This window comes from Populus alba, chromosome 1 (genome assembly GCF_005239225.2).
Source record: "Populus alba chromosome 1, ASM523922v2, whole genome shotgun sequence".
In the NCBI taxonomy this organism is placed as follows: domain Eukaryota; kingdom Viridiplantae; phylum Streptophyta; class Magnoliopsida; order Malpighiales; family Salicaceae; genus Populus; species Populus alba.
In genome coordinates this window covers 38,882,504-38,953,334 of record NC_133284.1, presented here as the reverse complement: position 1 = coordinate 38,953,334, position 70,831 = coordinate 38,882,504, and the positions used below count along the sequence as shown (strand labels likewise).

Here is a 70,831-nt window from a genome sequence, read left to right as displayed (position 1 = left end):
TCAGCATTTTCTGTTGTCTTTTCAAGATCACCTAATCTGAGCTCAAATTCTATTTTAGTAGTATTTGATATGCAGTAATAATAGATGTTTTATAAAGTATTTTTAATTTTTTAAAAATTTATTTTTAAAAAACAATTAAAAAAATTAATTATTTTCAAATGTGTGGCTTAGCTAAATTTATTTACAAGTACAAATCTGCATTCCAAATTTAAATACTAAACTTTTCTAAATAACAAACTATTTAAATTATTTTAAAAATACAGTTGTAGTTGTTTTTTAAAATATTTTTTTATTTAAAAATATATTAAAATAATATATATATTTTTTTAAAAAATAATTTTTGAAATCAATACATCAAAATGATTTAAAAATATCAAAAAAAAATATTAATTTGAAATAGAAAAAAAAATTAAAAAATTTCAAAAATTTTTCAAAAGCGTTTTTGAAACACAAAAACAAATAGGGCAAAATCTTGCCATAAAAAAAAATATTAAAATATGCTTTTTAAAAGTATTTTTATTTAAAAATATATTAAAATATTTTTTTATTTTTTTTTTAACATTTATATATCAAAATCATTAAAAATCACTAAAAAATATCATCAATTTTTCCATGCAAAACATGCTTTGGAAACACACCCAAACATATGTATAAATACAATGTCAAACAACCTTTTACCCCAAATCTGAATGAATTTGATTAATTTGGTCCTACTACTTAATGGATTTTTTTTATTTATTAATTAGGACTTTACATCCAATCACATACATCAAATGTCTATGTAGTCTGACGAGTAGAAGATCCGAACAAAGAAAATCAGTTGTTGAGGGCTGACATTAAGAAACTTTCAAATGGTAAAACTATCACTTCAATTAAGTATTAGATAAATCTCTGCAAAGTAAAGAGATTAGGTCTCAAACATTTGATGAATTCAATCTGAATTGGACTTTAAATTAAGTTTGTGAACTATCATGTTGAACTAAATTGAAAGACGACTAACTGACATGAAAGGTCTTAATTTCTCGTGTTCATGTTAAGTAGTACTGATAGACTCATAGACACCAAGAGATTAAGATCACTGTTCTAGGGGCAGTACAATATGCTCATCAAGAATGAAATTATTAGCAATGCAAGCAAGCATTTGGCAGATTTGAAAGAGAGATGGACTTTTTTCCATAGAATTTTCTGACAGATGTGAAACTGAGAGAAATAAACATTTAGGACATGAATATGATCATACATGTGTGTGTGTGATCTCTACAAATGCACAATTAAGGGAAAAGAAACTCACCTCAGCGCGATGATTAAAGATACTTGGATCAAAATGCCGAGTTTGATGTTCTGTGCAAATCTTCAACTGCGTTTCTTAATTTGATTTGAAGATGAATGTTCCACCAACAACTAGAGTTTATCGGTGAATGCATGCAAGAGAGCTAGCTAGCTAGGCTCTATGAGTACTAAAAGAAGAAATAAAAACTAATTGATCTGATCTCAGATCTTTATATCATGTAGAGCTTCTGCAAAAAGGAATATATATATATATATATATATAGACGTTCTTCTTTATTGACCATCTAGCTAGTGACCGCAAATCCTAGCAAGGGAATCTCTTTACTCTGCCAAGAAAACATAAAAAAGTCTTGGCGGGACAGAGATGAAATGGGCATGCATGGTTTTTCATGATTCCCAATGACAGCGAATATAGGAAATTGTTGATGGCTGATTCACTCAGCTAGCCATTAGCATCGGCCATGCACGTGAGAGGCGGTGAACACGTGCACCCACATTTTATTAAGCAAATTGCAGTTAATTTACCAGGGACAGTGTCGCCATCGATTTCCACCACCATCTGTCAGCGCAGATGATATTGAAGATCTACGTACAAGTAGCAAATGTTTTGATCGTTTTTTACTCTGATAATTCAAAATTGATTGGTGGTGCTGTGAGTGATTTGATCCACGGATGATCTGCATGGCAAACAGGTTAAGAGGAAGAAGAAACTTGAGATGTGGTCATATATCTGTTCAAGAGTACGTGCTCTAGGTTTCCTTGTGTTCTCTGTATGGTATGCGGCAATGGAGGTTAGGGTTTTATACTCTCTTGTAAATCTTGTATATAAACTCACTAACGAGATAATGCAGAGGCAGCCAGCCAAGATTATACATACAGATTTTCATGGTATCGCTTGATATTTTCCTCAATTTCATAAATCTCCTCCTAGTTTCTTTGCAAATTCTCTTCTCTGTCGTCGTTTTCCTTCTTTTCTCTACGTTTTCTCTTCAGTGTGGCCCCCTCTTCTACAGTTGTCTCATCTCCGACCACCAACCCTTATACTGTGCACTCCTCTGAAAAATTGGATTTCAATCTTACCTGGACGTATTTATTTTACGCTGCTCTGTTTTTTTTTTGTTTTTTTATTTGAATTGCTTCATCATTACACCGTCACCGGCATCTGAAATAAGACCGTTGATAATCCTGATTTTACAAATTGGCATTCCCGGACGTCTAATTTTGAGTTGGATTAATGCTACAGTCACAGGACAAAATAATCCCCTTTTCCTTACGACACAAAAACTGCGTCTAAAACATGGAACATTCTTCGTGAACACTTTTTTTTTTGTTTTTTTTTTTATAAGTTTATTTCTAGAGAACTTGACCTAAAATTTCAGCTTCAAAATCACAAGAAAAAGAATTTGTCTACTGATGCATATTCTCATAAATTTCAACAATATATAGTCGCCCTTCTTGTTATTGACCATCTTGATCTGAACTTGAACATGTCTCCCATCCCCTTAGTTGTCTTTCCTCAACCTCTAATTCCTTAGTTATTTTTACTTACTTACATAAAAAATAAACATCCACAGTTTTGAAATTGATTGTTGAACATTCAAACAAGAAGATTAGAAATCATGATCATTTGGAAAAGCTTGGAGATATGATGGACAAGGAGAAGATAGTTAACCACATAGACATGAGTTCATGTAAGATCAAGTCCCACTATAAATAAAGGTCCGTAGCATGTTACATCGGCTGAAATTATATATTAGAAAAATATGGTGTCAGCAAGAAGACGGGCTAATATGAATACAAATTGTATTACAGTTAATATTATAAACTCTATGAATAATTTGTATAGATTTAAGCAAGGGTGATTATTTTTGATTTGATTCGGTTTTTATTAAAAAAAAAGTAATTAAACTGTTTTTTTATAAAAAAAACCAAAAACCGAATCAGTTCAAACCGACCAGTTTCGGTTCAAGTTTATTATTTTGGAACAAAAACGGTTTGGCTAGTTTTTTTTTTTTTTTTTTTTTTTTTGTTTTTTTTTGTTCCAGGCTTATAAAATCAAAACCGAACCGAAACCGGCCGTTTTTTAAAACTTCTAATTAGTTTTTTTTTTTCATGGTTCAATTTTTTCAGTTATTTTTTTTTAATTTTTCTCGGTTTAATCAGTTTTTTAATTTTTTTGCTCACCTCTATATTTAAGAATTATAGTTCACGTAGAATTTAGACTATGTAATAATATAAACATGTCGCTAGTTAGTGGAAAAATTGATAAGCCTCACATATGCAATTTCTTTCTTAATTTTATTTAATCTATTTTTTTTTTGTCCCCAACGTTGCTTTTATTTACTTTCTGTTACCAACAATTATTTTACTTTTTTACTTTATTCAGTTTCTTATTTTTTTATTTCTTCTCTTATTCTCATTTTTGTTTAGCATTAAGTGAGACATATTCACAATTCTTAAGGTTTAAAATCTTAAGATATCTATACTCAGTTTGATTTTATGCAGTTGTAATTTTCTTTTACTTGGAATTAAGTTTCTAATTGTAGTTTTTCATAGTTGGAAGGAAAAAACAAAGTACGTATAAGCATATTTGATCAAGAAATTAACAATCAGTCAACTAATTTGTTAGTGATTGATCGCATGATATATTATCTGTCAGACCAATAAATTAACATATTTAATGGGATAAGATTTAACATTTGTCTCATTAATTATCAATCATGTCACCAAAAAAAAAAAAATATATAAGTGTCGCATGGGACATTTTAATGATCTAAAAAAAATAAAGGCACGGAGATGAATGAGTCACCATATAGTTTTTAAGGTAATTAATACATCTAAAACTTGTCTGGCAGAAATTATAGATAAGAGAGTGATTATATCAAACAAAAAATAAAAAATCACCTTAAGATATCTTACTTACAGTAAGTTACTTTGGCTTTTTGTCTGAAGGATAAAATTATTGATCATGCTTCATATTATGGTTGCGTAAAAAATTTTTTATATATATATATATATATATATAAACTCATCATCAACCATCCCCCTAGAGATTTATTCATTATATATTGTTATATATGTAATTTTAGTAAAAACATTTTGAAACAATGTAGAAAAAATGGCAAGCACACGTAGATAAAATAGAAACAAGTAAAATATGACAAGCAAAGGAAAATAATGCTTGATAGAGTTTTATTTTGAAATTAAACAACATGTCACAAAATTCTATATTTATTGAATGATTTTCAAATAATAAACCATCAAATTTTAAAACGTAAAATTTTCAATAAAAATGTATTTTTTTTTAAATGACCACTAAGTTCAAAATGACAACACACTAAGCATTGATTAAATTCACACAATAACAACAAGTAAGATAATCATAACAAAATGAGCACATACAAAACAAACATCACACGGAGACCAAACTATTAAGTCTCACATAAACCATCTAATTCTCGTCCTCCCAAACATTCTCCCATGACATCATGTCCTTCAAGTGCCATGCAATTATGTGACCCAACACTTCAAATATTATAGATATATTAAAAATCATGAAAAATAAATCATAAATTACATAAAAAATATTAAAAAACCCATGGACAGCAATTGGAACTTGGTTTGAAATGTGGTTGTGGTGTTACTCATCGCCATCCAACAAGGGAGATTGGGCCTTTTAATTGGTCCGTCCTCCTCTTTTCTTGACTAAAACCACCATCATGGTTGTTATTGTTTTTGTTATTAATAATGTTGTGGTGCTATTTTTTTTTTCTTCTATTGGTGATTTGAGGTTCATCCATTCAAGTGGATGAATCATGGGTTTACACTGCGTTGGTTTGATGAGGAGGTTGGTTCAGTGTTGTGCAGCTATGAGAGCAAAGGGTTGTGGTGATGGTGAATGATGCTAGGTTGTTTGAGTTAAGAAAGGCCATGGTGTTTTAGGTTTGGTGGGGGATATAATAAGAGAATAGCAATGCTTATTAGTGGCTGGCATTGATGGTTTTTCTAGAGGGGAAAAATTGATGATAATAATGATAGAGATAGTGGAAAAAAGATTAAATAATATGATATTTTTAAAATTTTCACAACTTTTAAAAAGTATTTTCCGTTCAAATTTTTTTCCAAAAAATACTTTTTGAAAAACTAAGCTAAATTTTTCTTTGATTGGAAAATATTTTTCCGTTGACTAATTTTTTTAATGACAAACAAACACATGAAAGTTTGAAAAGTAATTTCTCGAAAACCACTTTTTAAAAAATAAATACAGCCTTAGTCATATATGATTCCTCTTTTCTTTTTTATTATTTAATTTTACATTGAAAAAAAAAAAGGGCAATGATAAGGAGTGCTTCATAAATTCGGACACCTCTTGTTTGAGAGGAGCTTTTTTAGAAGTCTTTTTTGAGCACATACAACAACTCTCTGAGCTTTTTTTTTTTTTTTTTTTTCATTTTTTTTCTCTTAATTATTATTAAACTTTTCTTTTTGAGATTTTTGACGGTTTGCATTTTTGTCTTGATAATTTATCTATAGTAACAAGAAACTACCAGGCATCTCTTCTCTCTCATTGAACCCAATTTCTTTTTCTTGAAGGAAGATTTAAATTTAAAGAGAGTAATACTTCATGTCTGATATGGTTCTCTATGAATCTTAGAATTTCCTATTGAATGATTTACACAATGACATGGGACCAATGTCTCTTGTTATTTGTTTGTTTTTTTTTTTTTTAAAAAAAAAACCTTTTTACTTAATCATTATTTGCTTGCTTATTAAAAACCCATCCATTGAAGCACCCAAAAACGCATCTATGAATATATATATTTGTCAATCTTGTTCAAAGGTCCATTTTTTTGCCACTTGGATATAAGCAAAGGCATATATATATATATATAATCGCTTGGCAATTGCAATGGGCAAACAAATTATGGAAAAAACAAGAAAAAAGCACGGAAAATTTTTGCCACTTGTTTAGCTTTGATTATAACAATTCCGGCGTGTCCTTATCGACATGAGGTTACAAAGTTTCTTATTTGAGAGTACAAACCGAGCTGGACGACAGTTAGATGCATCTTCAGATACTATCTGGTTTGCAGGGATCCCAATCTCCATAGCCAACCTCTCTGCTTCGTCTTCTACTTGAATAACTCGATCGAAGCAGACGTACCGTCCGCATGCTGTCTTGTTCATCGCTTCGAACACACACGTGTGTGCCTCTGCAAGTTTCATCACATCGACGGTTGCTAGCAAGCCATCTTTAAACATTTCTTGGCCTCCTGCATTTTTCCATCAACAAATTGCAACCTATCTGCTTTAGAAATGGGACAGGAAAGCCTAAACATGATCCTGTTGCTGCCCATTGTTAGCAAATGTATAGTTGAAGCTTACCTTTTAGATAAGCTATTGTGGCTGTAGGGTTTCTGCCAAAATATTCTGGACCTGTGATGAGACCTGGACAGATGGTGGCCAGTTTTAGCCCTCTGATCTCCTCCGCTCGTTTCCACGCCGCCTTCTCCGCCCTTAGCTTGCCCACGGCATACCAGAGCTGCATATATATTTTAATAAATTGCATCAATATCAGTCACAACAAGCAGAAACAGAACCATGTTCCGTGGCTCATCCACTCCATTTAAGGATTCTTACCGGAGTAAGTATATAGATCAGAGAACAGAAATAGAACAAACGGGTTCTGTACCTTTTTGCGGATGCATAAAGATTCATCACTCCAGGACTCATGGTTAACTACAGGAGGGAGTTCATGTGTGGTTGTATCCCGCCATAAGCAGGTCAAGAGCGATGATGTGACTACACAATTCCTCACCGAGGGTGTTCTTGAACACGCCTCCATCACATTCTCACTAGCCTTCACCTCTATTTCAGCCATGGATTTCTATCATGGATGATTCAAGTATTACAGCGTCGAAAGTTTAATTAGCATGGATATTCGTATTTTTATTCCATCACAAAACAAATAATAACATTTACGTGTTTACTCAAATAAATAAATAAAGAGAATATTCAAGCATACAAATAGAGAAATGAACACAGCCATGCATGCCCATGCCCGAAGGGGTTAAGAGATACGAGATTTCAACTCTTAAACCTAAGAATGATGAAATGGGATTTAATATACAGTTATCCCATTAAGATCCAAAACTCCCTTGAATAGTGTTTTAATATACACAACCATGTATTTTAATTCCAAATACATCAGGTAGCGTATCAAAATAACATGCTGTAAAATTCTTTCATAAACTCTCTTAAAATACATGACTTTACCAGACTAAAATACCTTTTTTTTAATTATATTAAATAATAATACACCGTTTTTTTTATATACGAAATAAAAAAGGAAAATAAGCGAAAGCTTTTTGGAAATATGCAGATAATATTTCGAGAAATTCTAGCAAACCGTGCAACAGTACCCTTCTTTCCATGGGCATTTTTTGTGGATATTTCTAGGAATACAGGGCTGGTCTTTTTTAATAAACCGACTCCCACTACCTGCTAGGCCTATCAAATGGTCACCCGTTAGAACTTAGAATAAACTATAAAGAAAAGGAAAAAGAATTGTCAACGTTGTGCTATGCATTTCAGGGAGCTGTTAGAAATGGAAGAATTTGCATCATAATATGACCAATCAGTAAAACTGAACAAAATCATTCTATAAAAAAATATGTATCCCTAAGTAAAAAATACTTTAAAAAACAATAATTATTTCATTTTCAAAATTCCTTTAAATTATTCAACCTTCTTAGAACAATATTTTCCTCTGCCGTCTAATAAATCTAATAATTAAACTCTGTTTCTATAATCAATCCGGTCCCAAGGCTTAAGAAAGGGCCGCTTGGGCAGATATGCCTGGGGTTGGTGGTGTTGACCCCAACGGTGGAGGGCCACCTGCCAAAACCGATAGGATTCCTTCCCCCTCCCCTTCCTTTTTCCAAGCGTGAAATGATGGGCATTGAATTTAACGAATTAATTTTGATTTTTTGAAAGACTTACAGTGTAACCGGAAAGACCAGCAGGATCGGTAAATGCAGAGGTGTGAAATACACCATGACAGCCTTGGAATGCCTCTACTAAGCTTTCAACTTCAGAAAGCTTCGCCATGACTGCATCGATACCATTCTTACTTGTCCTCATCTCTCCTGACGTTTCTAACTCCCTCAGTCTCTCTTTATCCTCTGCAGTCAAGGGAGTTCTTATACAAATGCTTTTCATAATTCGCAGTTAAAATGAAATCAAATTAATTTTCGAGACCGATTAATCAATCATAATTACAATAATTTATAGCGGGGTGGGGGCTTCAAACTAGTTTATCAAGACGTTCATGTGTTAATTATATCTGGTATATTTACCTTCATTATCAACGATGATTCTGACGGAGTAGCCACGAGTCAACAGGCGGTTCACGATGGCGACGCCTAAGTAGGATACTCCACTAGTGACACACACAAGCTCCTCTTCACCATTAAACTCCACTGCTTGTTTGGATGAAGCACGTCTGCCTTGTAATTCTTCATCATCTTTTCTCCTGTTGAGCTTGCCACAACCTACCAGCATGCGCTTCAATTCCTCTATCTCCGTCTTCCTCCCCTCTTCCGTCTGCACAAAACCCATTTATTTCTATCTATCCTATTTTATGCTTACTTCCATGCAACTAGCAAGGGAGATGCTTAAAAACAGTGCTTATATTGAGGGAGAGAAGGCAAAGAAGAGGGTTTGGGGTGAGTATCATGCAAAAAGCATCCGCAACATCTTTATACTTGCTAGAATAACGAAAGCTGCAGGCTCGGCTCGGCTCACGATAATTAATTCAACGGTGAGCAAAGCACTCGCATTTGACATTATCATTAGTGTGTGAATAAACTTTGACACGTTTTCGAAAGGATTAATATGAATGAACGGTGAGTAGATATTCTTTAATTCCAATATTCTCATTAGAAATCATTACAAACTTTTTTTTTTTCAACAAAAAAATTATTAAAAAAAATCAATTAAATAATTTTTTCAAGTAAAATATGTTTTAAATATGTACTTGATACGAACCTTTTAATCATGTAATCAAGCAACTCCTAACAAAATAAATAACAACATGAAAAGTTAAAAATCAGGTTTGATAAAACCTTGATCAAGAGGTAACCATGCATTTAAAAACTAAAGGTATTGAAAAAAACTTAAACCCATAGATAATCTTGTATCTAAAAACCTTAAATATATAAATGATGTCATGAAACTAGTTATTTTTTGATAAATCAATATATGATCTTTATCCTTATAAAAAAAATTGTTTAACCGCAAACAAACAGGATAAAAATTCATGTTTATTCTCAAACTTGTTACTGAAATTTGCAGCTATAAATTAAAACATAATATAATTTACTCTAAATAATTCTAATGGACACTTTTTGGGTTGCAAGCTAATGAATTTAAACTAGTAATCAACTAACATGAGTCTAATAATAAAATAAATCCCTAAATGATATCTAATGGACCATAACAAACTTAAAGTAAAAATTATTATTCAACATTAAATAATATAAGATAATAAGATAATAAAACAAAGTTTTGAAGCTAAAATTTCTCAATCTAGGCCGAACCTTCAATTTTCACATAGTTTTGGTAGATTTTCAGTCCTAACTTCAAACATGATGTTCTTTCTCTTCTGGATTAATTATTGGTCCTACTATATATGGTTTAAAAGCTTGAGATGTACGTCTAGTTTTCATGCCAACTTCAATCACATAATAATTTCACATATGGCTCCAGATATATCCAAAACAATTCACAAAGGTCTAGTCAGGTAAATTTAACAAGATTTGTCTAGTAATTTTGACCCTTTAAAATAATATTTTTTCTTATATACTAGCTTTGATACCCACGCGATGCTGCGGGTCATTTTTTTTGTATAAAAAATATTAAAAAAAAATAAAAAATTTAAAAATCTTGGGTTTTTTCTGCAAAGTTATACCCAAGAATCTTGGGTTTGGCTTGCAACGCCTGACCTAAGAGTAATATTTATAATATTAATAATAAAATTAAACTTGCATGACCCAAGTTTAAGTGAGGCTGACTATAAACACCGAACCCAAGAATATTGGATGTGGGTCCGGCTATAAGGTCGTGTCATAAAAGTGTGATAATTTAATAGATTAATTTAAAAAAAACAAAAAAAAACAGAAAGAAAAAAAACTAATGAAGAAAAGAAAAATTAATTGGGTTAACCCCTTAATTAATTGGGTTTATAACCCGTAAAACCTAGGTTTGCGATTTTGCGTCAAAGTTTGAGTTTGATAACTAAAAAAAAAAAACGGGTTACCCAGAATTAACGGGTTAACCCTTAAACCAAGTTACAAAAGCTTAGGATACATGTCATGAAAGTCTGATAATTAAATAGAAAGAAAATTAACTTTATCAAAACTAAACTAAATGAAAAAAAATAACTCATCAAATCTGAGAGGTTAACCCATCAAACCTGAGATTTATATCATGAAAAAATGATAACTAATAAAAAATAATTTAACATTAACAAAAACTAAATCAAACAAAAAGCAATTCATTAAAAAAAAATTAAAAAGAAAAAAACAGTCATATAATATAATACAAATACAATATAATAATTATAAAGAAAAAAACGTGGGGAAAGCTAAAGCTAAAGCTAAATTTTCAACTAACTCAATATTAAAAAAATAAATTTAACAAAGATAATTTAAAAAATAAACATGTGGGGGAAACACTGCAAAACAAAAATCATGTAAGGGAAACACTGTAGTAATTCATAGTATTTTTTTTTTTAAAAAAGCTACAAAGCTAAGTTCTCAACCAGCTTAATATATATATATATAAAAAATCAAGATCCGTGTAATAAAAGTATGATAACTAAATTATTTTTTTTTTCACATTAACAAACTAAATTAAAAAAAAAAAAATCATTAAAAAAAAAAAAACATAGAAAAAAAAGCAAAAAAAAAAAAAAAAATCAAGTGTTTCACTGTGTGCATAGTGATACATTATATGTAAAAAACATAAGAAACAAAAGCGAGGAAAAAAAAAAAAAACAAAGCTGCTACAAAAAAAACCCACGCGTTAAAAAAAAAAAGAAGGAAAAAACTACTAAAAAAAAAAACCAAAAACAAAAAAAATAAATTGCCACAAAAGAAAAAACAAAAAAAAAAATTGCCAAAAAAAAAAGCAAAAAAACGCGTTTTAGTAGTAATTACTTAATTATATGTAAAAAACAAAAGAAACAAAAGCGAGGAAAAAAAAAAAAAAAAACAAACCTGCTACATGAAAAACCCACGCGTTAAAAAAAACATGTAAAAAAAAAGAAAAAAAAAAAAAAGCTGAAAAAACATTAAAAAAAAAAAAAAGCAAAAGCAAAAAAATAAAAAAGAAAAAAAAAAGAAAAAACTGCCACAAAAAAAAACCAAAAACAAAAAAATGCCACAAGAAGAAAAAACTAAAAAAAAAAAACTTTAGCTACAGTAAAAAAGCTACGCGTTTTAGTATATTACTTAATTATATGTAAAAAACAAAAGAAACAAAAGCGAGGAAAAAAAAAAATAAACAAACCTGCTACAGTGAAAAACCCATGCGTTAAAAAAAACATGTAAAAAAAAAAGAAAGAAAAAAAAAGCTGAAAAAACATTAAAAAAAAAAACAAAAGCAAAAGCAAAAAGAAAAAAGAAAAAGAAAAAGAAAAAGAAAAAACTGCCACAAAAAAAAAACCAAAAACAAAAAAAAATGCCACAGAAGAAAAAACTAAAAAAAAAAAAACTTTAGCTACAGTAAAAAAAGCTACGCGTTTTAGTATATTACTTAATTATATGTAAAAAACAAAAGAAACAAAAGCGAGGAAAAAAAAAAAAAACAAACCTGCTACAGTGAAAAACCCACGCGTTAAAAAAAAACATGTAAAAAAAAAAAAAGAAAAAAAAAGCTGAAAAAAACATTAAAAAAAAAACAAAAGCAAAAAGAAAAAAAAAAAAATAAAAAGAAAAACTGCCACAAAAAAAAAACCAAAAACAAAAAAAAAAAAATGCCACAGAAGAAAAAACTGAAAAAAAAACTTTAGCTACAGTAAAAAAGCTACGCGTTTTAGTATATTACTTAATTATAATATAATAATATATAATTATAATAATTATTAGAATAATAATGTTATATATAATAATAATAATAATTATAATTAAAAGGTGTGGGGAAGCTACAGTGCCCAAAAAAAAAAAAAATTACCATGGAAGAAAAAACTATATAAAAAAAAAAAGCTTTAACTACAGTAAAAAAGCTATGCATTTTAGTATATTATTTAATTATATAATAATATAATAATATAAATTATTATATATAATAATTAATTATTATATATAAGTATAATTAAAAGGCGTGGGGAAGTTAGAGTGCTTTACCCACACCTTTTAGAGTTTTTTAATAGTTTGAGAGATGATCAATTTTACAAAAATAAATCATCAAACATTTTAAAACTAATTTTAAACATAACTTGGTTGATATTAGTACTCAGAAACAAAAATTACTAGACTCCCATACACTCACTAGATCTAAGGTTGTTTCTTCAATTTTAAGGGCGGTGATGATCACTACCTAAAAGGGAGAAGATCGAAGGCGAGAATATATAGTGGCTGTTTTTGCCATCACCATGGCTGCTATTCCTGTCGTTGTCGTTGCTTTTTATTTTATTTATTTTACTGTTTTCTTCTCCCTTTTTTCAACATAAAGCTAAGGGTAATGGCTCGGCTAGAACGAAGCACTGAGGCTGTACAGGAAAGCTGAATTTATGGGTTTGACGTTTTGAATGACCTGTAAACGCGGGGACGGCCATGACTTTACTCCACAGCTCACCACGTGGCTATCACGTCAATGACGCCAAAACTTGCCTTTGGAACATAAAATTTGACCGTGAGATACGTTGAGTTAATAATAAAAGTTTATGGATCATCACAAGTATTCACTCTTTCTTTGATTTTCTTTAATTTATGAATTGGGATTAGTTTTCACAAATATTTATTAAATTATTTTAAATATAATTAGACTAATAGAAAATGAAATATTCTTTAAAAAGAGTTTAATCTGAAATTAAAAAAAAAAAAACTGAAGTGAAAGTTGAGTTGTTGTTATAATAAATGTCCTATTTATTTTTGTATTTTAAAATTGTTTTTGAAAAGAATTATTATTTTTTTTATTTTTTTGTTTAAAATTAATATTTTTTTAATATTTTTAAATTATTTTAATGTGTTGATGTCAAAAATAATTTTTTAAAATAAAAAAAAATATATTATTTTAATATATTTTCAAATAAAATAAATTTTAAAAAATAATCAAAATCACTCTTTTAAAAAATTAAAATAAATAAAAAATGTTGCAATGCTAGTAAAACAAAGGAGGATCTGGTTACTCAGGATGTGACAAAAGAGCCACCAAATACGGGGTTTTTTTTTTTTTTGGGTTAATGACTAAAAGTGATTTCTCCTCCAAAATTCTCTTTCTTTTTTCTTGCCATCTCCCTATCACGCACGAGGTTTGCAATTTTGAATTGTCTTGATCTCTTGGCTATTCAGCCCACACATGAGTTTTATCTATTAAGTCAATGTTTAATTGTTTCTTTTATTGCATAACCTGGACCTTTAAACAATAAGTAAAGCCTTACATGCTTTATTATTCTTTAAAAAATGACAAACCTTGTCCCTTGGTTGGATGGTGCTTTCCTAGGGTGAGAGAGTTCTTTTGTTTTTTGTTTTTGTTTTTTGTATTTTTATCCTTTTGAATTGATGTGTGTTACATCAATGAATAAACATATCAAAAGTATTTGGGTTGTTTTTTTTATATTTGTAGTATTCTTTTGAAAGAATTATAATTTCAAAAATTTACTTTTTGATGTATTTAATTTTTAATGTGTTTATTTCAAAATCATTCATTTATTTTTATAATCAAGTCAATATTGATATTGTTTTTTAAAAAATAAATTAAAAAAACCAAAAATATTTGGACAAAGAAACCAAAAGTGTAAAAAACAAATAGAGACCACGCTGATTTTGGGTTGCTTGGTCACCAAGTTTGCTTAGGAATCAAGAAATTAGAAGGAAAAAAAATATTATTTTATCAATAGAAATAGTGAGGGAATCTCTCACACAAAAGAGAAAATAATTGTTGGAGAATTAACTGGAGCAAAATAAAAAACCATCTATCCCAAGAAAAAAAATAACCCCCTCCAATTCTCTCTCTCACTCACTAGCTTATACTCTCTAACACACATCCATTCAAAAAGCAAAATATAAAAGAAAAAACTCTCTCACAAACCAAATAAAAACCTAGCCTCATTTTTTTCTAAAAAAAGGCAACAAAGTCGTGTTGTCATTAACCAACTCTCCCTGGATCCTCATGACAATCCTTTTTCTCCACTATGAGCAACTTTTGACAAAACCAAGCTCAACAACCTTTCCTCCCATTGATCCTAACCATGACAACGCCTTTTCCACTGAAATGACACAACCACTATTCCCTTTCCCAATCTTCACAAATAGAACCAACCACCATGACACGACCAAAAGATTGATGTCTTATCCAAGTGCAAAAGTATCGAAGTTATAAATAACCCGGTAAGACCGAGGTCGAACCACGAGGAGGTGAACTATATAAATTACAAATAATATACATATTTAATAAAATAAAGAGTTTATGAGAATTTTATGGGATATTAATGTAAGGATTAAACAATGATAGAACAATTGTCAATGTTAGAGGATCCACTAATAGTATTAGAAATAAATATAATATAAATTCTTTTTATTAATCAACTAGAAACCACATATAAAGAAGATTCTAATTGAATGATTTATTCTTAATAGTTCATTATAAATTGTTAACATGATCATATTAATTATCTTATTTAAGTAACACCAAACTTTTAAATATACAAGAATTCATGATGCTAACTTATATTAACAACAAATCAAGTTTCTTTCATAGCATATGTGTAGGTTATACCATACAGTTAGCTATGAAAGTGCCAAGCATTTGTTGTACCAAGTGTTATACAACACAAATCTAGATTAACCATTTAACAAGCAATGTATTAAAAATTAGTAAGATAAAAAGATAAGACATGTTAATAACAAACTTTCTTGAATATAAACATTGAAGTCCATGTTGAGTTTATATTATACGTATTCTAACACCATTAGAGAAACATTTTCACCTTGACATAATAAACTTAGCTAAACATAATGAAGAAGAGAAACATAAATAAACAACATAAGAACATAAGTATAGTAAAGGAAATGAAAAGCATAAACAAGAGATTAAGGAAAATATAACATGAAATAAAACTTAAACATTACAAAAATATAAAGAAAAAAAATAAAAAGCATGATCTTGATCTGAACGACTAAGATGCCTAAATGCATGGAAAATACCACCTTTCATAGGTCAAAATTTGAAACTATTGATTTTATGACTAATTGTTGAGTGGGTGGCCACATCTTGACTTGATGACAATCCTTATCTTCTTGTCTAAATAAAACGTCATTGATAACGTCTGAATTTGAACCAATTATACCATGAAAGTTCTAGGAAATTGTATCAGCTTTCCAGGAAAAAAACATTGAGGTCATTTGGACTTCTAAAACTCAAGATATAGGCTAAAAACTGAACAATGTCTGGGCTGTATGACAGATTCAGACTTCTCTATTGTTGCTATAATTTGGACTTGAAAACGACCTTTTTAAATCTTGGACTTCACATGAAAGTTTTAGGCCTATATCTTATCTTTCCATCCATATAAAGAAGACTTAAATCCGAGATCTACAACTCCAGATATGACTCAATTACTGAATAGTGTTTCAGTTTGGACTGAACCAACATCTCTTTTTTAAGTTTGGCCCTCTCTTTGTCCTTTCAATTCCAGCACTTAAACTCATCAATCAATCCTTTCATTTACATGGTAGGCATGCATTTAAGATGAACATTTAACATAAATTAAAGGTATCTTATATTATTAGATATGTTATTATAAAATATGTTTTAGTTAAGAAGTTATTGATACTTCAAGTGAAAAATGATAATATAAAACGTTGATAAAGATACACTTTTAAGTACTAATCACACCACAAGACAACCCACAAACCTCCACAAAACAGCCTCATACAATAACATAGCCATTCCACCTCAAATCAGCTAAAAAACAGGTTCTCTATATTTCTCCATCTGACCGTCGTCAACCACCACTAAAGGTACCAACAAGAAGCCAAACAAACTGACCCATGATATATTCCACCCAACTACTCTAGTTTCACCGTGTAAAGTGTCGTAACCCATTTTTGGGTCCCCGCATAAGAAAAAGAGAAAAACAAAAATTAATTAAAAAAAAAGGTAAAAAAATATATAAATAATAAATAAATAAATAAATTGATTGAGGAGGTTCAAAGATATAAATGTCGAAATTTAACAGTATATCATTGACTAGTGAGAGCCCTATTGATTAAGGAAATTTTATTTGAGGAAGGAAAGTACAAATCAAATATTTTTAGACTCAATTAAATTTTATTGAAGGTTTAATTGAATTATTGAAGGGTTTGATTACAAGAAAATTTGATTTTTAAGTCAATTTGGGTTTTAATTGGAAGAAATTGAAGTTCTGGGGTCAAATTATATTTTTTTAAAGTTGATTGGGTCAAATCAGGGGCTTAATTGCATGCATGTTGAAGTCTGGTGGCCAATTAAGTACTTAATTGAAGAAATCCAAAACCAAGGACTACAATGAAAAAGCACGCAAATTGAAGGCTGGTCTGAAATTGATGCATTTTGGCTCCATTTCCTTTAAAATGAAATGACACGTTTTGGGCAAAATGACGTCGTTTCATGTAATGTTTTTTTTTTTAAAAAAAGCAAGCTTACAGTGCCGTTTTGAACGGCACCATAGGTTCTTCTTCTTCCCCTGCACACGCAGGGAACATGGGAAGAAGAGGTAGCTTTCCCCTGCCTTTCAGTCCTTTCCCTCTCTTCTAAAACCCGAAAAACCGGCCACGACCCATGCCTACACAGACCCTGCCACCACGCCACCATGATAGAAAAGTCAGGCGTGCCAAAAGCTGCGAGCAACTCCCCGGCTCACCTTACCCTGCACCATGGCAGGAGTAGGGTGGCCCTTCCCTCATCTGCCTATAAATAACAGAGGAGGGAGTGCCGAATGGAGAGGAAGAAAAGGGTGAGGGCTGGCAGGATTTTTGAAAGAGAAAGGAAGGGTGATCGAGAGAGAGGACTAAGTTTTTGAAGAGGGACCGGAAGATAGAGACTGAAGAGAGAAGAGAAAGCTGAGAACAACATGAGAGAGGGGTTATAGAAAAGGGGAGGGAAACAGTTGGGGACGACAGAGGAGAGAAAACTGAGACTAGAAGAGGAAGACACAAACGTTAGTGTCGCTGCGCCACAGAGGAGAAACACAGCCGCAGTCACCGGGCTTCCCGACAGCTGCCACCGCCATCCTGCCACCATCAACACTGCCACCGCCATAGTAGAACCAGAGAGGAAGAAGAGGAACAGAACGGAGAGAGGGAAAGAGAAGACAATGAAAAAACAAAGGAGGAGTTGAGGAGAGAAACAGAGGAAAGAAGGAAGGAAAACAGTCGCCGCCTACTCCACCACCTTTAGCGCCAGCATCGCCACTGCTCCAAGTAATTTTCTCCTCTCCCCTATCTGTTTTTTAGCTTCAGCTTCATTTGCATGCAGAACATTTACGTTCTGCAGCAAATGAAGATTTAATTAGCTAGTTACTGTGTCGTGCATAGTAACTAACTAATTATATTATTTGCTGGTTACTCTGCTGCGCACAGTAACCATCCTTCTTTTACTTATGGGCTGGAACATCAGCCCAACCCATGCGGCTGGGCGGAGTCCAGCCCATAGTATATGGGTCAGGTCAGGCCCAGCCCAAGATGGTTGGGCCAGATCCGGCCTAGGTTTTTTTTAAAAAAAAAAATTCAAAAATATTTGTTTGTAATTTTACAAGTTTCACATGTATTTTTATGTCATTTTGATTAATATCAAGCAGTGTTTTTATGTTGCTAAAAATACAAAAATCCGATATTAAAATTCCCGGTTTTTGTCAAAACTTCCAAAAATACAAAAAAAATAAAAAATAAAAAAAATTCTTTTTTGTGTGTGCATACAGCCAAGTATCTCCAAGTTAAAAAATCATATTGTGTTTTTTTTTTTTTTTTTTTTTATGTACACCAAAAATCAATGTTTAGCATGCATTTTGACTTTAATAACCAGTTTACTAAAGTCAAGAGAACATTGGCTAAAATTTCAAAAAGAAACAAATTTTTTTTTTGTTTATCTCTTAGTATCCAGGGCATGACATTACACGTAATTCGTATTCCGGATATTTAATTCTTTTTTCGAACAATAGAACCTGGGGTATGACATTATATGTAATGCATATTCTGAACAATAAGAAACCATAACATGACTTAGATTTTATTAGACAAAACAATGCAGCCTACCTTAGGTAGGGCATAGTTGGGGTGCTAACACCTTCCCTTTACGCAACCAGTCTCCGTACCTGATCTCTAAAGACCAGTTTGGGTTCCTAGTAACCAGAATACTAGGTGGCGACTCCCGGTCCATTTTTCACTGATTAAAGACAAAGAATTCCTTGTCTCACCATATTTTCCACAATAGATAGATACATACCTCACTTTCATGAAAGGGGGGTGGTGGGCGATCGCCGCATTATGTCGTACACGTGCGACAGAATGGCGACTCCACTGGAGACCTTGTGGACTAAGCATTATTTTGTCTGATTTTTGGTTTTGTCTGTGTTTGTCGTTAAGATGATTATTTTTATTTACACACTTTAATTTATGTACATATTTTGTTCATGTATTGTATAGATCTGTTTCATGCATCATTCTTTTTTTGAGAGTTTGTATTACAAACTTTAGGTTAAGTGGGGGACTAGCAGCTTACCTTATGACTTTTAGTCAAGGTTTAAGTTTGTGTAAACCCCATCTCTTCACTGAGTGCTTAGACTGGTAATGATTGGTACATGTGCCTTCCCATTACCTGCTGAGCCCCCATATTGCCTTTACGAGGACGATCACTGGGACAACAAAAAACCCTTTTAGAGACTGAATAGCCAACCTACCCTTGTCAAGCATAAAAGAATTAGAACCGGTCTTTAGGGTGTATGCTCCACAATACATGTTTTTGCATAATACATAAAACTAACCATAAAACATATTGGTTTTTAGGTCTTTTAAAACGATAAGATGGCCATCATTACAAAATTTACTACGGTGGAATATGGACAGATTTTTGAATTGTCACAACTATCAAATGGAGGTGTCTTTAGATGTAATGCAAGGAAGCTTCCAGTAGTCAAAGACCTGAATTGCATGATAAATGAGATGAATAGAATATTGGTTCATAGTCAGAACATTGATGAGGCAGCATTTTCCAAGAAGTATGGGCGATTGCTAGAAATTACAAAGATAGAAGTATTGAACCCAACAATCAAAGCCCTGATTAACTTTTGGGATCCTGATTACAGATGCTTTTTCTTTGGAAATGTGGATTTGTGTCCCACTGTAAAGGAGTATGGAATGTTGATGGAGTTTCCCAAACACTTGCACAGGGTTTATTTCCCTTTGAGAAATGACAAGATAATCCCTGAATTGTCAAAATTACTGAAAATTCCGTATTTGAGCAGATTTTTAGAGAAGAATGCCAGCGGTTTAAAGTGGAAATTTCTGGAGGTTGAACTAGAAAGAAAAAAATCGCAATATGGATCGATGCTCGAAAGAGATTGGTTAATCGCTCTAGGGATATATGGTCTCGTGTTATTTCCAAGCTTAACAAGAGTTATAAGTCTAGAAGCTACTGTTGCATTTGTGGAATATGAAAATACTCATGTCAACCCTATAACTGCCATATTAGTTGAGACGTTCCTGACCCTCAACCATTTCAGAAAGACTGGGAAAGGTGCAATGAGATGTTGTACTCAATTATTATACATCTGGATGGTAAGCCATATTGAAACCAAAAGGCCGATCTTTAATAATTTTTGGTGGTTTAACAAAAAACCCTTGAAGATAGTAGCAGAAGAAGAATGGGGAAGCCTGGGTGATCAAGGTTGGATGAAAAAGCTACAAGAGTTACCTAGTAGCCACTTTAGTTGGAAAGCCCCTTAGGTCAAATCGGTTGATGTCCTAGTCTGTTGTGGATAAAAATGCTAGGTACCTTTAGTTGGGATCACCGGTTATGTCAGCTATGCTTCGACCCTGGTGATAAGACAGTTAGGCGGCATACAACACATCCCAAAGACTGTGGGACTTGCTGAATTTTTCGGGTTTTTCAAGGATCAATCCGCGCTAGAAGTTCTTGAAACTATTAAACAAGATTGGAGCCACTTGACTTTAATTCAAAAGGAGTCTGAAAGGTTAAGAGATCCCTGACTGCTGCTTCTAGTATGCCATGTTCTGAAGACGGGCCTTTACGAATTATAGAAGGGTCACTGAAAAGGAAGAAGGTCAGTAATGAGGAGGACCTTAGGCAGCAATTAGAAAGGCTCCAAATAGAATTGGGAAAAAGCAAGAGAAACAAAGCAGCATTAAAAATGATGATGATGGAAGGAGACAAAAGCAGAGTATTTCTAAACGAACAGCTTGAATCTAGAGATGCGAAGATAATGATGTTGGAGTTGCAACTGAGCAAAGGAAAGGCTGTAATGGAAGAGTCTGAGAAAGAAAAAGGAGTACTGATTTTGGATTGGATGCAGAGCAGTTCTGAATTGGAAGTATTAAAGGCTGACTTCAATGACTATCAAGAGAGTGCAGAATACAATCAAGATAAATTCCTGCATGTTCAACCAGAGTTGCTGGACCGAATCGAGAAGTATGATGAGTTAAACAAGAAATATATGATGATAGAAAGTCAGCTAGCCGAATTGCAGTAATGTGAAAGAAAGGGTAAGGAAGAGGAGGTTGTTAAGACAGAGTTGGCAACTAAAAAAAATGAAATTAGGATGCTGAAAGCAAAACTTGACAAAGAGCGGGAAAAGGTAAAACAATTGACTGAAAAGTGGGAAGCTTCAGAGAAACATAAGGAACATATCGACACCAACAACAATACCCTGAATCGGAACAACATGTTGCTTATGGAGAAGATGGCCAAAGCAGATGAGCAAATGGATGAAGTTGCCATTCATGCACGGATTATTAGAACCAATGCTTGATGGGTAGGGAGGGACATCCTTCGTTATCAACAAAACTTGGCTGAGACTGATGCATTCTTAGAAAAAATTGAGAATCGAGGCCTTGCTTTCCTGCCAGTGGCTAGAAATAAGAATTAAGAGGAAGATTGATGTATTTTTCTTCTTTGCTTTTGTATTCGCTTTTCAAGAGATGTATTAACTAATATTATTAATGAAAAAGGGCTTTAACCCGTCTTTTGTAAAATATCTCTTATTAGAGTCTATCGAAGCAACAACTTAAGCAAAACTGCCCTTGATAAGGAACGTGACAAAAGGAGACCATACTTATCATGCAAGTGAAATTTTGGCCATCGATCTTTTTTGAAAAAAAAAAACATTACATATGCATTATGCATCATTCTTTATCATACATTCATTAACATATTTTTCATGCACCGCTCCAGATCGTGAAACATAGGTCCCCCATCCAAGGTCCACTACACCAGGCTGAGATCAAGAATGGAGAACGAAGAGAGGGCCACCTTAGAATCCCACTACCAAAGTGAACTGGAATCCATGAAAAATAAAGTTTCACGAATGACCAATCTGCTTGAGCAACTTCCAAGAGCCAAGAACGGGGAGGGAATGTCCACCCAAACACCGATAGGAGCATCCCCAGCTCATGTCCCTGGGGTATCTCAGAACTTGGGGGCAGATTCAGTAACGGAACAACACTTTACACCTGTCATTCTCACCCAGCCCCCTCAAGCTCACGTCACTGTAGATTTAACAGTGGATGGCCCTCCCGATAATAGGTCCACTGGTTTTATGAACGACGACAAGATATCTGCTTTGGAAGAAAGGTTAAGAGCAATTGAGGGAAATGATTGGTCCCATGCGAGCTTCCAAAGTATGCTTGGTACAAAACATCATGGTGCTAAAAGATTTTAGGATACCGAAGTTTATAAAGTACACTGGATTAGAATGCCCAAACACTCACCTTCGATCCTATTGCAACAAGATGGCTGAGGTGATCCATGATGATAAGTTGTTGATCTATTTTTTCCAAGACAATCTAGTAGGGTCTGCACTAAGCTGGTACATGAGGTTGGATAATGCCAAAATCAAGAAATGGAAGGATTTAGTGGAGGCTTTCCTTAAGCAGTACAAGTTCAACTTGGAAATTGCTCCGGACCGAACGGGCCTTATGTCAATGGAGGGATGAGGCAACACATGTGAAACCCCTATTGATAGAGACGGAGATGGTGACTTTGTTCGCTAATACCTTCAAGGCACCTTACAAGCATTTAATGGGGAGCTCATCTCAACATTTATATGATGTTGTACATGTGGCAGAAAGAATAAAGCAAGGGATTAAAGCTGGGCGCATAACGGAGCCTTTAGAGAAGAAAGGTTTTGTTGGAAGAAAAAGGGAAGGTGACGTTAACAACTTAAAAGGCGGGTACAAGGATAAAAAAGTAAATTACCAAAACCCATAAATTCTTGCCCATCAATTCGCCAACATGAACTTTGCTAAACCTTTTAACACCAATCGAGCAAATCCCCAGCCAAACAACCAAAACAATCAAAGGCCATATACAGGATACACTTCAGAGCAACTGCCTCCACTACCCATACCTTTAAAAGACTTGTACACGAAACTGTAGAGTATTGGACAAATAACTCCAGTCCTTCTACCACCAATCCAACCGCCTTTTCCTATATGGTACAAGCCTGAATTAACTTGCGAATACCACACCGGTAATCTAGGGCATGGAATCGAAACCTGCTATGCCTTTAAAAAGAGGTTGTTAAAGCTTATAAAAAAAGGGAGGGTTTCTTTCGAAGACATGCCCAGCATCAATTCAAATCCCTTGCCTAATCATGTCGTAAGTAATAATGGAGTAGGCATGATAGAAGTTGGGAATCAAAGCAAGGTGTTGAAGGTATCTATGAAGAAGTTGTATGGCATGTTGATAAAATCAGGATTTCTTGAGATAAATATTGAAGGCCAATTTGAGGGAGGTGACTATTGTGAGTTCCATGGGAGAGAGGGACATCATATTGAGGATTGCATCGAGTTTCACAAGAAGGTGGCAAAAATGATGACATTGGGAGAGTTGAGGATCGAACCCGCGGAGGGCAATCATGAGGTGAGTATGATGGAAGGTCAAGATAAGATGTCAAGAGTATGTAGGGTTCAACCAACAGCTAATGGGCCACCAAAGTTAATCTTGACTAAACCTTCCTACACCAAAAGAAATCACAATGCCATGCCTTATAATTATGGTTTTGCTCCCCACATTCAAGCTTCTCTTCCTTTGTTCCAAACTGAAATCAATGGGTTAACTCGGAGTGGCCAGTGTTTTGCTCCTGAAGAGTTGAGGAAGGCAAAAGGCAAGGAAGTGGTAGATTTTGACAAAGCAACAGAAGTTAATAAGCCAATAACTAAAGAGGAGTCGAATGAATTTTTGAAGTTGATAAAGCATAGTGAATATTGCATAGTAGATCAACTAAAAAAGACTCCAGCTAGGATCTCCCTTATGTCCTTGATACTTAGCTCTGAGCCACATCGAAACGCGTTGCAAAAGGTTTTGAATGAGGCGTACATCCCCCAAGACATTGAACAGAAAACCATGGAGCATTTGGTGGGGAGAATCCATGCAACTAATTACCTGTATTTCACCACCGATGAGCTTGATGCTAAAGGTACTGGACACAACAAGCCCTTATACATTACTGTTAGGTGCAAGGACTGCCTCATAGGAAAGGTGCTCGTCGATAATGGCTCGGCTCTTAACGTGTTGCCAAAGCATATTCTGGAAGAAATGCTAATCGATGAATCTTATATGAAACCAAGTACCATGATGGCCAGAGCATATGACGGCTCACCTAGACCAATAATAGGGACTTTAAAAGTGGAGCTATATATGGGGCCACAAATGTTTTTAGTGACATTTCAAGTTATGGATATCTACCCTTCTTATAGTATGTTGTTAGGAAGACCGTGGATCCATGCGGCCGGGGTGGTAACTTCATCATTACACCAGTGCCTGAAGTATATCATGAACGGGATGTTGGTGACTGTCAAAGCTGAGGAGACAATATCCATGATAAAGAATGTGGTCATACCTTTCATTGAGGCGGAGGATTGTAAGGCTAACAATATCCATGCTTTTGAGATTGTAAACACTGACTTGGTGCCTAAAAACACAATACTAAGAAGGCCAAAGATCTCAGAAGCAGCAAGGATAGTGGCTCAATGCTTCTTGGAATGGGGGATCCCCTTTCAGTATAATCCTATCACTGAGGTACCAAAAAGGGCTAACCCGATAAAGATGAAAGGTGCCGATCAAAGATTTAGGTTGGGGTATAAACCTAAAAAAAAGGATCATCGATGGGCTGCCAATTGGAGAAGGGAAAGAAGAATGGCCAGGATTGAAGGAAGAGAGTCTGAAGAAGAAAAACTGGAAATCCCTCCCCTTAGAGTGACATTCCCGAAGGTTGCATATGTAATGCAACCTAATAAAGGAGCAGAAAGCCTTGGTCAAGAACTGTTAAATATAAGCATAAATACCTTGGAGGAGGATAACATGGAAGGAGGTGACATGAAGACGGTAACGGGAGGGGAAGATGAAGCCCTGCCACAATTGACTATCCACACCATGGAAGAAGTCTCAGTTAAGAACTTCATGCGAAAGCTGGCCGAGGGCCAGAAGTTCCAAAATTGGGTGACTCAAGAAGCTCCAATAGTGTTTAAAATGTAAACCAACTTTGTTTGCTTTAGCATGCTTTCGTCATTGCTTTTGTTTGCTTTATTATCCTTAATTGACAGTCAAGGCTCAGGCTTTCAATTAGATTTTGTTGTTGTCATTGGGCCCACCTTTTGTTAATGAGATCATGCGTTTTCCAAATTTGTCTCTCTATTTGTACATTTATACCAAACACTTTCCGCTTTCAGGAACCCTGAAAGCGGACCTTCCATAACATCACATACACTTAGCATCGAGAATGAATGGCCAAAATTTAACGAACATGTTATCACCATGGAAGAAGAAGAATGGGATGAAAGCAATGTTAAGGAATTTACGAAGTTAGTAGAGCAACATGAACAAACCTGGGAACCAGCTACAGAAGAACTAGAAACCACAAATGTGGGTAATGATCAGATTAAAAAAGAGTTGAAAATAGGGACCTTAATCACTCCCGAGGAAAGAGTAAAGATAATAGCCCTATTACAAGAATATACAGATGTTTTTGCTTGGTCTTACGAGGATATGCCTGGTTTGAATAGAAATATCGTCGTGCATAAGATATCACTTGAGGAAGGTTGTAAGCCAGTCAAGCAGAAGTGGAATGCAGGCTTTCTAGAAGTAGTCAAATATCCATAATGGATATCCAACATTGTTGCCGTACCAAAGAAAGAAGGAAAGATTATAGTTTGTGTGGACTTCCAAAATTTGAACAAAGCTAGCCCCAAGGATGATTTTCCACTGCCACATATAGATGTTTTAGTAGACAATGCTGCTTGTAGTTCCACGTATTCCTTTATGGATGGTTTCTCATGATACAACCAGATAAAGATGGCTCTGAAAGATAAGGCAAAAACAACTTTTATTACACCATGGGGAACCTATTGCTACAAGGTTATGCCATTTGGTCTGAAGAATGCAGGAGCCACCTATCAGAGAGCCATGGTGACTCTGTTCCATGATATGATGCACAAGGAAATTAAGGTGTATGTAGATGACATGATTGCCAAGTCCAAGAAGGGAGAAGATCATGTAAAAGTTCTAAGGAATTTATTTGAGCGTTTGAGGAAGTACGAACTAAAGCTCAACCCTGCAAAATGTTCATTTGGAGTTAAATCTGGAAAGCTGCTGGGATTTATGGCAAGCAACAAAGGTATAGAGGTGGATCCTGATAAAGTGAAGGTCATCCAATCCATGCCATCCCCAAAGACGGAGAAGGAGGTGAGGGGATTATTGGGAAGATTGAACTATAGTGCCAGATTCATAGCTCAACTAACCATAACATGTGAACTTCTTTTCCGGCTACTAAGAAAAAAGAATCCTGGGATTTGGAATGAGGAGTGTAAGGAGGCATTCAATAAAATCAAGCAATACTTACAAAGTCCACCTTTGCTTGTTCCTCCTGTATCAGGAAGGCCTTTAATACTATATCTAACGGTAATTGAAACAGCTATGGGATGTGTATTGGGTCAGCATGATGAAACTGGCAGGAAAGAAAGGGCTATTTATTACCTGAGTAAGAAGTTCACTGAATGTGAGTCCAAATACACTGTGATAGAAAAACTATGTTGTGCATTGGTTTGGGCGACAAAAAGATTACGACATTACATGTTGTATCACACCACTTTGTTAATTTCAAAAGTGGATCCACTAAGGTACATATGTGACAAGCCCTATCTCTCAAGCCGAATTGCAAGGTGGCAGGTTTTGTTGTTAGAATATGACATAGTATATATGACAAGGAAAGCTGTGAAGGGGAGTGCGATTGCCAACCACCTAGTTGATAATGCTGTCGAAGATTATGAGCCATTGGATTTTGATTTCCCAGATGAAAATGTATTGTCAATAGCGGGAGAAGAAGAAAAGACGAATTGGTGGACCATGTTTTTTGACAGAGCAGTGAATGTTTATGGCAATGGGGTCGGCGCAGTGATCATCTCTCCTGACTAGAAACAATATCCGGTTTCAGTTAAATTGTATTTTGAATGCACCAACAATACGGCTGAATATGAGGCTTGTATCTTGGGTTTAGAAGTCGCGCTAGAGTTGAAGGTCTGAAAGATAGATGTATATGGTGATTCAATGTTAATTATTTGTCAGGTGAAAGGAGAATAGGAAACAAAGGAGGAAAAATTGAGGTCGTACCAGGAATATTTAGCTACATTGTCAGAAGAATTCGAAGAGATAAGATTCACCCATCTAAGAAGAGAAGGGAACCATTTTGCGGATGCTTTGGCCACGTTAGCTGCTATGGCTACGATTGATCTCGGGTATAAGGTACATCCTGTACACATAGACATCAGAAATAACCCAGCTCACTGTTGCTCAGTTGAAGGGGAGGTAGATGGAAAGCCTTAGTACTACGATATCAAGAATTTTGTGTAAAATCAAGAATATCCAGTGGGAGCTTCGAAGATGGATAAGAAAACCCTAAGAAGGCTGGCCATGGATTTCTACCTAGACGTAGAGATTATGTATAAAAGATCATTTAACAGAACCTTGCTAAGGTGTTTGAATGAGACAGATGCTAAAAATGCTTTACGGGAGGTACATGAAGGGATTTACTCAACTCATGCTAACGAGCATATGATAGCAAGAAAGATACAAAGGGCTGGTTATTTCTGGATGACATTAGAAAAAGACTACATCGACTATGTCAGGAAATGTCACAAGTGTCAAGTCCATAGCGATAAGGCCGATGCCCCTCCAACTCCTCTGATTAATTTAGCATCGCTCTAGCCGTTTGCGATGTGGGGAATTAATGTGATGGACCGGTTAACCCAAAAGCTAGCAATGGGCATAGATTCATCCTCGTATTAACTACTTCACAAAATGGGTAGAAACCAGTTCATACACCCATGTAACACAGAAAGTGGTGAAGAGGTTTATAGAAAAAGACTTGATTTGTCGCTATGGTCCGCCAGAAAAGATAGTGACCGATAATGCACAGAATTTCAACAGCAAAATGATCGTGGAGCTTTGTACAAAATGGAAAATCAAGCATTCAAATTCCTCACCATATAGGCCCAAGATGAATGGTGCCGTGGAAGCAGCCAACAAGAACATCAAGAAAATTATGCAGAAAATGGTAGTCACTTACAAGGATTGGCATGAGATGTTGCCGTTTGCTCTCTATGCATATCGCACTGTAGTAAGGACCTCGACAGGGACTGCTCCGTATGCTCTGGTATATGGAATGGAGGCGGTGATGCTTTTGGAAGTAGAAATACCTTCGTTGAGGGTGTTGATGGATTCAGGATTAGAAGAGGCTGAATGGGCCAAAGTAAGATATGAATAGTTAAACCTGATCAGTGAAAAGAGGTTGGCTGCAATCTGTCATCATCAACTCTACCAGAAGAGAATGGCTAAGGCATATGACAAGAAGGTTAGACCTCGCATGTTCCAAGAAGGAGATCTAGTGCTGAAGAAATTATTGTCTTTACCAGGAGAAGATCAAAGCAAATGGGCCTCAAATTATGAAGGTCCTTATGTAGTGAAGAAGGCTTTCTCAGGAGGAGCTTTGAAGTTGTCTAGAATGGATGGAGAAGATCTAGCCAGACCCGTGAATTCTGATATTGTAAAGAGATATTATGTCTAATGTGTTCAGCTTTCTCGTAAAATCAATAAAGCAAAGTTTGGCCATGATTTCTTGGTGTAAAGAACCCCTTTTTCATTGCATGGATCTCACAGCACTTAATTTGTTTATTTTCAAAAAAAGAAAAATATTGAAAGAATTGGTTTTGTGCATGACTAAAAGGAACATATCATAAAATTATCAAAGATGAAATTTAAGCTCTTCCCAGTAAAGAGGTGACCGAACCAAACAAACCCTAAAACTAACCCTATGATAAAACCTCGTCCCTGATAGCATTTTGAATTGTATGGCTAAATGGTTAGGTAATCATATTTGTAATCACTCGCATGTTTTTTTCTTTTGAGATAAGAACAAGGTTTATCAACCTTAACAATGTGCGTCTTGAAATGAGGAAATGTCATCTTTGTCATCCCCTCACTTTCTAAAGATTTTATCCTTTGAAGTCCCTATTTGATCCAAATTGAGTTTCTTCTTTATGAAAACCCCACTAAGACCACACCCCGCATTGGGGGCAATGAGAGATCTTTTGTTAGAAAGGATGAAGACAATGGTACAAAAAGAAAGGGGTAAGGAATGGAAGCCCCAACAATTGAGAAGAGGATAAGAAAAAAAGGGAGAAGGAATTAGAGCAAATTATGAAAAAAATATACAACAACAGAAAACAAAAAAAAAAGGAAAAGAGAAAGAGAAGAGGACTTGGATCTTTGAAAGTCAGAACCCCATAATTGGGGGCATTCCAAAAAAAAAAAGGGAATAAATGAAGAAATGATGGTTCGATAATGCTTGAAGACTAAGATGAGGATCCTTAAGCAAGCTTCTCCAAATGCAACCTACGAGGCAGTTTCAAAAAAAAAAAGAAAAAAAAAGAAAAAGAAAAAAGAAGAAGAGGAAGATAGAACAAGAGTGGTCTTAAGTCTTTAAACCCTCAAACACTGTTGAGCTTTAAAACATCCTTTTCTTTCATAGCTCATAGACGTAGCCTAGATTACAAGCCTTCAGAAGTCCTTTCTAATCAAGCGCACGTAACTTGGGTTAATAAACGGTGGTCTTATAACTCACAGGATTTAACACATGAGTGATAATCCGCTTTTGGCTAATATGAGACATTTCCTTTTTACACAGCCTTTTCACATTAGACACAGTCTTTTCGCATTAGATGCAGATACTTAAAGGTTAAAAAAAAGGTCACCTTGGATAAAAGCCCTGGCTTAAAGACAAATAGCGTACCAGAAACCGATCCTTGGCTTAAAGACAACCCACATACCGGAAACCGATAAAAACATCAATGGGAATTGCTTAAAAGGGTTTTTGACGCGTATATAGAAAGTTCTAGTTGTCATGAACAAATTCAAGTCTTGTTAAAGATTATTTTTTTATTTGGAAAAGATTTCATTACGTGCTGGAACGAAAACAAACAAAAAAGAAAAAAAAAACCCTTAATTTGAAAAGGCCAAATTAAAGCACTGATAAGAGCATGATAAGAAGCAATCAAATCATACATTTTTGCAAAAGGATCACTTAATGAAAAGGTTGGGGATCTTCTTCCCCGAGATGTGATGGATAAAAAAGACACGATGGGAAATGGATCCAACATGCCATTTCAAGCAAGTGAACAAGATCGTATCAAGAGAGAGTTTCAGAAATTAAAGGAAGTGATGGGACCTATGTTTCCAAAAAAAGTAGGAAGGCATGCATGTCATCTAACGTCGAATCATTACATATATATTTTTTCTGATTCATTGTAGAAAAAAAAAAATCCTCAATGAAGTCCAGCAAAATTAGGGACAAATAAAGAATTGTTGATTTGAAGAACAACAAAGAATCAAGGTTTTGACCCTGAAACGAGAAGAAGATGAGATGAATCCTAACATTAGGGAAATCTCAAAGAAATAGGAAGATCAATGAAGAAGAGTTTTCAATTCAAACCCTATCATCTTGAAGGAGGACCATATTTTTTTGTTAAGGAAGATTGCCAGAAGGAATCTCAGGTTAACCACAACATGAAGATGTTAGCTTTGGTTGAAGGGAGTCGCTAGATGGGATTCCAGGATGACCGAGCTACACAAAGATTTTGGCTCTAGTTAAAGGGGATCGGTGAAGGGATCTCGGTTTAGCCTAGCCATGAAGAGACTTTGGTTGTGGTTAAAGGGGATCGGCGAAGGGATCTCAGTTTAGCCTAACTGCAAAGGATTTTGGTTCTGGTTAAAGGGAATCAGCGAAGAGATCTCAGTTCAGCTTAACCACACAGATTTTGGTTCTAGTTAAAGGGGATCGACGATAGGATCTCAGTTTAGCTTAACCACACCTAGACTTTGATTCTGGTTAAAAGAGATTGGCAAAGGGATCTCAGTTTAGCCTAAGAGACTTTGGTTATTGTTGAAGGGGATCAACGAAGGGATCTCAGTTCAGCTTAACCACACAAGATTTTGGTTCTCATTGAAGGGGATCGGCGAAGGGATCTCAGTTCAGATTTTAGTTCTGATTGAAAGGGATCGGCGAAGAGATCTCAATTCAGCTTAACCACACAGATTTTGGTTATAGTTAAAGGGGATCGGCGAAGGGATCTCAGTTTAGCTTAACCACACCCAGACTTTGATTCTAGTTAAAGAAGATTGGCGAAGGGATCTCAGTTTAGCCTAAGAGATTTTGGTTATTGTTGAAAGGGATTAGTGAAGGGATCTCAGTTCAGCTTAACCACACAAATTTTGGTTCTGATTGAAGGAGATCGGCGAAGGGATCTCAATTCAGTTTAACCACGCAGATTTTGGTTCTGATTGAAGGGGATCGGCGAAGGGATCTCAGTTCAGCTTAACCACGCAGATTTTGGTTCTAGTTAAAAGAGGATCGGTGAAGGGATCTCAGTTCACCTTAACCACACAGATTTTAGTTCTAGTTAAAAGGGGATCGGCGAAGGGATTTCAGTTTAGCTTAACCACACCCAGATTTTGATTCTGGTTAAAGGGGATCGGCGAAGGGATTTCAGTTTAACCTAACTAAAAAGGAGTTTGGTTCTGGTTAAAGGAGATTAGCGAAGGGATCTCACTTTAGCCTAGCCGCAAAGGATTTTGGTTCTAGTTAAAGGGGATCGGCGAATGGATCTCAGTTTAGCCTAGCCACGCAAAGTTTTTTGTTCTGGTTGAAGAGAATTGTTGTAAAAGCAGAGTTTTAGATCAACCAAGTTGTGAGAAGATCAGTTTCAGAAGTTCACTTTTGTTTATCTTTACAAAACTTACTTTGCAAAGTCTTTGCTCCGTAAGCATTGTAAAAGGGGAGCATCTGTCGTAACCCATTTTTGGGTCCCCACATAAGAACAGAGAAAAAAAAATTATTAAAAGAATAAGGTAAAAAAATATATATAAATAATAAATAAATTGATTGAGGAGGTTCAAAGATATAAATGTCAAAATTTGACAGTATATCATTGACTAGTGAGAGCCCTGTTGATTAAGGAAATTTTATTTGAGGAAGGAAAGTACAAATCAGATGTTTTTGGACTCAATTAAATTTTATTGAAGGTTTAATTGAATTATTGGAGGGTTTGATTGCAAGAAAATTTGATTTTTAAGTCAATTTGGGTTTTAATTGGAAGAAATTGAAGTTCTGGAGTCAAATTATATTTTTTAAAAGTTGATTAGGTCAAATCAGGGGTTTAATTGCATGCATGTTGAAGTCTGGTGGCCAATTAAGGACTTAATTGAAGAAATCCAAAACCAAGGACTACAATGAAAAAGCGCACAAATTGAAGGGCTGATCTGAAATTGATGCATTTTGGCTCCATTTCCTTTTAAATGAAACGGCGCGTTTTGGGCAAAACAGCATTGTTTCATGTAGTGTTAAAAAAAAAAAACAAGAAGCTTACGGTGCCGTTTTGAACGGCACCATAAGTTCTTCTTCTTCCCCTGCACACGCAGGGAACAGGGGAAGAAGAGGCAGATTTCCCTTGCCTTTCAGTCCTTTCCCTCTTTCCTAAAACCTGAAAAACCGGCCACGACCCATGCCTACACAGACCCTTCCACCACGCCACCATGATGGAAAAGTCAAGCGCGCCGAAAGCTGCAAGCAACTCCCAGGCTCACCTTACCATGCACCATGGCAGGGGTAAGGTGGCCCTTCCCTCCTCTGCCTATAAATAACAGAGGAGGGAGTGCCGAATGGAGAGGAAGAAAAGGGTAAGGGCTGACAGGATTTTTGAAAGAGAAAGGAAGGGTGACCGAGAGAGAGGACCAAGTTTTTGAAGAGGGACCGCAAGATAGAGACTGAAGAGAGAAGAGAAAGTTGAGAACAAAGTGAGAGAAGGGTTATAGAAAAGGGGAGGGAAACAGTTGGGGATGACAGAGGAGAGAAAACTGAGACTAGAAGAGGAAGACACAGACGTTAGTGTCGCTACGCCACGGAGGAGAAGCACAGCCGCAGTCACCAGGCTTCCCAGCAGCTGCCACCGCCATCCTGCCACCATCAACACTGCCACCGCCACAACAAAACCAGAGAGGAAGAAGAGAAACAAAAAGGAGAGAGGGAAAGAGAAGACAACGAAAAAACAGAGGAGGAGTTGAGGAGAGAAACAGAGGAGAGAAGGAAGGAAAACAGTTGTCGCCTACTCCACCACCTCTGCCGCCTCCGCTGCCGCAAGCGTCACCACCACTCCAGGTAATTTTCTCCTCTCCCCTGTCTGTTTTTTAGCTTCAGCTTCATTTGCATGCAGAACATTTACGTTCTACAGCAAATAAAGATTTAATTAGCTAGTTATTGTGCTGCGCACAGTAACGAGCTAATTATATTATTTGCTGGTTACTGTGCTGCGCACAGTAACCAGCCCTCTTTTACTTATGGGCTGGAACATCAACCTAGCCCACAATATGTGGGCCAGGTCAAGCCCAGCCCAGGATGGTTAGGCCAAATCCGACCTAGTTTTTTTGTTTTTTTTTTAAATAAAAAATATTTGTTTGTAATTTTACAAGTTTCCCATGTATTTTTTATGTCATTTTGATTAATATCAAGCAGTGTTTTTATGTTGCTAAAAATAAAAAAATCCGATATTAAAATACCCGGTTTTTGTCAAAACTTCCAAAAATACAAAAAAAATGTTTTTTTTGTACATACAGCCAAGTGTCTCCAAGCTAAAAAATCATATTGTGTTTTTTTTTATATATATATATATATATATACACCAAAAATCAATGTTTAGCATGCATTTTGACTTTAATAACCAGTTTATTAAAGTCAAGAGAACATTGGCCAAAATTTCAAAAACAAACAAATTTTTTTTTTGTTTATCTCTTAGTATTCGGGGCATGACATTACACGTAATGCGTATTCCGGATATTTAATTCTTTTTTCAGACAATAGAACCCAAGGTATGACATTATACGTAATGCATATTCTGAACAATAAGAAACCACAACATGACTTAGATTTTATTAGACAGAACAATGCAGTCTATCTTAGGTAGGGCGTAGTTAGGGCGCTAACACCTTTCCTTTACGCAACCAGTCTCCGTACCTGATCTCTAAAGACCAGTTAGGGTTCCTAGTAACCAGAATACTAGGTGGCAACTCCCGGTCCATTTTTCACTGATTAGAGATAAAGAATTCCTTGTCTCACCATATTTTCCACAATAGATAAATACATACCTCACCTTCATGAAAGGGGGGTGGTGGGCGATCGCCGCATTACGCCGCACACGTGCGACATAAAGCTTCAACAATCATCTTCCTCACTTCACTGCGAGCTTTCAACAGACTAACCAAGGTTGTTCTCTTCCATCCATGGTAGCAATAAGAATTGATGTCTGAATCACCATGTTCTCTTTCTCCGCCTTCCATGGCATTAATAATAATAATAATAATAATAATAAAAAAAAAACAATTGAGAGAGGAAGAAATGACCAGATTTTCTCGTGCTTGTTTTTCCCTTTTCAAGTTGTTGTTGGCGCCACCACCAGTATACGAGCAAAGAAGAGACCAAGGCGTTTTAGATCCAACACCTCATGTTACTCTAGCAGTAGTGGCGCGTGAATTCTCGCGTCGCCACTATTCCAACGATCCTCTAGCTTGTTTATAATAACTCTTGAACACACTAAACACCTTGAAAGGTCAATTCATAACTTCAAATCATTTTTTGAACAAATTGATTAAATGTTGTGAATTTTGGGACAAAATCTCATTATTGTGTATAATTTTTGGACTGTTTGGACATTATTTGATTTGAATTTATTTGTGTTTTTTATTTGATAATTTGTGTTGAATTGCAAGTTTTTTTAGGTTATGATTGCATTTTGAACATTAAATATTGGTGCATGAGTTATGTTTAGGTTTGTGTTGATTTATTAGAATTAGCATGAAATTTGAACGAAGGTCATGAAATTAATAAGATTTGTGTGGATTTTTGGTATTGCTCAGTTTTGAGTTAATGAATGATAATTCATCTTGAATTGATATCATGTTTATAATAGCTTGATAAAAACATTTTATTTATGTCTTGCCAAACATAGTCTTAATCCAGTTTTTAATAAATTTTTAATTTTTGAAAGATCATTTTGCAATTAATTTTGAATTCCCCACCTTTTCTTACCCTTTCATATTTAATATTTGAAATTATGATCTACACGTGAGATTCCCTTCCACAAAAACAACAAAAATATTTCTTTAAAAACAAATACACAACTTTATTTTAAATTGCATATGGTCAAGTCTCTCAAAAATAGAAAAATCATATTTGCATAAATAATAATAAAAAAATAAGTGACATGATTTAGCATATTTAAATACCAAAATTCAAGAAAAATGGTTTTGTTAATATCTTTACATGTATTTTTGCATTTAATAACTAGTTTATTAAAGCCATGAGAACTTAGTTTACATTTCAAAAACATCAAAAAAAATTATTTTGTTTCTTTTAATATACAAGATTATGAATTTATACGTAAAGCGTTTTCTTGATATTGAATAAAAAGATAGTTTCTTTTTATTTTTATGTTTTGACCCTAGAATGATAAAGCTTGATCCCTAAAGCTACGGTCCACTCTACTGGAGTGAACCGACTTTAACTATTAGAGAGACCAACGATTAGAAAACACAACAATACCTTAATTTGTATCGGACAAATGAACAATGAAGCTTATTTTAGGTAAGATATACTAGGGGTGATATATCATTCCTATACATAACTAGTTTTTTTTATCCAGATTCTGAGACCAATTAGGGTTTTTATTGACTAAATTATTAGGTGTCAATTCTATCTCTTTTTTTATTGACAAGAAACAATAATGCATTACTCTATCCATCCATGGTCACAGAGATCTCAATTTAGAAAGACATTCTTTATGATGCTGCACACGTGTAACATAGTAAAACAACACATTCATTCATGGAGCATTTTATTTGCAACCCTGGACTCTTTTTCAAGACATGATATTTACTTAGGAATTCAATACAAAACTATCATTCTACAACTCTATATATCACTCTATAATCAAAGTAGTTGCAGTTCATAAAGTTGAATGTTGTTGAGTTAATTGTTGGTTGCTTTGTGTTGTTATAGCTTGTATTTATAGTCTTTTGGTCCATTAACAATATCCCTTGTAACGCTCCACGGTCCTTTTCAATTGCCAATGTGATCTTGTAATGCTCTATGTTGTCAACTCCTACTATTCACGTTTCATCAGTGCCATTCTCTTACTGGTTGTTTGGAAAATCAATTCACATGCTTATCTTTGTTACAAGAATTCTCGATCGACAGGCCTACTGTACATGTAAATTTGTTGGGCCTGTGGGCATAACCAAGATATGGGGATAACAGATGTAAGAGATTTCTCCATTTCTCCAATTTGAGACAGTCTTGTAATTCTCTTTCATACTTTTGTTCTTGATAGCTAAACGGGTGCGTAAGAAAAAGGTGATCCGTGTGATTTGATGATTTGTGGGATTTGGTTTCATCGACTTCATAATTTTGTTTGCTGGGAATTCACAAGTTGCGGGTTTTAACCGCTGACCAGGCTCTGTGGGAGGTTGACTGTCGATTTCAGTTCTGATAACATTGGTCTTAAGGCCTCGTGATAGTCTTGGCATGGGCTTCTAAGTTGGATCTGTACCGGTGTTATTAATGCTGGGCTGGAAAATCACCGTCCCTGTCAGACTTGCGCAGAAGGAAGGCAGCGCGTCCTAGTTCACATTACAGAAGAAACAAAAACCTCGTCCCTCTTTAACAAGCTAGCAAATAGCAATGGAGAGTTCGGTTCAACATTTCCCTGTCACCCATAAGGAGTGTTCTGTAGTTATCAAGGTATGATCAGCCACCTGATTGTTTTTTTTTTTCCTTCTAGGTTGTGTGAGTTTTATTCTGATTGATTTATTGTGTAAAAGGAAGGAATGGCCCATTAATGATCGAGTTTTCTTCACTTGTTTTTGTTTGTCTTTCTCTGCTTGACAGGGAAACAAAACAGATATGGTAATTTCCGGTTATGATGACCATTTTCTGGTGAGTTTGAGAATACCATATATTTGGTGGGCTTGTGTCTGTGTGTGGACAAAATTGTGATGTTTGACAAAATGCTTAACAGGTGATTGCTACCCAAATAGGAAGCATGGGTACAATACTGCATGCCAGGTATGAAGAATCCACGATGTTACTGGTTTTAAAAATTGTCAGCTAAAACATATTATTATGGCTATCCACTGCAAGGCCACAAGATTCTGTTTCATATCAGTACCGCAAGGCCAATTGTTTTTCTTTTATCTTATTCCTGCTTGTTTGTGGAACAAAGTAACAACCTCTTTCAAATTTATTGAATTAAATGCTCATTTTCTTTGATGTAACTAATATCACAATAAACACAACACTTTCAAGTAGTTGCTTGCTTGTTTGTATATCTTTTCATAGTCCAGAGGGATTGATATTTGGATGGGATATGGTTATGATGGGGGGGGACTCCTTCTAACCTCCATATTTGTCGAGGGTAGTTTCCAATCCTCGATACCTGCCTTCATTGGATGCAGACCTCCAATGGAGGTCCACATATTTCTTTTCATGACTCATTTTCATTAAATAAAGAGCTCAACTCATTAAAAAAGAAATTTACAAGTATCAAACAAAGCTAAATATTAGGGGGGGAAATACAGAAATTATTTTAGATATATATTGGCAAAATTATAATATAAAAAATTTATATATAGATTTGGGTTTGGAGGTCTATCAAATCTAAGGATGCCTTAGCTGCCTCCTTAACCGAATCAATCAGTTATTTTATCCACCTCCACTTCCATGGGGATAAAAGGGATGGTTTTTGAAGAATTCTGAAGGTAGATAGATGTATAAGCTTTGACTGAAGTGACCAAGCATTGTTTACAAGTGTGGTGGAAAATCTTTATCAAAAGGGTGAGAAAAAAGGGTAAAGATTTCCGAAGACATAATGATATATCTCAAAAGAGAAGATGATAAACCGTTGCTTGTCAGCATTTTTCAGGGAAAATCAGTCGCAAGAATCCAAGAATGATTAATCATTATATTTAGCTGAAACATATTTCACAACCATGCTTATCAAGATCATATTAGAGTATTAGGCTTGAATGGTAGTTTTTAGCAGATTTTCTATGATGTACTCTGCATTTGTTGCTAGGAAGGACGAGAGTCTGTCAATCCATCCAACCTTCAACGTGTCTGTAATCTTTGGAAAACGTGATGAGGTAAGCTAGCTAGCCAGCCTCAATAGTTCCTAGTTTGATTATAACTTGTAATTGATTTTGGTTGATTTCAAAATGTGCAGCCAATGCTTGTCGCTTGTGCTAGACAACTAATTGAACATATAAGGTATGCCTCTATTTGGCATAAATTATTTAAACAGGTCAACTATCATGTTATCACTGCTTTGTCTCTGCTTAAGAAACCTCTGAAATGTGATGTGTGTGTGTGATTATAACATCTCTTTTTGTATTGGTTCTAAATACCCTGTTAGCTAACATCTAACATCTCCTTTTGTGTTGGCAGTACATCAGGCTCGTCCAAGCCATTGGTGCTGTCTCTCGGTCTTCAAGACCATTCTTCGGTAATATCCTTAGAAATCATCTTCCAGAGAATGAATATGGAAGTATAACGACTAAACTCTTGTCATGCAGGAAACATTGAGAGGAGTTGTCTCTGCCGTAACTGCAAATCGTGTATGGTGACAAGCAAATTACCATGTGACCTCTGATTTTGCCAGTGAACTCCCAGGTTTTCTGAATACAACAAGGTGGCATTTATTTAGGGCTGTCAGATTCTAAAAAATGAAACAGCTTCAGGATTCAAATTCACTTTTTTTCTTAATATCCTCATGGGACATTGTCGTAATGGAATAGGGGTGACTATATGAACTTCTCATCGGTGCCCTTGATCAATATTTACCATTTACTAGAGTCAAATTGTTGTGGAAGTGATTGTTGATCTACAAGTTGTGGGTGCAAATCATGGCTGTGATGAATAAGGGTTTCAAATCATATAATCAATTACTAATGTTGCAATCTATTTTTCTAGGAACCTTATCATTATATTATATTATATTATATTTGGAGGACCTTGAAAAGAAAACACAATCATTTAGGTTATGAATCGCTGGACAGGAGATAAATACAAAATGAACAAAAAAAACATGTTTGTTGGAGGGACAGGAGACGGATAGAAAAGAAATCCGTCTCTGATACAGGTTTTGCGCTTGCATTCCTTTTTAAAATAGGAAAGAGAGGAAGATATGCCTCTTATGTTCTCACTGTGTCCTATTCTACCATGGGTCTTGGATTACGTTGAAAGCTTGAGAGCTTTGAGGGTGGCCATCTTGAATTTACACTTTGATTTGTCTTCCTATGTGACCTTTTTATAACGGTGAAGAAGTTTGAGTGGAGGTCCAAGCTAATGAAATAGATTTTGGAAAAACGTCCCTGGCTTACATTTGAAAATTGGATAAATTTGTTTTGAATATAGGAACTGAAGTTTGTTTTTCAAATCGAGTAGAAAATTAGGGAAAGTGAAGAACGAGAAAACAACGCTCTCCACTTCTTAGACTTCAAAGTACTCCTCCCTCTCCTCTCAATCAACAATGCCAGGAACCCAAATTTAATTATTGGATGTTAGGGTTTTTATGAAGCATCGTGGCTCACGAGATACGAACATATCAATCATTTTTTACCAGACACTTGATTTGAGATGACTGTCATTATTTATCTTTTCATGGGATTTTCTTGACGAGAGGAATCATCGGGGGCGGGCCTATGCTCTCCACTTCTGCTGGATTTGAAGGCTTGCAGCGTTTAATATTGAATAAAAGAAATGCTGCCCCTAGCACACGACAGCAAGAACTTCAAAACGTCCAATAAAATCAAAATTGGACCAGCAAACAATCCAACGTTTAGTTGTCTACACAGCATTACAGATGAAATTTGATCCCTCGTCCATGGTAGGAATGAATGCATCAAGTTTTACGAGAATTATCAACAATCGCTGTGAACACATGTTGAGAAGATATAGAGTTGTTGGTTAAAATGACAAGTTCCTGCGCAACATGATGGCTATACAATTGCTGAAAATAACCAAATTCAAGCAGGCACTAACGCTGGAAATTGACCTCCTTTGTTCTAATCAATGATGCGTGTTTACATTTCAAAATAGAACACTGGTTGTTAATGTTGAGGCAGACCCGGTCTCTTTTCCACCATCTCATAATGGAGAACGAAATTTTCCTGCATCAACATCGATTTTACCAATGGGGATCAGAAATCAATCAAGCCTGCATTCGTAGAGCAAGAAAATATTTGCAAACATATGAACTAATTACAAACAAGTCGAGACCTTGAGCGTTATCTCAAATGTGTTTGGTTCAAAACAATGGTAAGACCCTCTCTCATATGCGCTCGTTTTAACAAGTGGCTCTGTGTTGGGGACTCTTTTTAACCATCGCCGCTGCTCCTTGTGGTATAACCAGCCTCTTTCATAACTGCCAACAGAGAATATCCCACCATTAGTCATATTTTTTAATTAGCAAAATTGCAGGTATTCAAAATCCTGAATGGTCTTTTTCCCCGAGCATCAGCATAAGATGGACTCAAAAAGGTGGGAAAGGTAAGGAAATGCACAGGCAGTGGAGGTTACATGGATACAATACTACAACATTCAATTCATCAGTATCAGAGCTTACAGTATGTTTGCGGCATGTAATTGAGCTTCATCTTTTGGCATGCTGAAAAGCAACAGGATAAAGAAAGGCATTAGTGAAAACTTGAAACATAAGGAAAGAAAACAGCAAAAATCCACTAAACAACTGCACCTGTAAAATGCATAGAGCAACGTTTCTGTCCAGAGCTTTGAAAAGTAATTATGCTGCAACCAAGACCCAAAAGAAAAGTCAATTATGGAAATAAGAGGTTAGGATTAAATAACAAAATTATATATAAAGGACAACAGCAAACTCACATCCAGTGGAGGTGGTGGCTTAGCATAATAACACTTTGGAACATTGAACTCTGGATCACCCTTTGCTGGCTCGTCAGACCATGGGGAGCCAAAAGTCTTGTGAAGACTCTCAGCTGAATTCAAATTCAATCCAAGAGTTGTTAAATCAATTCCAAGTGCTAGGGAGGTCAGATCAGGATCACTCATCCTTATAACACTTAACAAGCCAAGTAACCCAAATGGATCAGGTGCAGATTGTGCTGTCTGCATGGACTTTATGCCCTGATCTCTAAATGGTTGATTGACAGTCGACATTTGTTGTAGCCGAAACTGGGGCTGGTTCTGGTGTTGATACTGCTGGATGAGCTGGTCGTATGATCCAACACCAGATACCGTATTCGGAGAATTTAAAGGTCTCAGCCCAATTCCTGGTGGTCCACTGGTCTAAACCACAAATGAAAGGATAGTTTAACAGATTTCTTAAGAGGAAAAATGAATAACTATAGATAAGTAAAATAAAAATGATAGCTATTGTACCACCCCAACATGATGTTATGAAACCAGTTGGTGTGGTAACCATCAGTAGCAAATTATTGAATCCAAGAAAATTTTCTTCTGGGTTAATGTTGTCAGTGTTGCCCTTCACCAATGATATCTATCAATTTAATCCTTAACATTACCAGTTGTATTCAATTATACCCATCAGTCCATTCTCCATCCCAATCTGTTAAGAGGATACGTTGAGTATCCACATGGCAACTCCATAATTTAAAGATCAATCATAGTTATTGTTTAAAAATAACATAAAACTAATGACAAAATGAAATTTCAATCTAAACTAAAAAATTTGGAAAAATCAATGCCATTTAAACTCAAATGTCAACAAATTCAATTTCATGGGTTTCAAATTATTTCAATGCTTTTACTATTAGTTTTGTTTATTTCACTCATAATAAATTCTAAAGTAAATAAATCTTAATATTCTGGAGTTGCCGCATGGTATTTAATGGATTCTATTAACTGATTTGGATGAAGATTGGACAGAAGGGTTGAATTGGAAATTCAAGGTAACAATAAGGGTAAACTTGACAGATCCAATAGGTACAAGGAAAAATTAATAACGAACTTATTTGTGAGGGGCTATTTTTTGTAGTTACCCTTTTTTTAATATACTGTAACCACACAAGGACTTGAAATTGACCACTTTCATGAGATATTAAAACCACATTCACTTGACGCAATGGAGACCCTCTAAATGGCATTGCAAAAAACTATTAACAGGACTAAGCTTCCACACCTGTGGGTGATAGATTGAATGTGAAGAAGGAAATAGTTCTGAACCATGAAGATCTTGATTGTTTACAGATGCAAAAGAGACGCCACTGCTGACAGCTGGGGCATGTTGCTGTTGTTGCTGAGGACGATAGGATGAATAAGCCTCTCCTAAGTTGAACCCAGCGGATCTCCCTATCTGCAGAGTGCAGAAATGAGGCGTCAGAAAGTACAAACAGATAAGATTTGCTGTTGCTAAATTTCCATTTCACATAGAGGCTCACAGAGAAGTGCTGAGATTGCATCATTGACAAGGTATTGTCATGCAGTTGTTCTTTCTGATGCAAATCCATAGTGTAATCAGCATTACCACCTGAATCAAATCCAATATCATAGTCAACGGGTATGAAAAATGCATTACTGATTGGAGAAAAATTAGGATAATGACTATGCAGATGTAGGTTTTTGTTCTGGCAAGGGGCAAAATCACAAACACAGCTATACAGCCAAGTCCAGAAGACACGACATTAAAAATGTTATAGATCCAATCACAAAATATTGCTTAAGCATGCATTAGGAAAATCTTAATTGTAACTTATACAGGGACATCATCTACTGATTAAAAGGCAGCCTCACATCAATGAGCAAACACGTGAAGATGGGAAATTCCCCACCAACCAGGAGGCAGTGTGTTAGCATTATACAGAAAGTAGGGAGTTTGCAAGAATGAGTTTGGAACCTTTAAATCCTGGTAAAGCTGGAAAATCTTCATTCTGAATGCTGAACTCTTGGCTTTGTTGAACAATGGGACTAACTCCAAGACCAGGTTTTCGTAGTGAACCTGCAAGTAGTTTCATTGTATTTTATCACCAAATACAGGTGAAAGCAGAGACAGAAACAACCATAAACAAATAGCAAAAGCATATTTTAATTACCCATTTGACCTTGAGGCCCTCCAGCAGAACTAGGACGACTTGTCAACTGAGGGAAATCATTGTTAATGTCAAAAGGGGAACTGTCATTGGAGATCACATCATTCAACATTCCCATAGAGCTGAGATTGTTCACACCTTGAACGTGGCTCTGGGAAAGAGGACCAATGGCAGTGGGGTAGGAGTTTCCTAACATAGGAATTGCCTGTGGATTTCCTGAATCCACAAAATGTCATTTACACAAGCATATATAGCTAAACTTGGAAATTAACATTTGAAAATCTAAACAATCTGTGAACATAAGAACTAATAGGGCAGCAAACAGTCAAATTAATTGTTCAGGATATCAGACCAAGTGGTTGAATCATATAAAACTAAGCATCCACCTGATTCAGCATTGTTTTTCAACACCCAGAAGGACTCACAAGCTTGAATCTTCCATAAAATCTAAAAGATAATGACATTCTTTTCAAGTGAAAACAACAGTGCACTTTAAAAGGCCTTGATCCCAGACTAGTAGTGGTCAGCTATAAGGATCCTTTTGTGCCATCCAGGCAATCATAAACAAAGAAAGAGAGGGCTGCAATGCCGAGGACATTTGACTCAGGATTTCTGATGGTGCTTGTAAGAAATTACAGAAAAGACCAATACAAGAAACTCTAGCAAGCTTTCAATATGCAAACAAAATAAAATTCAAAACGAGCATCAACACAATTTCCAAGCTAGCAAAGCCAGTGGCAAAGATATTTTATCACATTCAAACCAAGGCACCAGTAAATTGTATGGTCAAGAAAATAAAGCATTGATTAGTTTCTTCCTTGCACACAAACCTTGTGGAAGCACACCAGTCATTAATCTATTTTGTCCTTGCATGCCTAAGCTGCCAGATCCGCTATTTGCAGTTAAATTCAAACGAGAAGCAAGACCAGGGACAGATAGTCCTCCACCCGAGCTTAAGCTTCTCCCAATGTTCCCACCACCAACCATGTTTCCTCCAGAACTCGTAATCCTAGGACCTGTATTGCCCAAAATTTGGGAAACCCCCAATCCAGGAACAGCATTCCGGTTACCTATTCCAGCAGATGTTGGGAGAATACCAGGTATAGAACCACCAATTCCATTGGTGTTGCTACCATATCCTGGATTTCCTACAACACTTAAAGCTCCTCTATTTGAAACCCCAGAATGTCCATGGGAACTGCCATGAGACAGCTGTACAGGGAAAACATTCAAGAAGTTTACTACTGTAAAAAAAAAAAAAAACAGGATACAGTTACTAGATTAAAAGCAAATTACAGACCTGAGAGAGACCAACTGGAAGATTATTGGACGCAAACCGTCCACTGGAGAGGCTTCCAGTAGGTTGTTGAACCCCACCTGAAGGAATGTTATTGATTGTAGAATTTCTTGAAGCAAAAGTTCCAGGCATGTTGGGTACATTAAAGCTCCCATGAATATTATGCAGCCCTTGAATAGTTCCTGCGCGCAATAAGATAACCTTATTTAGAATCACAAGGAAAACTGATATGAGAAGCAGGAAAAGACGAGGACACGAGCGAATCTCAGGCAAAATCTAACCACCACTGTGATGAAAAACAGGAGAGGCTGCCGCACCGGACTGGCCAGAGAAGGATGTACCAAAAGATCGCGCCGTGGTGTCCGGAAGATTTGAAGCTGATCCATTTAGACCAGACTGCAATCCAGTGAGTATTAAGACTTTTTGCACAAAAGAACAATTGAAGCATATAATATTTATCTTTCAAGAATTGAGAAACCAGTAACTATTCTTCAGATTAATAATTAAAAAAAAAAAAGAGAGAGAGAGCAAAGAATACATTAAGTAACGCCGACATTTCATAAATGGTCAAAGATCATGCGAGAAGTCCTTTCAGAGATGATTTTTGCTCTTAAAACCTGAATAAAAAAAATCCCAAATTAATTTTATTTATATAAAAAAAAAAAAAAAAATGAAACCCTAGGTTTAACACGGAATTACCTATAGCAATCGATTTGAGAGCTTTCTTTTGTCAATATAATATGATCTTAGCAACGTCAAGATGGAGAAAAATAGATCGAACGAAATTCGATGATAGCTGAGAAGAGTTGCAATCAGCGGATACAATTATCGATATATATAGAGATAGATCTATTGTTCGATATCGAACAATCGTGGACGAATAAATAAAAGGAAGCTTCTTTTTTTTTTTTTTTGTTATCTTCCAAATGAACGGTCCGCACAAAATACCTAAAAGATGGACGGCACTGATTCTTTCTTTCACTATCAATGTAAAATAGAAGGTAACATGATTGAAGTTAAATTTTTCTTATAAAAAAATATTTAAACGTTGAATAATTGTTGTTTATTTAATATAATTTAGTTGTTTTATGATCTAAAAACAAAATTGTGTGAGGGTTTATTTAATATAATTTGGTTGATTTTATTGATCTAAAAACAACTTATATAACATGTGAAAATAAATTTTGACTAAATAAAATTTTAAGATGATATTTTTTTTAATATTAAAATAACAACATATTGAATTGATCTTGTATAATCAAGGTTAACGTGATAAATTTATGACATGAGCTATAACAACTATATATAAAGTAAATCAAAATAAATTATTAAGTCTACTTCTCAATCAACCTAATATAGAAGGATAAAATTAAAAACAATCCATTTAAAAATCATCTAAAAAAAAAACTCAGTTAACATGTCAAACTTGCAACCCGAATCATAAGACTGAGATAATCTCATGGAAAAAAAAATGAAACAAATTATAAATTTTAATCCCTAATTAACCAAATATTGAAGGATAAGATTAAAAAAAAATAAACCAATTTAAAAAAATAACATAAAAACAACCTAAGTCAATCCATCAAACTTATGACCCGGGTCATCAGACTAAGATAACCTTATAGAAAAAAAAAAAAATAAATAACCTTGATTTAACCCAAGTTGACCTGTTAAATCTGTGACTTTGATCTTGAAACTGAGATAACCCCATAGAGAAACAATCAAAAAAAATTATAAAACTCGATTATCAATAATCTCTGTCAAACTTAATGTTGAACGATGAAAATTATAAAAATCTTAATTAAAAAAATGAGATAAAAAATAAGTCAAGTTAACTCGAGTTAACCGTTAAATATTATTATCAAGTCATGAGATCATGATAACCTAATGAAAAACAAACCAAAACAAATTATGAAACATAATTCTCAGTTAAACATAATATTAATTAATGAAATTGGGGTAAAAGATCAATTAAAAAAAGAGAGAGAAAATCAGTCAATTAGGTTAAAATTAGATTATGAAGCTCAGTTCTCAACCGATCCAATATTGAATGATAATGAGGCCAATATAACCTCTTAGAAAAAAAAACAAAAAAATGTCATGATTTTACTAAGGTTAAAATGCTAAAACTTGTGACCTTAATTTTAAGACTAAGATATTCTCATAAAAAACAAATCAAAATAGATTATGAAGCTCAATTCCTAACCGACCCAATATTGAATGATAAAATTTAAAAAAAATCAATTAAATAAAAGATACAAAAAACAATCCCAGTTAACACGGGTTGATCCGTTAAGCATTATTATCATGTCATGAGATCAGGATAATCTAATGAAAAGTAAACAAAATAAATCATAAAGTTTAATTATCAATCAAATCAATATTAAAGGATGAAATTGAAAGAAAAAAACTAATTAAGAAAAAAAAAACAAATATGAGTCAACTAAGTTAACTCCCTAAATCAGGTTAACTTGTCAAACTTGGAATCTGTGCCATAAGAGTGTAGTAAATAAATTGAAAAAGATTAACATTAAAGAATGAAATTAAACAAAAAAAAAAGGGTTAATTGAAAAGAACAAACAAGGAAAAAAAAAAACAAAGCATTATTCTAATGAATAATATTTTATGAGGAAAGGTATAGTAAAACCTCCTTATAAGATCAGGATAATCTAATAAAAAGTAATCAAAAAAAATCATAAAGTTTAATTCTCAATCAAATCAATATCAAAGGATGAAATTCGAAAAAAAAAACTAATTAAGAAAAAGAAAAAAAATTGAGTTAAATGGGTTAACCTGCAAAACCAAGTTAACCCGTCAAACCTAGGATTCATGTCATGAAAGTGTGATAACTAAATAGAAAAAAAATAAATATTAAAGAATAAAATTAAATAAAAAAAGATTAATTGAAAAGAAAAGGCAAAGCAAGAGAAAAAAAAAAAAAACAAAGCAAAGCACTATTCCAAGGAAGTAGTACTTTGTGAGGAGGGGTATAGTAAAATCCCTTCATAAAATCAGGATAATCTAATGAAAAGTAAATAAAATAAATCATGAAATTTAATTCTTTATCAAAGCAATATTAAATTATGAAATTGAAAGAAAAAAATAATTAAAAAAAATTCTGAAAAAAAAATCTGAGTCAACTAGGGTAACCAGTCTAACTAGGTTAACTCATCAAACATAAGATATGTATCATAAGAATATGGTAACTAAATAGAAAAAATAATAATAATAAAGAATTAAATTAAAAAGTAAAAAACAAAGAAAAAAAAAAGCAAAGCAAAAAAAAAAAAACAATAACTAAAAGAAGGTAATGGTAAAACGAATATATTGAAGGTGAGTAAATTATAATGTAATATAAAGTAATTAAATGTTTTTAGTATTTTCAAGACTTTAGACCCATGTCATATGTTATATATGCATACGGTCGAAGATTATGACCATATACATATTCAATATTTGTGAGTGTTTTTAACCTAATCTTGATATTTGGGAGTATTATCAGAGTTGCTCATAACTACAATCAACAAATTCAAGTTTTTTTTAATCCCGGGACAACTGGCAAGGACACCATGCTAGCATCATATATTTCATATATGATGGTTGAAGATGATGAAAAATAGTCAAACCCGTCACTCTTTAGTTCGGAGATTATGGAGCACTTTCAAGCCCAAGTTATTTAATTTTATTCAGGGTTTATTATTAAGCTTAATTTATGGTATTTTATTAGATTTTTTTAGTAGACTATAAACCCAATTGTTGATTGTGATTAGATTTTTTTAATTTATGTATAATTTTCGAGTTATGGATAGTTTTTGATGAATTAAGTAAAGTTATAGACTTTTTTTTTCTCTTCCTCCATTTCCCTTCCATTCTTTGTTCATTTTCTTCTTCTTTCTCTTCTTATTTTCTCTTTAATTCTCTATTGTCTCACATCAAAATAATTTTAAGAGTGCAACCCATATCAATTTAGTGTAATTAGAAGAATTTAATATATTTTATCTAACTCTAAGATTTAAACCTAATAAATCAATAAATTAAGCAAGTTTCCTTAACTAGTAAATCAACCTCTTAGGATTAGGTAATTAATGCTATAATATAAGAACAAAAATAATGTAATGGAATGAGTTCACGTATTGCATTTATTTTTATAGTTAGTAACTAGTTAGGATGGCTCGTGCTATGCCGCGGGCCAATTTGTTTTGGCATAAAAAATATAAAAAAAAAAAAAAAAGAAGCTAAGATCCAACAGTGTTAGGTTTATCTATAAAGCTAGACCTAAGAGCGTTGGGCTTGGCTGCAACGCCTGACCCAAGAGTAGTATTTATAATATTAATTATAATACCAATAGTAATATTTATAATACAAATAATAATATTTTTATATTAATAATAACATTAAACTTTCATGACCCGAGTTTAAGTAAGTATGCCTACAACACCATACCCAAGAGCCTTGGGTGTGGTTGTAACATCAGACCCAAGAGTCTTGGATGTGGGTTTAGTTGCAAGGCCGTGTCATGAAAGTGTGATGATTAAATAGAAAAAATTTAATATTGCAAAATGAAATTAAACAAAAAAAAAAAAGATAAATTGAAAGGAGAAAACAAAGAAAAAAACAACAAAGCAAAGCACGATTCCAAGTGAATAGTGCTTTGTGAGGAGGGGTACAGTAAATTCCCTTCATGAAATCATGATAATTTAATGAAAATTAAACAAAACAAATCATGAAGTTTAATTCTCAATCAAATCAATATTAAAAGATAAAATTGGAAGAAAAAAACTACTTAAGAAAAAGAAAAAAAAAAATCTGAATCAACTGGGTTAACCCATCAAACCCTGTCAAATCTGGGATCCGTATTATGAGAGTATGATAACTAAATAGAAAAAATTTAATATTACTAAAACTAAATTAAACAAAAAAAATTAATTAAAAAAAAAAAAAAGAAAAAAAAACTATAAGCAAAAGACATAAGCCTTTTTACTGTGGACTTTGTGCAATTCATAGTAAAAAGTTGATGCCTTTTTGTTTATAGTTAATATAATAGAGCTTAAAGTTTCATTTCAATCTTTGATTTTTTATTAAAAAATATTTTGATGCAGTCCACAATAAAAAACTAATATTTTTTAGTTTATAGTTAATATAATGGAGGCTTTTAGAAAGTTTCATTTCAATCTTTGATTTTTTTGAGAAAAAAAATTTGTCCATATACTTGTATTTATATTTATTTTTGCAAAATTATCCTCAATTAAAAGTTTGTATTCAAGCTCTTTAGGCCAAAACACTAGCCTATCTCCATTACTTGTATGACTATTTATCTATTACAACAAGAATGAGTTTTCCTATATTTTTGTTTTTTGGAGACATGTTTTATTGGCTTCTAGAATGAATGTTGAATCTTTTTTCCCACCAAACATGTCAATCTATATGTTGCCAACTATATCTTTTTAGAATTGAGCATGTAATAAGTTAACAACCACCTCTAATCAAATAAAGTAGGAACTTCAAACCTTAGACCTCAATAATAATAATATGTTATAAAACCATCATTGTTTAAACAAAACACATGAATTCTAAAAATAGAAGGGTTCACAGGAAACTTTTATGCAAAAAATAAATAAAGTTGTAAAGAAGATAAATGAAACAAACCTTTTAGGGGAACATAAGAGATAAATATATTGCTGAAATTAAATATAGGAGTTTGGCCATCATTTACAATAGTATTTAATCCTATTTATATTGTTACAGAGTGAATCCTATTTACACAGGTAATTCTAATCCTATACAAATATTGATATAAGATAAAAAGGTTTATTGAATTCTACTGCAAATTAAATTCCTCTTTTATTAATGTAGACGTGAATTCTAATCTAAACTCTATTTTCTGATTAGCTATTTTGTTGAGGACTCCTGTTATGAATATAATTAGATCTCTTGTTTGGCTTTAATTCAAACTTTGTTAGGCAATTGCTTCCTTATGGTCACTTTGTCGACTACTCCTTAAACATTCTAAGTTGATCAACTTCCTTCTAACTCGATCGATTCTTTTGATTTATGATCAATTTCATCTCTTTTCTCTTACTTTGTGGTCAATAATTAGTGTTTTCTATATTTGACACATTTATATTTATTTTGGGTACAAACATTATCAAAATTACCAATCTTGATGTCAGATGAGTTTGCCTTGATTATAGGAGTGTAATAAATATTGTTTGATCCTTTAATCATGTGTGAAAAAAGTAAATTGTGCTTTGAGAAATTTGTTATGATTTGATTTGATCTTGAGTTTTTAGGCTTATTACATTGTGTTATATGGTTAAAAATGGAATTATTGAGGTTCTTAGAATTATTTTGGTGAAAGCAAGTTCAAATTTAGGTTTTAATGGTTAAAAAACTTGAAAATTATTATAGGAGAACATATGTCATTCACTTATTTTACAAGAAACTTGTAAAGTATGCGAACCTAGCCTACCAAGACCAAACATGCTTAGGCTTTTTTTAAAAAAAAAAACCAAGCACGTGGGTCTGACTTTCTAAAACCAAAAACACTTTAAAAAAATCTTTCTAAATTAATAATTACAAAGTAATTTCAATACATTTCAAACAATAATAATGATAACTATATATTAGCCAATGCAATAAATTGTAAAAGTATTGCATATAAATATTCAATGACTATGTATATATATATTGTTATTTTTATTGTTAGTTTTTTACATAGCTTTAACAAACTAATTATTCTTTTATTCTTTTTATATAGTTGCAGGTGCATAAAAATTATCAAGACATTTTTTTTAAAAAAAAAAACTTTCTTTTTAAATTATGATTGTTTTTATTTAAAAAATCATGCTATTAATAAAAAAGAAACTAATAAGGAAATGAAAATTCCGCTTCGAGAAATATATTTCTTTCCTTCTGAATTTAAAGCATTGAATTCTTACCAACATTTATTTTAATTACCTTAGATTCTCACTAAAAAACCACGTTAATAAAAAAAAAAAACTTGTATGAAAAAAAAAGTATAAATAAGAAAAAAAAGTTTTAATTTAAGAAATTACATTCTCTTCTAGAATTTATATCCTTCAAACTCTTACAAATATTTATTTTAATCACCATAAATTAAATATAATTATGAAAATTGGTATTGCCAATCAAGCATGCATCAAAGAGTAACAATGGAGCTCCGATGGATTTTTTTTTCTTTTCCTCCTCCTTTCCTCTCTCTTTGCCTTGAATTTTAAAGTCAGTCCTTTCAAAAATCAAATGTATCATGTCAATATGTAATTATATCAATTTTTGTCCTCATTATTTTAATTATTATTTGTTTTGATTTTAATGCTTGTTGAAGTTGATTATAGTTTTAAATTTCATCCCTTAATATTTTTTTCAATTTAATTTTGTATATTCAATTTAGTCCTTATTCTTTTCATTGATATTTTTTCTTATCATTTTCTTGATTTTTTTATTTTTTCAATTCCGTCAACTCAACATTTTATTTTATTTTTTTATTCAATCTGGTTTTTATTCTTTTGATTGCTATTTATTTTTATCATTTTATTGATTTGTTTTATTTTTCAATTTCATTTAATTTTTATACCAAATTCAATATTTATTTTTTGATGTCTATATGCTCTATTTTTTTTAATTTTGGATGATTTGAAATTTTGCTTAATCATGTTTTTAAGTTTGCTTGTTGTGACCTAGTATCATGCCCCGAGTCATAGGCTTTAAAAATTAGCCCAATTTGACATCGATCCTTTTTTTATATATATAGGTTCTTCTTTTAAAATTAAGTTTTTTTTATTTCATTATTTGATATTAGGTTATTAGACCTTTAACCTTATGGTTTTTTCTGATTATCTTTAAATGGGATTATTTAATCTCATATCTCAAGTCGCGGGTTAGTTGCGTTAACTTGAGTTGACTTAGTGTTTTTTTAATTTTTTTTTTCAATTTCACTTTTCATTGTTTTATTCAATTTTTTAAAGGGTTATTCAAGTTGACTTGAGTCAATTTCTTTTATCCTATTTTTTTTTTTCAATTTATCCTTCAGTGTTTGATTTACTGGTAATTGAGTTTCAATTTTTTTTTCCCTCTAGATGAGGTTATTCTGTTTTCATTCAATCATATATATATATATATATATATATATATAAAATAAGATCATTGAGATCTTTTAAAAATATTTAGTGAGTATCTTTTCATAATATTAGCTATAGTTTAGTTTTTTTATTAGTCATTGTTGTTTTTTTACTATTGTTTTTGGGTTTTTTTTTATAATCATATTATTAAATTAACTGAGCTTTCTGAATCCATTCGAATCAATGATCCAAGTCTCAAATTTTTTTTTTTTTTTTGCTTTAAAAATGCTATCATCACGCCTCAACATCATTTTTTTATGTTATAAAAAAATTAACTTGTTCCAGGATGTAGCATGAACCACCTATCTTTAAAAAAAATCAGTAAAACACTTTGTCAAAATACTATAGAAAATATTGTGCACAAAAAAAAAAAAAACTATTCATTGTTAGAGTGGAATTATGATTTTGCCCTTGGAAGAAAAATTTAGAACCCTGGGGTTGGGGGTATTTTAGTATTTTCTCATAGTTTATTAGTCATTAAAACATTATGAAGGAGTATATGCATCATTTCAAATTTTCTAAAATAGTAAATTGATTAGATTGCCCTTCAAGTAAAAAAAAAATAGAATTATTAACCAATAATGCTGTCTTTTTCATTAAAAAAAACAGTTAAAAGATATTTTTTCCATTCAAAAAAAAAAAAAATTAGGAACATACACCCAATAATTATGTTTGTCCTTTCACAAAGGTGTTTTGTTAATTCTAAATCCATTGAGCACATCACTTTTTTTCTTAACATGATTAATTAATTTTTAAATACAAAGCTATGTGTGTGGGTTGCCCACGTGTTAATAGGTTAGGGCACCCGTGCAATTTAAATAATACATGCGGTGTTTTTCAATGGCCAAACTTGTCATTATACTATATCATTAAAAGCTTCGCCGTGCTCTTTTTCTCATGGAAAGACGTGTGTCGGCGACGAATAAATAGTTCGTTGCAGTTTTTATTTTCTTATTTTCACTCTCCTCCCTTAAAAAAATGCGCATTGATCCTTTTTTTTAGTTTTAATTTTAGTCGTTTCTTAATCTTTTGTTTTGAATTTAGTCATTCAATTACAATTTATTATATATTATTTTTTCCAATTCAGTCCTTATTTTTTTTCCTTGATCCTTCTGTTAAATTTTTATTTTCAATTTTATCCTTTAATTAAAGATTATATATTTTTTTTCAATTTGATCCTTATTTTTTTTTTCTTTTCCTTTTTCTAAAGTTATTTTTCTTTTCAATCTAACATTTTAATAAAAAAAATTATGTTTGTCTTCATATTTAATTTTTTTATTATTTTTACTTGCACCCTCATTTTTTTAATAATATATATTTTAGATTATTTTGTGTAATTGACTTTTTTCATCATTCAATATTTGATTTTTTAGAAATTAATATTCATGGCTTTTTATTTATAGTGTTTTTCGGTCTAATGACCTAAATAAAAAGTTTAAAATATTAACACGATCAATTGTTTTTGGCAAATTTTTTTCTTTGAATTTATGGTTCAACATTGTTTTTTTTTATTCTAATTTTATTTGGTGCTTTTTTTTTTTAATATCTTTTCTAAAATAGTTTTTTAATTTATATTTCTATTAATATCTCTCCTCTATAAATTTTTATTTTTGCTTATCTAGCTATTTAAAAAAAATTATATGTATTTAGCTTTGAAAATATTAATTTCATTTACATATAGTTTTTTTAATGTTTTATATAAATGAATTTTATTTTTAAAAACAAAAAACATTTATTTTTATATAATATTTTTAATATATATAACATTACATAAACTTCTTTTAATGCATGTCTATTTTTATTTTTATTTATTTTAATAAAAAAATAATTTTATAAAATAAATTCAGTAAAAACAACAGAATAAATATCTTATATTATAAAATTAAATATCTTCATTTTCTTCTATCTTTTATTTTTTTTTATTCACTTTTAGTTATCATTGATTATTTATTTATTTATTTAAGTAGATAATTGTCAATTTATTCAATTTATCAATTTACATTTAGATTTTTATGTAATTATACAATTTGAAAAGGCTTTGCATATCTATTTTTTTTTGTGATAAAACACATATACCCGTAAAACACGGGTCAAATCGCCAGGAACAACAAATTTGACCAAGATATTATTAAATTGTAAAAAATAAATTTTTCCGGAAGATAACCAATACCAGTCTCACAGGATCACGAGAATAAAACTCTGAATTATAATTACAGCATGGAGTTAATAAATTACAACATGTCGCACATCATGTGAGACTCAAGGAATGGCATCTCAAAATTTGGGCGTCCTTGCTCTTCAAGGCTTGTTCACACATATTGTACACTAGAAAAGCAAATCAAAATATAACCTCGTACCTCAAGTTTTGCCAGATCGTCACCAACTTAGCCACCAAAGAAATAATGAAGCCGCCAAAAATGTTATCATCACCGTTCAGCTTCATTCTCTTTCCTTGCTGATAAAAGCATTGAGTTGTCTTTCCAACTGCAAGCAGGAAAGAAGATAAGACACCAAACTTGGCAATACAGGATTCCCTAACGACTAGCATAGGTACAAGTAGATTTCAATATCCAGAAAATGTAGACAAATGAATGCTGAACTCTGCTAGAATTCGTGGCAAGCCAGCATAAATTTGATCAATAGCCTCATTATGTAAATCATAATTTAAGATTAGAACATGGAAGTAATGGGAGACTAGGGGACACATCAATGATTTCAGAAAAGAAGAAGAAGAAGAAAAGCGCACAACAATAACATAGATGTTGAAAAGTCTACAAACAGTATGAGGGTTACTCGCGATTGGTTAATGGCATAACAAGAAACTGCGTAGGGGGAACAAAGTTATGCACTGGGTAGCACAGCGCCTCTGTTTGGGTACAGAGGCAACAAGGGGTGCTAACCATCCACTGAACCCAGCAGGCCAGGGGCAGCCCAGCCACTGGTTTGAATCCTGCAACCTTTCTGTAGAAGTTTGAAAGAATCAAAAAGGAAATTTTGACGGCACAAAAGGCAAGACTTTTTTTCTTTTTTCTTTTCCATCACTCACTTTCATAGAGGGAAGGAGAAAGGGAACAAACATTTATTTGTAAAAGTAGAGACCAACACCAGATTGATATGTCAGATAAAAAAAACTATAGGAATTCCTTGTTAGGCACCGATACTAAGCATTCATCATACAATACTTAAAACTGTCTTGAAACATTTGAGCAAACAATCCATTTTGAAAATTGTGGTAGCAAGAACCTAAATGATCATAAGAAGACGATAATCAAAAGGTGGTAGGTCATCTAAACTGACAAACCTTTCAATAACAGCAACAGATGACGTGCTTGATAAAAAGAAGGGCTACACACTCACAAATACAAGATTCGATAGAATAAATGCAACAAAATGTAAGCACAGCTATTTGTGACACGCGAAGAAAGCAAATTCATAAATCCATGTAACATTACAGCACACCTGAACATTTTTCATCTTCTGTCTCTGCAATTCCTCAAAGAGGCTTCCAACACTGACAAGAGAACCAATTTCAGTTTCATTCCAAGATTGCAAGGAATAATTTCAGAACTCTTAGTTTCGGGTCTCTCTTCATACCTTTGTTGTAGACCAATAACCTGAGCCTGCAGCTCCTTCTCTCTTGTCCAAGTAGGAGATATCTGCATGTTGTGCAAAAGATCATTTGATCAAATGGTAAGCAACTTTTACAAAAGTGGATACCATCATTCACTCACATGTGACTAATGAGAAATGAAGTTTTCTGTTAGGTAAATTGGGAAATAATTTCTGCCAGATCAGAAAAAAGGTAGAAAGCAACAGGATTTGAAAACTTGGCTAAGTAGTGATTCTTTTTTTAAACAATTTGACTTCAGGCACGCCCAATAATCAAGAAAAAAACCACCATTAATTTAAGGAAAATTAATACTGATCACAATTTATTCAAGATCTTTGCCTGTTCCTCATTGTCACCAAGAAAGAAAACAGCGAGCAATTAAACCAAAAAACAGATAATCCAATTGCTGCCATTTGTTAAAAAAGGAAAAATGATGCTTACTATTGCTTAAAATAATATGCAAAGCAGAACTTCAAGTACACATTATAAATGCAGTACATTTTGGTATTATTTCTATGTTCCAAACACTCTCCCACCAAAAAGAAAAATGCAAGGGCTCAGTACAAGAAATAAAAAGAAAAAGGATAACTACCTGCAAAAGGTCATTAGTGGCTGCCTCACCAGATTCCACCAGCTTGCCTGCATATAACCAAATCCCATTAATTATAGTGTGCAGGCCTGATCAGCGACAATAGAAATGATTTTAAAAGATGATTCATTACCTGAGGTTTGTTCCATGTACTTGATCAGTTTAAGAATTTCCTCCTGTCAACAATCAGTAGAACAAGTATTTTCTCAAACAATAAATATATAAAAAAAAGGGGGGTGGGGGGGGGGGTTATAGAAGAATCATACCCTTTGCAAGGTGTTCTGCTGCAGAATGCATTGCAATGATGGGAGAACTGAGGAAGCTGCAGGGTTTGATATTGTTACACAAGCTGAACCTCCACCAACCGGGTTGAAACAGCAGTTCGTAGGACCCTGATTGAGAAGAATAATGGCAATAGTTATAAAATGATCGCTTACAAGATAAATTTCTAAGTTACTAAAAAAAATAAAAAATAACATTCAAACAGACTCATCTACCACACTCTAAGTCCCCTGGAGGAAAGAACTATGATTTATTGATATTTCAACCTCCATAGGAACTAGGCAAAATTTTCATGGTACATAAATTTAACCTCAAACAATTCAAAGACCCAATCTGTCTAGAAACCCTTTACAGTGATAATTCAATTTAACCCAGTTCTTTTCATCATGAGTGGACACGTCAAAGGTGCAGAGTTTTTTACCTCATGAAAAAACAATTATATTAATGGAGAAAAGGAACAGCAACAGCATAGGGAGAACATGCCAATCTCATACAAGATAAAAACAAAGAAGGAAGTACGAAAAACACAGAAGAGAGGTAATCAACTGTTATGAGATAGATTTGTTTTTCTGGTGCTTTATGGTCCAATGCTTCTGGGTGTCTTATAGAAGTCTCTATCTAACATCCAAAGGGATTGGAGGGTTCTTCAAAATTATCTTTTGAATCCTTGGTATTATGTGTGCAAAGGTGGTCTGGAAAAATAATAAGATCAGGTTTCAAAACATATTAACCTGGTCATAAATTCAAGTGACTAGACTAGTGTAATAATATCTATTCCAAAAAAAAACAATTAAGAAGTATTGAATTAGAAACTGGCAATAATACACAGGTGGACATAATATATGCTTTCAACATTCGAACCTTGTTTCTTGACTGACATCATTGGTGCAGGCAAGAAAACAAAATAAGAATAATAATTTTATTCACTAGGTGTATCTTCTTTCCAAGCATGAAGGATCCTAACTTGGATTTTCTATGATTATTTTAGTCCTAACATCCAGACTGTTAGTTTTACTAGTTATTCTTGAGTAATTTAAGCGTTAAGCTTACATCAAGAACCACTATTTTTAGTGGTTTGCTGCCAATCATGCATGCATATGCTCCATGGTGAGTACTCAATGGCAGTGTTTAACTGCAATACTTCATTAGAGAACAGTTACAGAGCATTTGTCATTTTCGTCATCTAACCTGATCTTTTCATAGAAAACTTATCCAGTTTTTTTTTTTAGGGCACATGTCATGCAAGTGTATCATTCAATTTTTTGATATGTTCATTAATTTCAAAAAATAGTTTCAAAATTGTTGTTTCCTATATAATTTTGTATACTCTTGCATAGAGTTTGACAAATTACAATAAATTTAATGTGCTTGATTTTTAAAGCAAATAAAATTATTTTTCTTTTTGCTAAAAGAATTCTTTTTCATTGTCAGTACGGTTTATTTGTTAAAGCAGTAACAAATGTTTTTTAAAGCCCTTAGTTTTAAAGAGTCAAAGGTAATATAGGACAACTAAAGATCCAAATTTGAGGTAATTTTATATTTTAGATTATTGATTTTTTTATTTTTTGTTTGCATTCATATGCTTGTTTTAAGCACTTGTAAAGTTTGACAATATAATACCATTCCAAAAAGTTACTATATAGGTCGGGGCGTGATTAAGAGATCTATCTAATCATATTTACAGTTTATGTAGCTTATATATTGCAATGTACAGGAAAAAACAGGATTGATGTTTTTTTAACAACATTCCTTCATAGTATGGGTATTTTTTATCAGTCAAATGTTCTGACATAGTTTGTCTTTTTATATATAATTATGGATTATAAATTGTTTCAAATGCTAAGAAATTTCCTAAATTCATACCATAAAATGTATATTTGAGATCAAGTAAGAAGGAATGCAACATGGCACAGAGCATTTTATTATTAGGATGGATTCCTACAACCAAAAGACAGTGTAATAGAAATGGCATGTTTAACAACAAATTATAAAAGGCTGTAAGCTTTGTCCAAGATAAATTCTGATAGCAGACTGACAGAAATAGTTCTCATGCCAACTGAAGGTTGAGTTAGGTTAACCAGTGGTCATAGCATAGTAATCATATATACCTTAGGGCTGAGATCAGCTGAAGTGACCTTAAATCGTCCCCTGCGTTGGACAACTGCTCCTTCTGAAGTATCCTCCACTGCACAAATCAGTAGGAAAAGTATATTCATGCACTATAAACAAGTAATATCATCTCCAATAATATACGCAAATATATACTAAATGCAAGACCTAAATGTGTAAAGAGAAAAAAAAATCCAAGAATGATTTGACATACCAGATGAAAGGTTGTTGGTATCCCTCTTCTGTCGATGCAACAATGTACCACTATAGTTTCTCTCAGATTGGTATTTTGGCTGCAGGAGATCCCTACATAATATGAGCACATTTAAGTCACTACTGACTACTGCAACCAAGATTTTACACATTGATACATGGTTTTGTCAGAAGCAACAAATGTCCACACACTTTCAAGATAGCAGTATATTGCAAATTGAAACAGCCTATTAACTAACATTATAACTCAGAATCATGTTGATAATAAACATGGGCTTTAAGATTACTTTAAACAGTCATTTCATTTTTTTCTCAGCCCATTTTCCATTTCCTCCAGATCACTAACCATGTTAATCCGCCATGACTTCCTTAAAGCACACCCATAAAGCAGCAAACTTTTCATTTAGTGGCATCACAAACCCATTGAACAGCTGGAGCTTTCATCTTGTAGCAACACTTTGATTATAGACAATATTCATTTTCTGCCCAGCCTTCATTGCATTTGTTTACAGAATAAATTATAACTTATTGCTACATTTTCTATGATTTTGTACGTTAGTCCTTCTAGTTGAAAATCATTAGTCCATCGACCAAATTTGATTGTGATTTCTTTCTTAAATTTCCAGCATTTTTTGTTTTGTTTGTAGCAAGTGAGATTAAAAAACATTGACTAGAAATGGGCAGTTTATGGGAAAAAAAAAAACTATTAAATTACCATGGAAAACCAATGGAAGGACTTAGTGGCAAGCAAATATAAAAATACAGGGATTCAATATTGGGTTTTTAAACCAAAGGGATAGCTAATTATTTCCCTAAAAACAGAGATTAAATAATAGTTTACTTTCTGTTTACATAAATATGTTCTTTTGAAGGCATCAGACTTCAGGTGCCAAAAGAAGCTCCAAGCAACCTCATAACAAGGCTGGCACAAATTGATAATAGCTTTAGAACCTATACCAGAAAAAAATTTAAGAGTTGCCTGAAAAATTTAACAGCAAAAAGATTGAAGAAATTTCAAGTTCTTTTTTTCCAGTTTAAAGATCAATAACATGGAAGAAGTCCTATCACCACAAAAGAGATGGACAGTGAGCATAATGCTTCATGTGGTTGACTCAGAGGCATTTACCAAAACAACTTTTACTTGTATCACATACAAACATTTCAAGACTATCATTCAAAGACCTCAGTGCATTATATCTTAAAGAGTCTTTAAGCTATATATGCCAAGAGATAACAAATGTTCAATCTATATTTTTTTTACATGAACTCAGCATTGTAGTCCTTGATAGAATAGTTAATTTTTTAGGTAACATCTTCTTCTACCCTCAGGGAGTACAGACAAAAAATGTCAGATCTCTACTTTGAAAATCGATAAAATGAAAAGGAGAAAAATTTAGAATCGACTTTACTTGGGATAAAAACTGACCTGTTTTCATCGCCGATAACCTTTTTTGGAGAAAGGGCATTATCTGGTAATAACGGACCACCCAAAATAAATTTATGCTCAGAAATGACATGACGTGGTAAAGAACTACTTCGCCCAGAATTCTCACCCTCATTTCTTTCGCTTTCTTGGTCCATGGCACTCGATGACAACTCTGTAAGAACCTGTTGTTCACATTCTGTTTGGGAAGTAACCTTCCAATTTGGACTAGTTGCACCCACAGCCTCCTCACCAACATCAAAACAACCTCTGCATCAGATTACATGACAGCATAATTAATATGACAAGGAATATTCATATTTGATCATAAGTTAAGATCACAAAACTATTGTAGAGAATCCAAAAGCACAACAGTTGATCACAGTGTACATAAATGGATTCTATAATTCAAATAAACTTTTCATAGAGTAATTGCTGTTCAATATATTACGTAAAAAACTGTTACCCACTACCAAACAGGCAGTACATTAATTGAATGTCAAATAATTGGAACTGGAAATGTGAGCCATAAGAGGGAGAGGGAGCGGGTAAGACATACTTAAGTGCTTGAAGAGGTTTAATAGGAAATGAAGGGAGTGAAGTCTCCAAATCATGTAGATCGTTGAAGCCATCCTGAAATAAATGAAAGGTGATGTCAACATATGAAAGGATAACCTTGACCTCAGCAGTTAGCAGTAAATATCTGAGAATCAAGGCAAAGAACTAAAAGAAGTCATTATGGGGAAAATAATACCTCCTGACTAGGAGCAGAAATTGAATGATTAGCAGTTTTGGGAGGCAGCTTATCAGCAGGAGACCCAACAATGTTGCTCCCGTCCATTTGTTTCCCACTCAAATCTGGATCTTCTGCATTTGACATGCAATCATAGTCCTGAATCTGCAGGTAGCAATGGTGCCAGCGGTGATCAGTCAAATTAATGATACGAAGTTTTGTGTACTTTGCCAACTCTTTTCGACAAGTTACTTTTCTAAGCAATCAATCTTAACCATATACACTCAAACCAGGAACACATTACTTACACGGGCAGCTTGATTTTTTAAATCTTCTAGGTTGAAATTCCAAGCACTGATTCCTCTTATGTACTCTTGCTGCAAAACAGAAGAGTTACTTCACAGTGATATCAAAGGAGAAATATGCAGAAACTTTAAGCACTCTAATCATCTGTAAGATTTCATACAATACACAAACAGAGACACGCACAGCACAAGCAAGCATGCTACCATTTTTTTGTAATGCATAGCTTTTAAGAGTAAGGACATTTGTACTACAGGAATATCATTGATGAAAAAGTTGCCACAGCTTAGAAGTTGCTATTTACCAGAAAAACATCAACCCAAATTAAATTACTTCAACTTTCCAATCTTTGGATCAAATTTGGACATTCCAACTCTGGCATGGATCCAATCACATTTTACCATATTCAAAAACAAATTCAACTTATCAAGGCTGAATTTTATGGTGAATTACAAGGAAAATAAAACAGATAAAAATGGTTTGTTTTACTAAATTCAGTTTTTCACATTCAACCTCAAGAGTTTAATAAAAATCAGAAATTAATTCATAACTCATTGGACAATGTTACAATCTGAGGTGGCAAGCTTTTGTATGATCTATTGTTTGGTAGTATGATAAGCATCAAGCTACCAAGTAAGAGTATAAGGGAGTGACCATTCATGCAATGAATGTTGAAGACTTGGCCTTGTAGAGTATTCTAGAGTCTGCTTACCAAAGACATACACAAGGTTTTGCACTTTTTCAGCTAAGGTTCTTCGGACATGCCCAAAATGTGTGTTTGTGTTCCCGAATAACAAGGAAGATAGGTAAAAGATGATACTGCATTGATGTCAATTCATATTGGAAGACAGCATAGGGTGAACCTGCTTCCTAACACCCATTCATTATTCATAGTATCATATATCCAAACTACACCATGTTAAGTTCACATGTAATTTTATCCACAGCCCAAGTTAGGACCAAAATTTTCTAAATAATTGGGTTTAAGCCAGAAGTTAAACCATTAACAGATACCACCTGTGATATTTGCTCTTTATCCCCATACAGGGCCTTATTCTGCACTAGAAGATCAGCCTCTTTTGCCTGAAAAAGTGAAAACAGAAGTCTGAGGATCTGTACCAAAATTTATACCTTTTTCCATAAGAAAGTCTAAAAAACAGAAAACATGAAGTTGGAGATGAGCAAGAGACCTTCAGTATCTTAAACCGTTCCCCTAAAGGAGAAAGACCATCAAGAATGGCCCGAACAAGATAGTCATGAGAGCGTGCATTTTTAAAAAAATGGTGCTTCAAAAGCTTTTCTGATGTGGGTCGTTTCTTTGGATCCTTCACTAAGCAAGCAGCTACCATCTCTTTAAATGACTGCAGAAGCGAAACACTTTCATTACAATTCACAAGGGAAAAGAGTCAAATTGTTTCAGCTGAACAACAGACCTTTGAAAATCTCTTGTCTCTTTCATAGTCAAGCCCTGGAGGTGCATTTTGTAAGGTCATCAGCAAAACCTGCAGTAAATAAGGGGAAATATCAAAAGCGTGCAACGGAAAAATAAGCACCAGGAAATGCTTCTAATATGGACAGCATAAGTATCAGAAAAGGAAATTTACTTTCATTGGTGGATACTTGGAAAAAGGAGCATGGCCATGAGCAAGTTCAAGGGCCGTTATCCCAAATGACCAGATATCTGCTCTGTTCAGAGAAGCAAGTTTCACAGCAATTTCAGCAAAGAAATTGAGATATTTATGAAGGAAAAAGAAGATTGGAAAAGAGGAAAAAAAAAAAAAAAAAAAAAACAAGAGATTCACATCCAACTCACTTAAAGTCATATCCATGCAATTGCTGCATAACTTCAGGCGCCATCCTGGAGAGAAGAAAAAAACACAAAATATATATTCTGATAACATGTATAGTATTCTTTTGCCTCAGATAAACAGCACTGAGTGTAGGTTTCCAATAGTAATGTATTAACTAAAAGGGAAATAGGATAAACAATTACCAGCAAGGAGTGCCAACAAAAGTATTTCTTGAGCGTTGCCTATCTCCTGTATCAAACATGCATGCTGACACTCCAAAGTCTGCTAACTTCACTGTACCATCAGAATCAATTAAAATGTTGCCAGCCTGCAAAGAGTTAAGAAAGCAGGTAAGAGAAACATCAAAATATTAATCCCCTAAACTCCAAGGGGAAAAAGTTGACAGAATAATAATACATATGCCATGACATGTGCCATGAGATACAACAAGACACAATTCAAGACCACAAAATTCAGAAAGAATAAAGCTAAGAAACACTGAGCACAAGAATTGAGAAGAAAAAAGTTGAAGACTAGAGGCTAAAAGCAAATACCATCCAAGCATATGTTTCATAACTGCACTGGGGAAAAAATAACTTTTTCTGCAAAAACTCATCAGGAACTCTTGGTTTGATGAATCAATAAATTATTGCATGGCACAAAATTTTGCGTGGACCTCTTGGTTTCTGTTAATTATTTAATATGTTCCAAGAAAACTGATATTCATACAGCACATTTAATGAAGACAAAAACTGACTAATTACTACAAACATCAAGAATAACAGGTGAGAGAAATAAGGAAATGCTAAGATGCATAATTGCAAAACACTTACCTTAACATCCCTGTGGATGTGCCCATGTTCATGAATATAAACGAGAGCTTTGAGAGTCTCGCGCAATAATGTAGCAATGACAGGCTCTTCAAAACCTTCTGGGTAAGCAGATTTCATTATATGAAGGCATGAACCCCCAGCCATATATGGCATCACAACCCAAAGGCTATAGCCAGCAGTGAAAGAGCCATGTGCTCGTAATACATTCGGATGATCAATCAAGCTCATTGTCTGTACCTCCCGCCGGATACCATCCTGTATCAGTTGGATGGGAAAATGTTTAATATGATGCCAATCCAGTACTTCATGCTCAATTCTCAATGTGATCTAGTGATTTACAACCTAGAAACAACCATCAATGACACATAAAATGAACCTGAGGGAAGACATGTATAGTCAGGCAATGAGTTCTTAAGGTCATGTTTCAACGGAGATTTTAACCAGCTTAGTTATTGTTATAAATCGAATAGCGGAAATGAAAATGAACCACTGGACTAGGTCATGAAGAATTAACTAGTATGGGGAACATTTTCCTGAGTTACCAATGTTTGGTGCAGCTAAGGAAAATTGGTCCAATGAATTTGTTCTCCAGTCAAGGAAAAAAAAACAATAGTGCTTTACTAGGACAGATTTGTTTTCCCTATCCTATCCCGCAATGGGAACACATTTCCAACAAGGACCCAAAAGCTTGATGAACAGTAAAGACCTTATGTTACATTGTATTAACCATATTTATAAAAAGAAGACACATCCTGTCAGATTAATTCTATTATTTAAAAGAAAAATGGCAATCTATATATATATATATATAAAAAGAGTTATTTTCTAATGCATACTAAACACCATAAAAATTTTCCATGAAATTTGATTTCCAAGATCACTTGTTTTCATGAAACAGACTGAGAATTAGTTTTATTGTTTATTGATAGGAGCTAATGCAGACATGTGCATAACTGATGTATGGGGCATAGAAGCATCTTCAGAAAAGGAACAGAAGAAGGCCTAAAGTAATGAATAGAACAAGAAATAACCATGCAGTTACTCTAAAAGAGAGGAATGCCTTTTTTTTCTGTACATATCCAACATAGAAATAAACACGAACATATTAGAATCTAACAAAAATGTAATTTACTTACCAGATCATTATTGCACTTTTCCAGATCAAGAACCTTAATAGCAACTATCTGATTAAATGGAATGCAGAGAGCCCTATACACAGTGGCGCTGACACCTTCACCAATTTCTTCATATAACTTGTAATCTTTTGCATTGACAGGATATCTTTTCTCCGAGACACACTCCATGGTTTGCTCTTATAACACACCATTAACACCAGCTTTACTCCTAAATGTTCCAGTGAAGATAAACAAAGTGTAGGCAGAGAAGGTTAAAAGTAAGGTGATGCGGGGTTTCTTCCAATTGGGCAGCATTTTCCCCTTTCAACATAAAATATCATATGAATCCAACAGCTTCATCAACATGATACTGGCCAGGTCTTTTTTTAATGCAGGCAGAACCACTTCAATAAGCATTAATTATTTTAAAACCCCTGAATTGCACTGATGTTTTCGGATATCTATTAACTATTACAACCAGTTACGGACAATCAGGAGGACTCTGTACAAGAAGTAGCTCTAGAGGCCATCAAAAGAATCTCCAATTTCTTTCTTTCTTTCTTTCTTTCTTTTACACAAGCAAAAAACATATGCTCCAAAGGCCAGCCAAAGCAAGTTGAAAAAACCTCTAATTCAGCAGCAGCATCTCATACAAAACCCCAGAAGGCGGTACCTGTAGGAGAAAGAAATCATCTACGTTCAACAGTTTGGTTTTTTTCAAAAGAAGACTTTCTCTCTCTTTTTTATTGACCATTGCTATCCCTTTTCTGCTCTCCTGGTGGTAATCTAACAAGTAGCGATTTCTTTTTAAAAAAAAAAGAAGAAGAAGAAGCTTATCACAACATCAGGAAGCAACAATTATCATAAAAGACCGCAAGTTTCAAAATTAAGGGGAAAAATCAGTGAATCTGAAAGCATCACATCTAACGCAACAGATTTAGAAAGTAAAAGCAGAGATTTCTAGGGTTTTAACAGTAACAAGTAGTGAAAAATCTGACCTGATTTAGTTAAACCAGAAAAGAAGGACGGGCGACTTGAGATTTTTCTCTCTCAAGATCTACCTTAATTTTTGCGATTATCGGAGCTCTGTGTTTGGTGATTTGATTGATAGCAGAGAAAAAATAATACCAGGAACGACGAGAAAGAAATAAAATAAAAAAGCTGCTAGTTGTATATATATTTTTTTATTTTTGACTCTTGGCAGAGAGAAGGGCAACTGCAAATGTTAAGGGTGGTGAGTGGGGACCGCCAATGCCCAAGAGATTTTATTGAGTTTTCTTTCTGACCTATAGGTGAATATATCGCCTAGATTTTCCATCGCTAATTTCTCGGGGCACATGGAGAGGGAAGCTAATTGCATAGCATCTCCCTGTGACTCTGGCCTGTATTTTTCAACAGTCAAGCGTGATTGGCTTGTATTTTTCTCAACTCGTTTCAGCCCGCGAACCTCTCTTTAATAGTAAGTTATTAGTCATTTGCACGCAAGCTGTAGAGGAAAGGTGGCCCGCTTTGCGCCGCCTGCCGAGTTTATTTTTTAATATAAAAAACTATGCTAGTGTATTTTATAAAATCAAAAAAATAATAATCAATAATTGGATCTTGTAAGATAATTTTCTTCAATTGCATGGCAGGAAAAAGCAACCGTAGTAAATAGATAAAGTTTTAAAAGAAAATTGTAATAATGATAATAAAAAAAACTTGTTTAAATAAAAAAAATTTAATAAAATGAATTCCAAGATAATTTAATATTAAAAGATGAAAATAAAATACAAAAACAACTTAAAAAAATGCTAAGGTTATATAACCAAACATATTGCTAGAATCATGAGATTGTAATAACTTGATCGAAAGGAAACCAAAGAAAATCATAAAGTCTTTTTTTTTTTAAATGAAAAACGTCAAAGGATGAAAAAGGAAAAAATACAAAAAAAAAAATTAACTCCTATTAATTTTTCAAACTAGTGACCCGAGTCACTAAATAGGGAGCACCCCTTCTAAAAAAACCATAAACCTCAACCTCTAATAAATCAAATATCGAATGATGAAATTGAAAGAAAAAATTATATAAAATGATCAAAAACAAAAAAGAAATAACAATTGAGAGAATGAAGACCTAATTTAAAATAAAAGGTAAATGAGAGAATTGCATAGAATTTTGAGTTGGGTTGGGAAATTGAAAAGAAAAATCAAATTAATAAAAAAATCCAAAACTAAAACTAAAAATCAAAGAAATTAGGACCAGATTTGAAAAGAAAATAACAAATTATAATTATATATTCAATTATGAAATTGAAATTTGACAAGAAGGCCAACAAAAAAAAAAGGATCAAAGTTGAAATATCAGTAAATGAGAGGGCAATTATACAAAAATTAATTGTCAAAAAGGATTAAAAACAAAATTAAAAACTAAGAGAATGGGGACCTAATTTGAAATAAAAGGTAAATGAGAGGACTACATAGAGCTTTGAATTGAAGAGCGAAATTAAAAAGAAAAACTAAATTCATAAAAAAAAAAAATTAAAAGAATGAAGATTAGATATGAAAAAATAACAAATTATATTCATGGATCTAATGATGAAATTGAAAATAAATTGAAATTTGACAAAGAACCAAGGAAAAAAATTTATAAATAAAAAAACAATGACCAAAGTTGAAATATCATATATAAAAATCAATTGTATAAAAAAAATCAAAAACAAAAAATAAATAGCAAGTAATAGAATGAGGACCTAAATTGAAACATAAAGTAAATGAGAGGATTGCCTAGACTTTTGAACTAAAAGGTAAAATTGAAAAGAAAAATCAAATTCATAAAAAAACTCAAAACAAAAAATCAAAATCAAAAGAATGGGGATCGAACTTGAAAAAAATAGTAAATTATAATTATGGATTCAAAGATAAAATTGAAAATAAATTTGAAATCTGACAAAATAAAAAATAAATAATGAGAGGACATGAAAGTTTAAATAGCAAGTGTATATTTACATGGAAGAAGAGAAAATAAAGGAGAAAAGGAAAGAAGCCATCAATGAAACATTGTCGCACAAAACACCACACATGCGGCTTTACATGAAAGAAGGTGGTGCGACTCTAGAAAAAGTAGAGGCAGAGACCTAATGGCGTGTGCATACGAGCCAAATATCTTTTTTAATACTTTTATACATTTATTAAAATATTAAACTACCCATGAGCTAACTTCATTATAACAAAAAAAAAAACATGGAGAGAATTACTAAAAAGCCCCTACAAGCAAATTTAGTAATTTTTACTTTACAGGGAGAGACCCATGGATGCTAATTTATTTTTTCTTTTGCTTTTAAGGCTAATTAAATCATTTTATCCTGCTAAAAAGATATAAATATTGTCAAATGAACCTTGTAAAAAGACCATTTTACTATCGATTTTGGCTTTATTGGTTTTTACCGTGGAGGGGAAAATATCATTATACTGTAGTAATTCACAATGCAAAATGAGTCTTGGTCCATAATAAAATACTGATTCTTTTTATTTTTATTTTTATTTTTTATTTTTTTATCAATGTTATTAAACTCAATCTAGCCTTATAAGTCAATATGATAACCCATCAACCCAATTATTGAACCAGTCATAATTTTAAATCAAACCATATGAGAGTTGATCTAGAATTGCCTAGCCAACCCAGCAGGTGCACCTACGAATTGATCAACCCATTAAAAACTTGGCTTTATTTAAAAATATCTTAAACCAACATCAATTTAATAGTTTTATATAAGAAAATCTTGAAACAATAATATTTTTGAATTGATCAGAATTAAATCAAGTTAACTATTGAATTCATGACCTAGATCACGGGTATAAAGGTTTAATAATCTTGTTTTCTAGAATTCATATTTTATTTATTTAAATGATTATAAAAAATATAAATTTGTAGAAAGAAAAAGAATAAATTATTGAAAAGAAATATTTTTTTTTTATTGAAATTGTCTTTTCCTTTTACAACATATTTAATTGAATAAAAACAATGACAATAAAAAAACAGTTTGGAGAAACTATATCATTTTAGAGCATTTTTTGAAGCAAAAACTCTTTATGATTGTGAAAGCAAGCTTCAATTAAAAAAATAAATAAAAATAATAAATTGATCATCTTTATGTAATTATATGGAAAAAAATAAGAAAAAAATTCAAAAATATATATAAGATTTCATAATATTTTTTTTAAAAAAAAATTAATTCTCATTCAAAATTAATAAGAAAATTACTATAAAGATTCCACATATCGGGTAATACATATTTATTAATAAAGCAATCAATAATATTATCATAAAACATTTCTAATCTTCTAAAAAAACAATGGCATAATATTTTTATAACGAACATGTTTTTTAATAAAAGATGATGACAATTAAAATAAAGGTTTGTTAAAGATTTTAATGCATCTTTTAATTGCTTCAACGAAAAAATGTCTTTTTAACTGTAAGTACTTTTTTCTAAGAAAAATCCTAGAATGATTTTAAAAGCAAGTTTTTTAAAAAATAATTAAAATAATATCTCAATATTTTGAATGTGATTGATGGAAAAATAAATAATAAATATAATAAAATCAAGTAAAAAATATATCAAATAATTTTAAATAAAAAACTTTATTTTAATTAAATATTCATGAGCTATTTCTTTTATATATTAGGAACATAATAATTGAGAAATAATTGATAATATTCTCAATAAAACCTATAATATTATTTAATAATAATGGAAAGAATGAATAATAATTGAAATATCATGTTAAGCTCTTTTTTTAAGTGCATTTAAATGAAAATTAAAAAAATAACTAGTTTTTGAAATAATAAAGAGTAATTAATTCGGTTCTCATCAAAACTAGAGGAGCTAATTTATAATTAATTCTTACCTAAACTATCCAAACTAAACTAATTCAAGTAACAAGTATTTACAGGAA

The 70,831-nt window shown here is 33.2% G+C and overlaps 6 protein-coding genes and 2 non-coding genes across 10 annotated transcripts in view; 4 read left to right on the top strand and 4 right to left on the bottom strand.

Moving 5' to 3' along the window:
- LOC118036896 (uncharacterized) overlaps positions 1-1,427 on the bottom strand; it is a 3,641-nt gene extending 2,214 nt beyond the window's left edge. The window contains exon 1 of the mRNA XM_035042752.2: positions 1,292-1,427. The gene's annotated coding sequence lies outside the window, so the exon portion shown is untranslated. The remainder of the gene's footprint in view (positions 1-1,291) is intronic.
- Positions 1,428-5,621: 4,194 nt separating this feature from the next.
- Positions 5,622-5,719, top strand: LOC118036948 (small nucleolar RNA snoR1). The gene has a single exon (XR_004685477.1). It is a non-coding gene; the product is annotated as a small nucleolar RNA snoR1 (small nucleolar RNA).
- A 355-nt stretch (positions 5,720-6,074) lies between these two features.
- On the bottom strand, positions 6,075-9,029 carry LOC118036895 (cinnamoyl-CoA reductase-like SNL6). Its single transcript, XM_035042751.2, has 5 exons — positions 8,649-9,029; positions 8,293-8,474; positions 6,983-7,177; positions 6,676-6,832; positions 6,075-6,563 (listed from the first exon to the last, which is right to left on the bottom strand). Exons 1-5 carry the CDS (start codon positions 8,908-8,910, stop codon positions 6,259-6,261), a joined length of 1,101 nt encoding a protein of 366 aa, XP_034898642.1. The 5' UTR covers positions 8,911-9,029; the 3' UTR covers positions 6,075-6,258.
- A 13,112-nt stretch (positions 9,030-22,141) lies between these two features.
- Positions 22,142-28,546, top strand: LOC140955246 (uncharacterized). The gene is made up of 10 exons (XM_073407336.1): positions 22,142-22,406; positions 22,853-22,974; positions 23,164-23,972; positions 24,057-25,259; positions 25,458-25,713; positions 26,074-26,469; positions 26,722-26,782; positions 26,978-27,177; positions 27,364-27,525; positions 28,118-28,546. Exons 1-10 carry the CDS (start codon positions 22,142-22,144, stop codon positions 28,544-28,546), a joined length of 3,903 nt encoding a protein of 1,300 aa, XP_073263437.1.
- A 7,758-nt stretch (positions 28,547-36,304) lies between these two features.
- LOC118036887 (uncharacterized) lies at positions 36,305-39,338 on the top strand. Of its 2 annotated transcripts, XM_073403728.1 has the most exons (8): positions 36,305-37,123; positions 37,271-37,318; positions 37,401-37,447; positions 38,457-38,523; positions 38,604-38,647; positions 38,825-38,882; positions 38,953-39,034; positions 39,089-39,338. In XM_073403728.1, exons 1-7 carry the CDS (start codon positions 37,064-37,066, stop codon positions 39,001-39,003), a joined length of 375 nt encoding a protein of 124 aa, XP_073259829.1. In that variant the 5' UTR covers positions 36,305-37,063; the 3' UTR covers positions 39,004-39,034; positions 39,089-39,338. The 2 variants fall into 2 exon arrangements, with proteins under 2 accessions (XP_073259829.1, XP_073259826.1); XM_073403725.1 differs by having other exon boundaries at positions 36,309-37,123; positions 38,953-39,338.
- An 830-nt stretch (positions 39,339-40,168) lies between these two features.
- Positions 40,169-45,615, bottom strand: LOC118036886 (probable NOT transcription complex subunit VIP2). The gene is made up of 14 exons (XM_035042730.2): positions 45,458-45,615; positions 45,297-45,375; positions 45,040-45,154; positions 44,762-44,940; positions 44,292-44,673; positions 43,465-43,677; positions 43,269-43,370; positions 42,814-42,902; positions 42,555-42,728; positions 41,279-41,701; positions 41,133-41,185; positions 41,004-41,045; positions 40,658-40,802; positions 40,169-40,548 (listed from the first exon to the last, which is right to left on the bottom strand). The coding sequence occupies exons 2-14, from the start codon at positions 45,312-45,314 to the stop codon at positions 40,489-40,491; spliced, it is 1,995 nt and encodes a 664-aa protein (XP_034898621.1). The 5' UTR covers positions 45,315-45,375; positions 45,458-45,615; the 3' UTR covers positions 40,169-40,488.
- Positions 45,043-45,126, top strand: LOC118036950 (small nucleolar RNA snoR35). Its single transcript, XR_004685478.1, has one exon. It is a non-coding gene; the product is annotated as a small nucleolar RNA snoR35 (small nucleolar RNA).
- Positions 45,616-54,999: 9,384 nt separating the features above from the next.
- LOC118036944 (serine/threonine-protein kinase BLUS1) lies at positions 55,000-67,236 on the bottom strand. Of its 2 annotated transcripts, XM_035042816.2 has the most exons (22): positions 66,895-67,235; positions 65,918-66,569; positions 64,782-65,036; positions 64,152-64,276; positions 63,972-64,016; positions 63,763-63,844; positions 63,592-63,660; positions 63,349-63,519; positions 63,176-63,241; positions 62,164-62,232; positions 61,877-62,020; positions 61,682-61,755; positions 61,253-61,392; positions 61,126-61,168; positions 59,701-59,792; positions 59,486-59,562; positions 57,362-57,487; positions 57,229-57,271; positions 57,099-57,145; positions 56,491-56,552; positions 56,356-56,407; positions 55,000-55,380 (listed from the first exon to the last, which is right to left on the bottom strand). In XM_035042816.2, exons 2-22 carry the CDS (start codon positions 66,083-66,085, stop codon positions 55,336-55,338), a joined length of 1,995 nt encoding a protein of 664 aa, XP_034898707.1. In that variant the 5' UTR covers positions 66,086-66,569; positions 66,895-67,235; the 3' UTR covers positions 55,000-55,335. The 2 variants fall into 2 exon arrangements, with proteins under 2 accessions (XP_034898707.1, XP_034898705.1); XM_035042814.2 differs by having other exon boundaries at positions 61,126-61,392; positions 66,895-67,236.
- Between the last annotated feature and the right edge of the window lie 3,595 nt (positions 67,237-70,831).

Excerpts from the sequence above, each read along its gene's own strand:
- LOC118036895 (XM_035042751.2), bottom strand. The coding sequence starts at position 8,910 with ATGGGTTTTGTGCAGACGGAAGAGGGGAGGAAGACGGAGATAGAGGAA. Across the intron at positions 8,475-8,648 it reads AATCATCGTTGATAATGAAG|AGGATAAAGAGAGACTGAGG; the intron begins GTAAATATACCA and ends CCTTGACTGCAG. Across the intron at positions 6,564-6,675 it reads CACAATAGCTTATCTAAAAG|GAGGCCAAGAAATGTTTAAA; the intron begins GTAAGCTTCAAC and ends GGAAAAATGCAG.
- LOC140955246 (XM_073407336.1), top strand. The coding sequence starts at position 22,142 with ATGTCCACCCAAACACCGATAGGAGCATCCCCAGCTCATGTCCCTGGG. Across the intron at positions 25,714-26,073 it reads TAATCACTCCCGAGGAAAGA|ATAAAGATGGCTCTGAAAGA; the intron begins GTAAAGATAATA and ends TGATACAACCAG. Across the intron at positions 27,526-28,117 it reads CGATTGATCTCGGGTATAAG|AAAGTGGTGAAGAGGTTTAT; the intron begins GTACATCCTGTA and ends CATGTAACACAG.
- LOC118036887 (XM_073403728.1), top strand. The coding sequence starts at position 37,064 with ATGGAGAGTTCGGTTCAACATTTCCCTGTCACCCATAAGGAGTGTTCT. Across the intron at positions 37,124-37,270 it reads AGTGTTCTGTAGTTATCAAG|GGAAACAAAACAGATATGGT; the intron begins GTATGATCAGCC and ends TCTGCTTGACAG. Across the intron at positions 38,883-38,952 it reads GTCTTCAAGACCATTCTTCG|GAAACATTGAGAGGAGTTGT; the intron begins GTAATATCCTTA and ends CTTGTCATGCAG.
- LOC118036886 (XM_035042730.2), bottom strand. Across the intron at positions 44,674-44,761 it reads TTCCAGTTGGTCTCTCTCAG|CTGTCTCATGGCAGTTCCCA; the intron begins GTCTGTAATTTG and ends TTCCCTGTACAG. Across the intron at positions 42,729-42,813 it reads TGCAATCTCAGCACTTCTCT|ATAGGGAGATCCGCTGGGTT; the intron begins GTGAGCCTCTAT and ends TGCACTCTGCAG.
- LOC118036944 (XM_035042814.2), bottom strand. The coding sequence starts at position 66,085 with ATGGAGTGTGTCTCGGAGAAAAGATATCCTGTCAATGCAAAAGATTAC. Across the intron at positions 63,661-63,762 it reads CCAAGTATCCACCAATGAAA|GTTTTGCTGATGACCTTACA; the intron begins GTAAATTTCCTT and ends TATTTACTGCAG. Across the intron at positions 63,242-63,348 it reads AACGGTTTAAGATACTGAAG|GCAAAAGAGGCTGATCTTCT; the intron begins GTCTCTTGCTCA and ends TCACTTTTTCAG.